General features: G+C 47.6%; 2 protein-coding genes across 3 annotated transcripts; both read left to right on the top strand.

The window, feature by feature from the left end:
• Window positions 1-6,195: 6,195 nt before the first annotated feature.
• On the top strand, window positions 6,196-48,031 carry srrm4 (serine/arginine repetitive matrix 4). The gene is made up of 13 exons (XM_053870927.1): window positions 6,196-6,705; window positions 34,483-34,614; window positions 37,516-37,599; window positions 37,670-37,750; window positions 37,982-38,008; window positions 38,578-38,628; window positions 39,561-39,638; window positions 40,250-40,409; window positions 43,858-44,153; window positions 44,771-44,923; window positions 45,011-45,112; window positions 45,185-45,334; window positions 45,560-48,031. Exons 1-13 carry the CDS (start codon window positions 6,521-6,523, stop codon window positions 45,810-45,812), a joined length of 1,752 nt encoding a protein of 583 aa, XP_053726902.1. The 5' UTR covers window positions 6,196-6,520; the 3' UTR covers window positions 45,813-48,031.
• A 1,344-nt stretch (window positions 48,032-49,375) lies between these two features.
• hspb8 (heat shock protein b8) lies at window positions 49,376-56,745 on the top strand. Of its 2 annotated transcripts, XM_053871120.1 has the most exons (4): window positions 49,376-49,520; window positions 49,612-50,071; window positions 51,915-51,978; window positions 56,498-56,745. In XM_053871120.1, exons 2-4 carry the CDS (start codon window positions 49,642-49,644, stop codon window positions 56,670-56,672), a joined length of 669 nt encoding a protein of 222 aa, XP_053727095.1. In that variant the 5' UTR covers window positions 49,376-49,520; window positions 49,612-49,641; the 3' UTR covers window positions 56,673-56,745. The 2 variants fall into 2 exon arrangements, with proteins under 2 accessions (XP_053727095.1, XP_053727093.1); XM_053871118.1 differs by having other exon boundaries at window positions 49,401-50,071.
• The last annotated feature ends 4,935 nt before the right edge of the window (window positions 56,746-61,680 follow it).

Raw genomic sequence — 61,680 nt, 5'->3', positions numbered from 1 at the left:
ATAAGACGACCTTTTGAGGAATTATTCCTCCAGGATTCCACTGTACTCCGCGCCAGGCGAGACAGACACACAACATGCTGCCAAATGCCGACACACACAAACAAACTGCGAGAATTCAGAGAAGAAAATGTGTGCAGTGCCATTTTTTTACTCACTCCGAGTGTACTGTGGCATCAGCCCCTCAATGTTCCTCCACCAGAACAGCAGGTGGCGCTCCCATGTGTTTTATGGAAATGGACAGCCGATGGAAGTGCAAGATAATGATTCAAATATGTTTCTGATCATTTTTTAGGTCAAGTGGTTCCGGGGCTCTGAGAGAATTCTCATGTTTATGAGTAAAATGACATTCATAGCCTGTACAGCATTTCATTTTGAAAATGGATCCAGCGCTGTTCTCGACTGACTGAAGGATCAGCTCCAGTCCAGATTGACAACGTATCAAAGAAGCAAAGATCCAAAATTGGTCAACAGCCACAATGTTGTTGGTGTGATCCTACAGGCGAGGTGAAATCACTGGATACCACACATGCCAGCTCACTTGTGGGTGAGCCCGCCCCTTTACTTGGGCTTACTTGGCTCGGCTTACACCTGTGTTGATGTTCTAGTGAGGAACCACCTGTTTCTAATTGACACTTCAATCTGGGAGGAAGTGAGCCGGATCATTTGCTGCTGATACCCCAAACTACATCAGTGCAACCCTCAGCATACAGTCCGTTGAGTTGCGGGACGTGACGCGAGTTTATGCTTTGACATGTTCATTTAGCATGAGAGTCTAACACCAGAATTTGGTGGTCGAATTGTTCTGTACAGACTGTGAGATACGCCACGATAAACTGTATATATGCAGTTTATATATATGACCAATTTTGCCATGACATATTGCAAGTCAGTCGCCCAAACAACACAGCTAATGTTGCTAATATTACAAGCTAAAATATCTTCAACCTACCAGAGCAAAACACTTTCTGGAGGAGTGTTCTTCAGTGTGTGGCCGTTGAGAACTGTATCATCTTTGATGGTAGTGAAGCTTGTCCTTTCTTCCTTCAGAACAGTTCTATATTCCCGGTCTGGACACAGGGAGGTTGTTCTTAGCATTAGCCAGCAGGTTAGCGCTCATTATGCAGAGCAGGTGCGGAACATGCGACTCATGTGACTTTGGCTTTGGTTTTCTTCAGGCCGTCATGCTAAAAGCGCTCATGGCGACCAAGCTAACTCATCACTATTTTCAGCAGCAAAATGAAAGGAGCCTGTTTTTAGGACGCGGTGGCTCGACGCACGACCTCACACACCATCGGCCCCGTCAGTCAAGCGCTGGAGTGATTTCAAAAGTCGAGTGGGTAAAAGCCATTTGAGTGGCGAGTGAAGAGAACAGCTCATTACCCACGATGCATTTCTCCGCCGGGCCACACATGAAAGACATTTCTGTGGAGACGATCTTTCTTCAGGGGGCTTCTTCCGTGAGTGTCCTCTCTGGACGTAAGAGCTCTAGTGTGGTGACTTGAAGCTTGGAATGAGGACACACACACACACACACGCTCACACGTGCACACGCACGCCCTGATGCCGCGGGGGCCACAGACCCATCAATTAGAGTAGATTCATCCAAGTCATCGTGGTCTCTTTTCTCCCTCGGTGCGCAGAAACTGACACAATATGGATCCGAAAACCCTTTGAGGACTTTAAACTGGAGCACTTGCATAAGAGCCGGAATACATCCAGACACAGTTGAGGCATGACTCTGTCTAGTTTTGTGTTGAGTGGAAGGTTTGCAGGATTAGATCAGATCGGGATGAATCAACATGCCGTCAAATCCGCGTCTGAGAGACGCGGCTCATCATGAAGCTGCTTTACCTTCTGCTGTCAGGTGTCACCTCAGCTCGGCGTGAAGACCCTCACGCTCGACGCTTTCTGCCGGGAAATTTCATCCCAAAACAGTCAAGATATTTCCTTCTTTGCAGTCTGACTCGTGTTTGTGTGTCCAGTGCATCAGCCGGCAGGAAAAAGGCGCCACTCTCTTCCAGGATTCCACATCCGTGGCCGGGAGTGGCGGCCGTCTTGGTGAGCGGGGCCACACGACCTCTGTCCTCTCTTGAGGTGACCCTGGACGTGTCTTGGGGGATGCGTCAGCAGCCTGCCGTGACCATCATCACGAATGAGCTTGATTCCTCCTCCTGCAGGCCTGGCCACAGAAGATGCACCCCCCACTACCCTCCGCCCCCCGGTTCATTTACTCTGACGGAGACTCGTGATTTAATGTGGCAAGAAGGGATTGTGCTCTTGTGCTCGAACGCGGAGGCGTTTCTCTTCCGTGGTTTTTGGCTTCCTCACATCCAGAGTTTATCCGAGGACAGCATTCGAGTGCATCAATGCTATCATTGATGAAAGTGCTCATGCTGTTGATGTCCTCCTCCAAGGCACATGGTGCAGGTCATTGGTTCCCAAAGTGGCCCGTGTTGGGTTTGGGGAGGATAGAAAGTGAGGGATGAAACAAGCAAAGCAAAGGTCACTAAAAGTGAGGGAACTGAATCACCACCTTCATCAAGCAGGAGCCATGCATGGAATGTGACGCTCGCCCACGAGGCCTGTCTCCGGAGCCCAGGCCCAGTGACTCAGACCGGGTCAAGGGTAAGGCGTTCTGTTTTCTGGCCCTTCATCAAGGACTTTTTCCTACGGCAGTCAAGATGGAAGAGTTTTGGGAGGCTGCAATGATGTTAGGCATCAAGTCAGGGAAGGTCGAGTTGTCTCCTGAAATCCTCCCTCCGAAGGTTGTTTCTGAGCATGTCCAACTAGGATGGAGACCCGGGACACACCCAGTAGCTGGGATGATCTTCCTCTTCCTCTTCCTCTTCCTCTTCCTCTTCCTCTTCCTCTTCCTCTTCCTCTTCAGAGGGGGTTTGAGACAGAAGGAGGTTGGGGCCGCTTGTTTCTACTGCTGTCCCTGGAGCCCAACACAGCTCAACAAAATCTAGAACTTGACCAAGGATGTTCTTAACCTCCTGGTCCCATGAAGTTGTAGAAGTCATTAGAGTGAGTCGTCGCTTCATCAGATCCGTGACTCACGGGATCACAGGTTGTTTTAATCCTCATCCATGTGGTCAGATATTCACACTCAGGTCTGCCTCTGGCAGCTACACCTGCATTCATCAAAACAGGAAGGCCAGTCCTTGCAGAGAGGCGTCGCGTTAATGGGCTCTAAAATATTCATGCATCCGCAGAACCTTTGTGCAGAGCGTCAGGGACATGGAGAGAATACAGCCACGACACTGAAGTCAAAACCTGAATATGAGCTCATTTAAAATGAATACTTCATCATACTGAGTCACCTTTTTAACCAGTATTCAATGGGCTGCTCAATGTATGATGCTAATATTAAACTCACATGAAAGTAGACTTGTGTTTCTTTTTTTTAAAGTTAAAATGCAATTCTAATTTTAATAGATACGACCTTTCACCTTGTTATTATGATGATTCACTTCCTCTCATCCAAGGTCATGTCACGGGGGCAGCAGTCACAGTTCCAGATCGCCAGCGGGTTCTGTTAGCGATAGCATCGTAGCGGTAGGTTTTTAATTCCTCGCTCCGAAGCATCCCTTCATTCCACACCTTGATTTCACCGTTTCCTCCCAAAGACAGATTGATGGAGGGAGTCTGAGTGGTCTGATCTCAGTGTGGCTCCAACAGCGCAGGTCAGGCTGCAGCCGTGAGCAGGGAAATGAAACGCATATCTCACCTGCAGCACGCTCCAAGAGGGAAGGAGGCGGATGCTCCCAGGTCCCTACTGAGGTGCTGGGGACTCGCTGTTGCACGCAGAGAATGCTAGCAGGAGCGTGACAGAAAAAACACCCAACTTTTCAGTATCACGTACGGTGTGACCAGAGGGGGGCGATAAAAATAGCAGCAGTGGAACTGTCACACTGACTTGGACTTCAAGTTAACTTAACCTGGAGTTATTAACATTCTTTGACTTCAAAACTCGCAACAGTTCCTTTTTAATAGCTGATTTAAACCTGATACATGTCAAGTCATTTGGACTGGAGAGTCGGAGATTTGTGTCCATCACCTCATTTGCACTTCGTGTGTATGGCTTCATTTATTATTATTTTGGCTCTTTATTGACTCAACAGCTGATTCAACCAATTCATATTGAGTCATTTGGAGTTCCTGTCGACTCTCTTACTCTCTATTGACTCTCATCATTCCAGAACTCACTGTTTTAAGACAATAAATCTGAACTTTATCGATCGGTCAGGTGACAGCTGCTGACTTTTTTTTTTTTTTTTTTTTAATCTCTTTCTTGATTCCTTGAGCCGTAAATTATGAAATAAATTAAATGTATTGAAGTTGAGTAGACTTTTTTGGCCATTACTCAATAACTAATTCCTCAATTTTAATTTTTATTTTAACTGAGTTTGGATCCAATTCATCTGAAATGTTTTTCCTTGATATTTTTTATTGATTATTTTATTTTTGTAATTCATTCGTGTATTCATTTTCACTTTTCATTGAGATTCCCTTAGGTTTTATTGTCATTAGTTTTCTCTCTTCACATTCTAATCTGCTCAAATCCAGAGTGAATAATCCACACAGCCGTTTCCATGAATATTTACAGGGTTTTTCAGGCAACGGTTCAGGCCTCTCGGGCGAGTCCTTCTCTCTCATCGTGAAAACGCAGCCTCCTCCTCGGTGTTTCCGCTCCAATCACGGCATCATCGGCTCCCAACAGCTGCTTCATATTCTCCGCCACCGATCAAACATGTGCTGTTGTGGTTTATTCCTCTGCCCTCTGGCTTGACGGCAGATTTGTATTCCAGTCACACTGATGAGGACGCCACTTATCATCAAGTGTCTGCTCTTGTTTTACATCAGGGATCCGTGTTATCAGCTCGCACGTGCATAATTCATGAGCAGTAATAATCCAGGCAGGTACCACACTCACCTGCCGCTCGGAGACAGACCTCCTGAACACAAACCCATCCACCCATCCACCCATCCACGCTCCTGCAGCAGTGTTTTTAAAAGTACACTTGCAGAGACAAACAACAGGAGGCAGTCTACTGTCTCGGTTCGCGTCCTGGCCAGCACCTTTGTTCAAAACATTACGGTTCTTGTTATCTAATAACTTTGTATGACGCTCACTCGTCGGTTTCCCGTCTTCCCTTCACCCCAGCAAGCGAAGCAAAACACAACAGAGGAGAGCAAAGTTTGGGCTCCCGGGGAGAGTTGTGTCGACCACATGCTCCTCCAGGCCTTTTGTTATGCTGATTCAGCCTGCCTTTGTGTGGGTGGGTGTGTGTGTGTGAGGGGGCAGTAAATCCTAGTCGTGGCGTTTAAGTCTTAATGCAGATAATTAAATTGACCGAACTCAGAGACCAGAGGAGCCCTCTGTAGAGTTTCTTCTGTCTTTATTGTATTTTTGTAAAAATACTGAACTGATTTTGACTTTTTTTTCCATTTCCATTTCAATATGTTCAATATGTAGTGAAAAGACTGGATGAGTTTAAATGAAAAGGTATTTCAGTTTTTATCCTCATACGTTGTATTGTCTTCTAAAAAAGATAAAAGAAAAAAAAAAGTTTAAAAATAATGAAATAGGACTGATGAAACACTGTATTAAATATTAAAACAACAAAGTGTCTAGGAATAAATGGAATTTTTTAGAATGATTTAACATGTTCATGAAATAGGGTTTAGCAATGGGAAAATAATGTGGAAGAATTTCCTGAAAAAAACAGAAATAAAATAAGTCTGAACCACCACAAATGATAAAGATTCGATTACCAAACAGATATCTGACCATGGATGAGTGTCCAGTGAATGATGGCCACTGTTCTATCTTCATGGAAAATATACGAGTCATCTTGTAATGTGCTTAAAAATGCACTCACATTTAATTCATATATATTTTTGACACCAGAAATAGATTACGTTTATTGTTTTAAATGTGATTTTTGTGTGAACTTGTGAAAATAATGGGTGCTTGTTCATTCCTCTATTGTTGTGGAGAGAAGCGTGAAAGGAAGGATGAGGAAAGGAGCAGAAAGAGACGCAGTTGTGATGCGAAGTGAGATCAAGTGGTGAGGAGCGAGCCAGAGGAGAGACAGCGTCCCTCTAGTTCAGCCTCCTGTTGCTGACGTCACACTCGGCGCCAGACAAAACCAGCGTCTCTCCACTCAGCCCCTCACTCCCGCTCCACTCCTCAGACTCTCACACTCACTGTCCGCACCACCACCCAGCCTTCACCTGGAGGACGAGTCTGTGTCTGTGGACGCCGATCAAAACTGACCAGCAGATGTGAGCAAGTGAAAGAGGCGGAGAGAGAAATCCCCCCCCCCGCTGCTCCGTCCCTCATTGGGGAACAATACAGAGCCTCCAGCTGGACGGGGGTCAGCTATTGTCCCGCCACAACCCCCAAACGCCGTCCCCCAACTGACACGGAGACCTGCTGCTCCTGCCAGAGGAGACCACCGGCACTTTGCTTCAGTACTTGGACAGCTCCGTCGGCTGCAACAGGAGCCCAATAATGCAGCCGTCCTGCCCGGTCCAGCTTGGACCGGCTCTGTCGCTGGGGTCCGAGGGCGGCAGTGGTCAGCTGGAGGAGAAGCAGCTCTTCGAGAAGTTCTGGAAGGGGACGTTCAAGGCTGTGGCCATGCCGAGACTGGAGAGCGTCATCGTGGCCAGCATCACTGCCAGCAGGAGGGTCACCGCGTGAGTACTGGCTCCCACACACACTCTCCGGGTTGCTGAGGCATCAAAAGACGAGAACTTAATCTGTGTGATTATCTGAAGATGAATGATGAGGGTAGAGGCGCAAAACTGTTGCAGCAAGTTGAACATTGATGGCATTCAGAGGAACAGAGAACGGGACTCAGAGGACGACTAGATATTCAGGAACAGACATTTTGAAATGACATTCTAATCCCGGTAAATTTTGGATTAAATGAGGGATTGGATTGGGGAGCAGGGATGATGCGGCCGCGCAGGGCTTGAGAATTAGAAATCCTGAAGCAATTGGATGGTGGAGATGCTTTTCTTTGGCAGCAATCCTTGTCAATTTAGGATTAAATTAGGATTAGGTGAGGGTTTGGTCCGGGGGGTGCGGATGAGACCTCGAGTGGATGTTTTCAGGTTTCCCAATAACAGTCGTCATGTGTGGATCAGACTGGAGGGCCGTGAAAATGTGGATGGAAGGAACTGGTTCAGCCCAATCTGGGACTCTTTTAGAAGATTTGCTTAGACTCTGATTCATTCCCTACTTCCCCACCATAGTGTCACTATGAGCCGTGACTCCTCTGTCCTGTCCAAACCCCCCACTTTTCACGACACCAACACTAGTGTCGCTCCCTCTTTGAGCTCTCAGCGTAACCTAACAATCCTAATCCCACCCTCAAGTCGGACTAGGGTCAGGGATTAGACGTGTTTGAGCCTCACTGAGACCCCCCGAAAAGGTGACAGGTGCCGGGCTTTTTGGATTGATTTGATGTCAACTGAGCAGAAGATGTAATTTGAGATTAAGATCTGTTTCTCAATGCTCCTGGGACCGAATTGAGCTTCACCACCCTGAAACTGTCATCGTCATCGAGTGATTGAATGCGACACAGGACTTGTGGTGCTAATGGTGAGATGCTTTTTACCAGTCAATAATGATTGATGTGAATATATCCATGGCCAAAAATGATCATCTCCATGAGCAGATGTGGCCCTCCAACCTTGCTTTGTCCCGCCTCTTTTCGCTGAACCTCAGATTAACTGCTGTTTTCCACGGAGCACACTTTGGTCTGGGTCCACTTGGCTCTGATCAGCTGGTTCCTTTTGGGAGTCAAGTTGAGAAGGTACAGACACCACCTTCTCCACACACTGCATCGGGAGGGTGTCGCCCATTCCAATGATGTCGCCGGAATTTTCCTTGCTTGTTGAGATGCTCCTAGTTGCTACTAGTCAACACAGTGAAGAAGCACTGATTTGGTTTGGGTTGAGTTTGCTGAAGATGGAGAGGTTCTAACTGACGCATGGGGAAGTCCAGGAGTAGGAGGAGCTCTGGGGGAATATACAGTACATTCTCAGGAAGGAGACAGCCAAGAGGACAGAAGACGAGGTTGGTTGACAGGGATTAGAGCAGAACACCAAGCTGGCAACTTGTGGTTGAAGATAAGCAGACGGGTGACGGGTGGTCCATCAGAGTGCTGAGCCAGGTCAGGTCAGGTTGGAGTGCAGGAACCCACTGGAGGAAATATTTTAGAGCTTGAAGAAAGACGGTAAAAGTCCAATAGTATGATCATTTAGAGACGGCCAGACTACTGCGTTCCCTCGGCTGTTGGACGGGTATTGAACTTGTGATTGAGCACCAGAGCGGTACTGAGATTATGTTGACCTGGCAGTGGAGAAATACCTGAAAGATCCCACAGAGGTCAGGATTTAGTTGTTGCTCTGAGAAACGATCTGTCTTGAAACCTCTCAGTGACAAGCTAGCGATGCCACGTCGTAGCTTCATAGAAAACTTTGGCTGCCATGTCTCTTTCCCTCCATGAAGTCTTGTACACCGAGGGGTCCTCCGGAATTAACCCCTGACGACTCCTCCGTTCCCGACACCGTCCTCAAAGATTGACTTGTGTTAGCGCGTACGCAGCGATCCATCCTGCTCCGGTGACCTTTGAGTGGTTCTGACACCGGCGATCAACTTCCTCATATGTGAAATTAGCGATGTTAATGAGGATTAGAGCGGCCCATTTCACCCGACATCAGCAGCGGCAGCGCAAAGACACACTCGAGCAGATAATGCCTCTTTAATGGCTTCTATTACGCCGCCACCATCGCGCCACTCTCGCTCCGCTTACCGAGGACTTTATTGGCTTGTCGGCAGCGACACACACGGAGAAACGAATGAGCAGAAATAAGTCCAAATGTCTTTTTTTGTGCTCCAGTTGGGTCCCAGCTCAGTGCTTCTCACCAAATAGTGATTTCCCTGCCAATCAATCTCATGATGAATTCCAGTCGGGAGGCACATGAAATTGGAAGCGAAGCAAATGAGGCGGCGAGAACAGAAATCAGGCTGACATGAATGAGCTCGTTGGAAGAGTCCGGAGCAGATGTCACTTCAGCTTCCGTTTTGTGAGACAGGAATTCTTCATGTCAGATTCATGGGATCTGAACATGAGTAGCATCCAGAATATTTAAAAAAGATTCAGGAAAGTGATTTACGCTGACCGTTCAACACCTTGCCTCACAGTGCCAGGCTCACATTGTTTGCACATGTTTGTGGTGGGAACAGAACCAATACGATATCAGTCAAGAAAGTCCAACAAACCGGAAATATACTTAAACAATGACTATGTCTGATGCCTTATTGGAGAAACGACATCCATCCATTCACCTTATCCAAGGTGGAGTCACAGCCCGCCCCACCTCCTTCAGCTCCGTTTACATGTTTCCTGGTAAACTGAGGCGTGTCTCGGCTGAAGCAGCGCACAATTGCCCTCTGTTGAAGAGGAGGAGCAGCGGTTGAGTCTCTCCTGGATGACTGAACTTCTCATAGAGAGTCCTGCGTTCCCAGGGTCACTCCAAAGCTGGTGACCACAGATGAGAGGAGAAATCCAGCGGTCAGTGGAGAACTTTGTCTTCTGGCTCAGCTTTTTCTCCACCTCAGACACTAACTATCTGCCCTCACTCCTGAACAAGACCCCGTGACGCTTGATCCTGGCTCGTGCTGTCACTGTAACAAGTGAGGTTTTACCATCAGGTACTTTACATTCCTCAGTGCGCTCCTGAAGACCGGTGAGATCAATGAAGGGATGTGATGTCGCTGCTCAAAACATTCCCTCCTCTCCACGCTGTCAATGAAGGAGCAGTGGTTGACCATGAGCGCGTGGCCTTGAGCGCACACGCTCTCACTGAGAACACAATTACTCACTTTGGCTAAGTGATGAACAGTGCAGGGTGGGGGCATCAACAAGGAGAGCCACAGGGGCATGTTTCATGTTCCATCAGCTCTTTTAGCTGATGCTCCTCTGCAGCGCCCCCACCCTGTCTGCTCCGCGTCTCTTTGCTCGTGAAATATAAAGACGCTGGAGGGGCCGCGAGCCTCGCAGGAGTAATTAGAGTGTGTTGTTGTCTCTCTGTCCTCTCCGTCGCCTCCTCTCCGGGCCAGAGACCGTGGAGGGAGGGTGGGGGGTTCTCAGGCTTGCGACTATTACGACCCTGCAAGCTGTTTTGTTCGGCAAGAGGTGGTGGGGGGGGCTGTGTGTGGAGGGGGCGGCTCATTAAAAATGCAGCTTGGCTAACTTGCAGTGTCCGAGTGTGTTGGCGAGGCGCATTCATGCACATCTGTACCAGGGATGCTTCAGTCAAGTGTGTGTGTGTGTGAGCGGGATCTGGTCCAACTCTGGCAGATGGTTGACTCAAGAGCGTGTGTGTGTGTGTGCACCTGATTATAGCCATACTTGTGGGGACCAGTTCTTGGAAACACATCTACTTGTGAAGACATTTTGCTTTGTGTGGAGGTTTTTGCTGCTTCCCACAAGTTTATGCCAGAATTTGAGGATTTAAACTTCAAAATATGTGTGTGCGCGTGAGTGTAAATGTATTAATATTCCTGAATAGACTAGTCTTTGACAAGACACAAATCTTGTGAGGACATTTTGGCCCGTCCACATAGGGTTTTAGGGTTAAAACGTCAATAAAGCTGGGTCATTATAAGTGGGTTTCAGCTTGGTTCAGAGTCCTGGTTAAGGTGAGCCATGTGTTTTGGAGGCTTCAGTTTAGGGGGAGAGGCTGGGGAAAGGGTTACGGCAATGAGAGGTCCCCACAAAAAATGAGATACCAACATGCGTGTGTGTGTGTTACAGCCCTAGATGCAGGTTTCACAGTAAAGGTACATATTTTATTGCAGAGATGAGCTGAGCCAAATGGCAGAATTTTAGCCAAGACCGCTGCGTTGTGACTGGAGGCCAAACTGATGTTGGCTAAAATACCATCAACAGCTTCAGTATCTTCTTTCCAGTTCATGTTTTCACTGGGTGAGATAAACTATCCTGACTGACTTAAGGTCACAAACTGAACAAATCGATGTGGAAACCAAACGATGGCGTGACCGAGCGCGGGGTGAAGGACGTGGATGAGCGTCTGTCGCGACGTGGTTTTGTGATGGATGAGGAGTTTGTCGGCCGCGATTCATCTCTCTGCTCCTGCTCTTCATGGCTGAGTATCTTCCTCCGCTCGCATCAGTATCTCTGGCCTTTCTGCACTCACTATCTGCTCAGCCTCTCTGCATCTGTGTCATATTACCCGGAGCTCACAGGAGGAGGCCACTCAGGCGTGAGCCACCACGACTCCCGCGGCAGGAAAGAGACTTATCACCGAGTCGGATTCACATGTTGATTCCTGAAGTCAGGTTTCTAGAGTCTGCTGCTGCTCTGGCTGCAGGAGTGTGAATCTCAGAGGTCTGCTTTCATCCAGAGACCCGGGTGCTTCCCAGGCAGGGGGCAGAGGAGAGGTGTGGTGGTGTTGGATGCAAAGACAAGATGATGGGCACCTCCAAAATCGGAGTCGAAAATGCACTTCAACTATTACATTTCTGTCTTTGGTGATGTCAGCCTCTTGGCCGAGGTGAGCAGCTCACTGGTTTCCCATGTTAACCATTGTTGACAGTCATGGTAGCAGCAGAAAACCACACAGTGATGTTTGTAGAACGGAACAAGTATCTGCTGAGGAACTTGTGGAAAGTCCTCAGTTGATGTAGCGTTCTTCAGGTGGTGCGCCTTCACAGTGAGCAGAAGATCATCTCATGTGATGAGACACTTGTGGTGGTGGGGCTGGAGCACCTGGTGCTCTCTGGGAGTGTACAATTGTCTCGACTGCCTTTTGAGCTCCAGGTGGTTCTGGACTGCACCAGTTTATCGGTCACTGCCCCTCGATCCTCAAACCGAACTCCATCTGTGGTTCAGTCGAGGCGGTCGAGTTCTGCAGATTTGAGGAGTAACTTCATTAAGGGACATACCAGCACCCAGCGTCTCTCCACTTGGGTCGTGCTGACGTCCGCTGGATATAATCTGGTTTCAAAATGCAAACAGTCAGAGGAAATAGAAAGGACTAACTTTCATGGCACCATTCATGTTCTGTTTTCAAGCATGTGCTGGATCTAACTTTTGATGGTTTGGTCAGAAGACGCTTCAGACCACAACAGAAACGCCTTTTATTTCTGAGCTCAGACAGCGACTGGAGCTTCCCTGCCATCTTGCAGCGTGACTGAAGATCAAGTGCTGCGCTGCATCTGCGGCTGTGTGTTCAGACTTCAGCAAACCCGCTTGTAAATTTGGCTCTAATGACAGTGGTATCGATCGGCTGAGACGATTTACTCCGGCCGGGACTGCTGATGGGAGATTGCTTTGCTTGATCGCTGCAAATCTCTCAGAGCTCAGAAGAGTCTTTGGTATTTGAGTCCAGCCAATTGCTGTGAATCCCTTCTGGGACGTTTAAACGACTCTCCTTTGGACTCCGGGAGGAACCACGTCTGTCTGAGCTGCATCGAAAGAGATCGAAGTTTGCTAGAAGCCCCTTTTCGCCAACACACGGAGCTTCAGCGGATGGGAGACCTTCTGAGAGAGCGAGTCCCAGGCAGCAGAAGCTGAAGCTCCACAAAACTCTGGTTTTGTCAAACATGAAATAATCACATCGTTGGAACATGAAGTCTGCGGAGTTCAAAGAACCATTATGTAAATGTTTGCCAACATCTTGAATAATGCATCCAGAGGCGGTTTATTTCTGACCTCTGTGTTACATATTCATCACATTTCTTCTACAACCTTGGAGAGCAGCTCGCTCCCGTCTCCTCGCTGTTGACAGGAGCAACATTCCAGCGCGGTTCCTGGATGTATAAGAACTTACACATACAGTCGACTCTATAGGGGGCTACGAGCAGATAAACCGCTGACGGCAACAACAGCAGTTTCTGAGATGAAGCTCTGAGCTGAGACTTAACCCTGCGAGGACGTTTGCCCTCGAGGATCTGGACGCCACATGCGGTCGACTCTGTGGAGGAGCGTGTTCATCATCATCATCGCCTCCTGCAGCGCCACGACGGCTCTTAATCTTCGGCTGCTGAACCCTGATCCGGAAGGGGACATTTTGAAATCCAAACCTCAAAGCCACGTCCATCTCAAATTACATTGTTCACAAACACGTCTCAAACTGTAATGTTTCATGTTTAAGAACAAACAAACAAACAAATCAATGGTGGGACAAAATGTGGGTTTCTGCGCCCCCCTTCTCCACATCCACCTGAGAGACGCATCTCTGATCCGGTCCATTGGAGCCAATGACAACCACAGTATCTTCACCTCTGACTCCTCTGACTCTGGCTTTCGTTTTGTCAGTCTCTTGCTCAAAGATTTCTTGCTACAGAACAGAAACAAAACACCTGTCTTTGAAGCAGCAGTTCTCCCTTGACCATTTAGATTAGTCACTGCACTGAACGAAAGCCACCACTGGATGAAGAAGTTTGTTCTCCAGGTTTGGGTGGATGTGTTTTTAGAGGTGGCGATGTAGCACTAGAATCTCTGTCTTTGTGTTTAGCTGTGTGGACCCAGTGTTTGTGTTGTGTAGTGTCCTGGAGAGAGAAGCAGCGCAGAGAAGGAGGCTGGAGGAGAGACGTATTGAAAAAGACAGTCCTGTCGGTGACATTTGAATATTGCCTCGTTCACCGGAGGTTATTACATTCACTGCCACTTTCTGCTCCCGAGAATAAAAACTGGGGAATAATGGAATCCAGCGTTGTCACATAATGTTGGTCATTAAACACAGGAAGGTGAACCGCCTTCGTCCTTCCCTGGATTCACATCAGACTGTAAATCTGTGGGACGGAGAGACAAGCTCTTTCTGCGAGTCAGTGGGGCTGAACAAGGGACGTCTCCATCATCACGTCCCTCCGGATCTTCACTCACCGCGGTTAAAGTCAGGCTGATAAAAACCCTGCCTGGAGCGGAGAAGGATGGAACTTCTGTTCTCCAACTTCCTGTCGAGAAGTTTTTTAAACTACTAATTAGAATCTAGTCTGGAAAACAGAGTCCTGAGAGGGAAGTGAGGATGAGTGGCCAGGTGGGAGTCACTGACTGGACTGGACTGGATGCTGCAGACTGAGCAGTCCAGGTTTGACAGTAGCAGCAGAGCACCACGCAGTGATGGAGGAGGTGCTGTCAGACTTTCTGGGCGATTGAAGTTGAAGTGCTGTAGAAGAAACTATTATGATAATCCCCAGAAGGTTAGGATGGTCTTCTCCTGGTGCTGGTCCTTCTACCTTCTGAGATGGATGAGGGCTCAGAGTTTGTTGTCTGTGTGCACCTGCTGTCGGCCAGGTACACGTAATGGAAGAAGACATGGAAATATGCCAGAGGTCCTCACCAAAGAGCAGATGTTCCTCTCCCACATCAAATCTCAGGTGAGGGTCATTCAGGTCTCCATGTTCTCCACTGTCTTTTGAGCTCCAGAGTTAGTCTGACTCAGCTGAGACAGTTTGTTCTGGAGGAGCACTGAGATGAGAGTGTCAGGGGAGTAGACTCCCCAACACAGGAACTGGCTGAGGATCCTGTGTATTCCAGGTCTTGAAGATGTTCTCTTTTCTATCTTCACTCATATAGCTGAGACCAACGCTGAGAACGTTCTCCCACCATCAGCTCCTAATTTAATTTCACTCTGTAGAAATCTCCAGGGAGCGACTTATTTACTGGAGTTAAACAGTGGCTGGAGCACACGAGACAAGCAGCCGGGATCTGAGACGGCGGGTTATTATTTCTTCATGCCTCCATCCATGCGCGCTGCTCCTTCTGTAACTGGCCCCCTGAAGCGGTCAAAACATTCATGATTAAAATGCAAACTTATCACAGTCAACTCCTCATCACTTAAATTAAATCATTTCAAGGCTCACTGGCTTCCTCATCGTGGCCTCCTTCATTTTTCATTTTCTCCGTCCTCATTTCAGGAATCTGCCATTCACACTAGATTGGCACCATTTGCATAGCCGACGCGGCGCTGCGGGTGAAGCGGAGGGGCTGTTGTTGCAATCTGAGACGGGAGGAATTAATTAGCCCCCGCGCAACGCGGCGTCTCACCTCTGCTGTCACCAAGTGTCACTTGATGTCGAGCAGAAACACGTTTGAAGCTGCGATCCTTTGATGATTGGAAGAAACTCGCCGCAAATGTCACGTCACATTTTTTGAGTTGTCACGTCTTCGATCTGGTGGAAGTTTCACAGTGTGATGGTTCGAATCCAGTTGTGTGGAGGGTGTGTCCTCTGGGGCTGATCTGGGCTTCCCCCTGCGCACTCTGTTTTCCTCCCACAGTCCCAAACCCAACAGAGGTTAGTTGATGAGTCTAGATCTTGTGTCAAACTCAAGGCATGGGGTCCAAATTCAGCCCAACAAGACATTTACAGTGGCCCACGAGAGCTTGGGAGGTGCACCTTAAACGAGGTAAGCTTGGGAGAAACAGATGCTAAAGTCATTATTACATTCTGTTTGGACTCACCACCACACCATGTTGTCTGTTGGTGTGTGTTGTGGAAACTTTTCCAGAGGCTCCCCTGACTTCCTCTCGATGCAGTCAGCACAGGGTGTCACCTAGTAAAGCGAATTGGATGAGCAAAAAATTAGTAACACTACATTCGTGCTGGACTGGTGCTGCTGTTTTATGACCATCCAGTCAGTCCAAGGTCCTTCAAGGTGAGTCCAGGAATTCAGATCTGGTGTGGTGACAGGAAGGTCCTAAAGATGTGGGATACTGACGTGGGAAACACTAGGCTGGACGTGAAGTGAGGAGAAGTGAATCACTCATGTGATGCTGTGTCGTAGCCATTACAATGTAAGTGTTGGTGTAGTATGAGCAGTGAATTCCCACCACTGTTCGGTGTTTTGGGTTAGTGTTTTTGCTGCTTCTCCATCCAAGTGGTGCAGCTCTCCCCTGGTCTGTCCTGCCCCTTTGTAAATGTCGAAGATTGCCTTTGTGTTTGTTATTGCCCCGTCTTCGGCGCTTGAGATTTTCATGGTTTTGTGTGCTATTTCCTGCCGGTCCTTTGTGTAGCCCTTGCTTTGGCCTGACCAGCCCCACCATTTGTTGGACTCATTCGTTGGACATTAGAACTTGATACTTCCATCATTGGACACTTGGGTTTCCTCTCTAGATCCAATTCTGGGAGCTGGTTCTGCCAGCAGAAGTTTGACTTGCGGTATAAGTCCTGGCAAATTCATCTCCAAAAACTCTGGTCGTCACAGTTCTCAATCGTTCAGTATCATCTACACCAGCCAATAATGTTCCCAATGTTCTGCTGTTAGCATGTTGTTAAGTCTCTTCTGAGCCTCTGAGGTTATTCTAAAGAATGTTCCCTGCAGTTTCTGTTATGTTCGGTTGTTGGAGGAAACAAATGTCTGCATGAAGACGGCATGTTGTTAATAATCTTCCTTCCATTTAGAACAGATACAAAATGTGGGATTAATTTGCAATTAATCGTGAGTTAACTCATCTTTAGTGCGATTAAAAAAATTAGTTACTTTTCCAACCCTCCTTCATTCACATCCCTCAAGCCAAGAATACATAGAGAGGTCATTAAAAGCAAAGTTGTCATCCGTCGTCACATGACATCAGGACGGCCGCGGTGAGGAAGGCGTCGCCACGGCTCATTTGATTCTTTAATTAACTTTACTGCGACGCGCCGAGCTGCCGGGCCGTTGGACATGTGCTAAATGTGGTCGAGAAAAGCAATTTGACTGCCAGAGAGGGTCCTGATGCCATGGATGACATTGCAAATGCAATTATGGAAAAAAAAACAGTCCAGTTGACTCATTTGCTTGTCAACCAACACGTTCAACAACTCGAGTTTTTCGTACGTGTTTTTGATGGAGCAGCTTGGGAGGAATGTAGTCCTCAGCAAGAGCGTTACGTAAACGTTGGTAAATGTTGGTGGCGTTTTGGATTACCATCTGGATCCATGACTGTATTGAAGGATTAAGGCTATGTGCATGCGATATGCCGCTGCCACCTGCTGACCAAATCACCCACCGTGTTGACTTGTTTGGCTTCATCTTTGAGAAAAGCTAGCGGAAGCATCACCCAGTTAGCCCTGCCCCAGTTCAAGAGCGCTCCGAGGGAGAGTCTCCAGCTGTGGGACCAAGCAAAAGCGCTTGAACAGCTGAAACAAAAGGCTCAGAATGACTGAAGATAATTGTGTTTTCACCGCTGGGGTGTTTCCAGCAGGCTCTCCTGTCAGGTTCCGATAACCAGGACAGTTTTTTTCTCTCGCGAAACTACGCCTAATTAAATTTTCCGTTCAGGGATTGACGCTGATCTGAGGATATTTCAACTCATTATAAGAAACGCAATTAACATCTTTGGCTCACAAGTTAATTTCGGATGATCACTTTTGTGGAGTCAAAGTTTTTTTCTTTTTTCCTTCAGCTGAGCATCGACGGAAGAATCGGTTATCACACTCTCTTCCTGTTTCATTAGGAAACATGAAAGGCTGCACATAATTAGAGGGCGATTTCAGGGCTTCCAGTCTGAGCTCAGCAGAGTCCTGGTCGCAGAAAGGCTTTGTCTCAGCATTCCCTTTGACTCTGAAGACAGTTTAAGGAAACAGAGTCACAATAACACGACAGATCTGACTCTGGAGGCTCGGAATTAATGGCCCGTCTTTGATCCGATCCGAGTGGCTTTTGTCACCCTCTAATTGAGTTTCTACTTTTGGAGAGAGACGTTGAATTATTTAGGCGCCTCTCCAAGTTTGGACTTCCTTTGTTCGCTCAGACCGAGTGATTCATGGATACACAGGCTTTCATGAAGCCTCCTCTGAACAAACCTTACCACCATTTTGTTTGCACATAATTCAGACAAAATCTATTTGACAGAAAACCATTTTTTGCCGAAGTCACACCACACAGTCACACCACTGACTTGACTCAGTTAAGACTGGAGCTGGTCTGCTGAGATAAATGGAAGGGCACAGAGCAGTGTCACGTCCGTAGAAAGTGAAAGTGGACCTCAGTGGGCAGTGAAGCTCGTTCAAGTCAGATAATACTGTAGTGGAGAAGCTTTGCCTCAGAAGGTTTGGTGGTGTGCAGGGTGGTGGCAGTCAGCTGGACTGTGTTGTTGACCAAACCAGGACCTTGGTGACCTTTGCTGAATTTTGCTGTGATGAGCATCGGCTTCTGGAAGCATCTGGTTTTTCGTGGGTGAGGAGTGAATGACCTTGATGTTGGGGCCCCGGGGAACCCTGGTTTGGTTGAGAAAGACCCGAGCAAAAAGACTCCTCGCTCACCAGTATGTGTATGTTCCGACTGTCTCCTGAGATCATGAGCTTCAGGTGTTGACTCAGAGTAGAAGCACTGCCTCTCTTGGAGGAGGCCCAGGGGCAGACCCAGGACACTCTGCAGAGATTGTCCTGAAAATGCCAGTGTTCATCCAGGAGTGAGGGAGGAAGATGCAAGGCTCATCCCACTTTGCCGATCCTAACCGGACCTCAGAAGAGCACAAGCACGTGCTCTTTATTTCTGAACTTTTTTTTTCCTGGAGTGAATGCAACACCCTCTGCCACCTCCGTTTTTTTAGGTTGTTGACTCCATCCTCTTCAAAGAGACGCTTGCAGTGATTGACATGTTTTCTCCCTTTCCCTCCGCTCGTCTCTGTCCTTAACTCACACCTCCTCCTGCCACACTGGAGCCAAGAAAAGCTGCAGATTAGCCCTTAATGTGATACTGCGGAGCGAAGAATAATCTCTATCTTCTTCTCAAACCGAGAGGCGAGTGGACGGTCACCACTTGATTGGCGGCAGCTTAAGTCGAGGCAGATGGAGAGTTAAAAAAACCCAGCTAACAAGGGCCACTTTGGCCTCAGGTCTTCATGGCTGACGGGAGCCTCACTATCGGCGCTAATCCCGGCCTCCAGCTCCTGCGCTGCCGATATTGCTATGGGGACGTGAGGCGCGTCAGCAATAATATCAGCGATCAATGGCGGTTTGGATTCCACGCACGGTCGCTGGCGTTAGCTCGAGAACGCGCTGGCACCTGTTCGCACACATTCTGCCAAACTCAGCCCTTCCTCTGGAAATGGATCCGTCTGATTGTTACCGCCGCCAGGAATGAAAGTTATTTACCGAGTTTGCTCCGGAGCCGTCAGCTTCCTATAATCCCCAAATGTCATGTTAAAGAGTAATCCGGCTGGTGCTGCAGAGCCGAGGCATTAGAGGAAACAGGTTACGCCGCTAATTCAGCAGCCGGGTGTTTGAGGAGTAAAGGTCAGTGCAAAGTCACAGAACAAGCGTTTCTGTGACAAAACAGCTGATGAAAAAGGGTGTGAACAGCAGCTAATGCCACCCCGGCTTGCAGGGTTGTCACGGCGCGACTAGATGCTAGTCATCCGGCTTGTGGCACTCATGAAACTGGGGAGTCCCTGGGACTGGATTTGCTGAGTGTAAATGGGAATCTGAAATGTGATCATTCCACAGACCACTTCCAGATGAATGGCTTTTAAGGTTGTGCTGTAAATTTGACCTGGACGTGACTCAAACCCATTGAACATTGCATCCTCCCTGGTCCTCCTGCACCCCACATTGGGCGCCACTGTCTGAGGCCCGTGCTAGTGGGTTCTCTTTCACAGGCAGAGGAGCTCACTCACGTCTTCACTCAGCTAGTGTTTTCAGACTCCACCATGTGTGGCACGATCTTCAGCTTCCCTTCCAGCCACCTCCACTCTGCTCAATAGGAAGTGGGAAGATTGTGGATGAAACTGTTGTGCCATCCTCTCACCTCCGCTACTGCCATGCCTGATGTCACCATAGCAACCACAGGCACCCCCACAATGGAGTTCTGATCACAAATGACACCCCACTTCTTGAACAACCAGTCCAACAGCGCGGGACAGTGGGTTTTCTATGCCAACAAAAATGTTCTCCACTCACAAGAGGAAATGCGTTGTGTACACGCATCGTGAAACAAGTTGAGTTTACACACAGCAGACAGTAGTGTGACGGCCCTGACGGTCCAGGCTTTCATTTGGCAGTAAACAACTCCGGAGAAGTCAGGTGACAACATGAAGCAGACGCCGGTCGGCCAGAAATATTCGCTCCCACATGTCTCCTTCCATCAGCTTCTCACCAGGACGACTCGCTGCTCACAGCAAGTCGACTTGTTTCACACCCCTCCAAACAACTCCATCTAGTCTCCTGACATGTTCAAAGCAGAGCTCACCGCCGCGACCAGAGAAGTTCTCAGGTTCAGTCGGAGAACAGCTGAGGCTCTTGAGTCACTCTGTCGCTTCGTGGGGCAAAACAATAAAGCGGCCGACTGTTGACTGACTGATGAAAACAGTCAGATTATATTTGCTCTGTGAGATATTTTATTGCAGGTGAACATAGAGGTTTCAAAGCAACATCATCATGTGATGAATCAAATATCCTGCACAACGTTGTCCTTCATTGTTTCATGTCAGAAAAGTCTCTGCTACAAACACAAGAATGTAAATCATGGATCAAAGCAGGAATATATACATGATTACACCCGCACTACTACTAACAGAATATCATCACAACTGCAACTGCTGCCATCGTTTCCTCTATTACCACCACTGATACTGCTATTCTACTAATACAACTTTTAGTACTACGACCAGAACTGCTCCTACTAATGGTACTTACTTCTACTTCCATTTTTACATCTTGTTCTAAAACTACTACAGAAATTTTACATAAATAATTGTTACTAAATGTAATGTAACTACCATTATTATTATTATTATTATTGCTATTATTATTATTATTGTTGCTGTTGTTGATAATAATAATAATAAAATGTGGGTTCTACTGTTCTTATCTTTGTTGTCGCTCCAGTCCACATCACGCACGTCGCTCCGCTGTTCGTGTTTTCAACATGCAGGCCTCGACTTATGTGAGGAAATGAAATGTTTCCAGCAAAACATATATTTTCGGGGTGACCTGATTCACTTCACTTCAATGTCGGCATGCCTCAAGGGTCAGTCCTTGGCACAATTCCCTTCTCTTTACACGCTTTACCTTTGGGAGAAGAGCAGCAGGAGAAACTGGGGCACCAGTCAGTACCTCAGGGTTTGTGATTTTCAGGATGCTGACACTCAAAAAATGCAAAAATAAAATGAAAGGAAATAATAAGAAGTCGTGTTGCAAAGCTGGACATGCAATAATCTTGTTCTTACCAACTGCTTTTGGGGTTTGAAGACGGGAATATTCACACATGTATAGGCAAAAGTTAAAGTGGACCCTTGAGCAGGATCACAAACTCTGACCTGTAATACACAGATACTATATGAGATTATGATATCACAGGACTTATGAGACCCTCAAGTACTCCAGTTTTAAACCAATAGGAGGGACCTGGACAGTGAGGCATCAGAGGAGTCTCTCCACTGAATCAGAGTGCTGATTTCCTGGATGCCTCTTTGGTAGTTGCCAGGTTTTCATTTAGGTATCAAACACAGCAACAAACTTGTTTTTTAAATGATATTTGCGTGGGTGGAAGCCACAGGTCCGACCTGAGGGCAGACGGAAATGTTTATATTTCTGGAGGCCTCACATGAGCATTACAGAGTTTAAACATTTGAAGTGTTTCGTGGGCCTGTGTTCCCCCACTTCGCGGTCCAGAGTAGACTGTGAGCCCCGTGGTGAATCATTTAAAGCCAACCTTATAATCACTGCGGGATAATCCCATAATAAGAGGAAATTCAGACATTATCCAACTGGTTAATTAAGCCTTTTAAAGCCGGGAGGCCGCCCCGCATTTCAATTCTTCACCGCGGTGACCGGAGCCTGCCTCCTCTCGCCCATGTGTCACTAAATAAACCTGCCCGCCTGCCTCCCAGCGCATTAAAGATAATGAAATAATTCACTTGCCCTTGAGCCCGACGTGGCGCAGCCACACACAACTACTTATTGGGTCACCGGCAAATTGAATGAAGCTTCTTTCCATAAAAAGCTGATGGACTGGGCCAGACGGCGCCCTAAATAACGCTGACGGTCGCCGAGGTGAGATGAACCCATTTATTATCGGACGCTGAGGAAGGTGCAGGTGGAGGCGAAGGTCGATCGCTTATTGATCATCTGTCCGCTGAGGGGAAATGATAATTAGATGGACCTGCATGGACTCGGGTCACCTACAAAAACCTCCCGGTGGCGGTGAGCTTGTTTTTGTTTAGCCTTCACAGGTTTCACCCGTGATTCTTGGAAATGGAGCCCCGGTTCTGGCTGGTTGTGAGGGAGAAGAACCATCATTGCTGGACTTGAGTTCACCAGCGTGACCCAACAACAGTGCTTGATGTGGAAGGGCAGGTGGGGGAGTTGGTGGCTGGGGGTGTGGGAAGAGGTGACTGTGGCCAAACAAATGTTGATGGACTCCTTCCTGGACATTCAAGGGCAGAATACCAATCCTGCTCTCAGCTGTCAGGGTCAGAAGCTTCAGGTTGAAATGGGTGCATAAGCAAGGCACAATTTCAGAAGACGGTTGACTCTGACTCTTCATCATAAGGAAGAAGACCCTCTTTTGTTGACCTTCACATAACACCAGTGCTTTTTACTGATCACATGGTCCTATTGGTTCTGTCATGCCTGATGCTGCTGGGCGAGGATCAGCTCTGCTGTGGAGAAGGTGGTCGCAGTGACCCAAAAACAAGGCTCTCTCTGTCTGGACTCTCTTAAGGGGGCCACACATGTAACGGTGACCGTGTCATGGCGGTCTATGGGATCAGACCCAGTTGCTGAATTGTTGATGACGGACAGAAGGCTCGGGAGATCGAGAGGAGATTTAACAAGGTTTATTCACAATTACGCAAGACCACAAAAGACGAACAGGAACGCTGAACTAAGGGGAGCCGACACCAGAACACAGAACGGGAAATACACTCAAGGGCAGGGTAAATACCTGAAACAGAAAAGAGGCGAATTATAGTCAGGCATAACTAACGGGGACAAAGCAAACGCACTCGGAAATTCGGAAACTCACAAGGCCCAATAAACAGAAAGCGCTCGGTTCTAGTTCTATACACACACTCACACAAGGAAAGACCTATGCAAGAGGAAAACAAAAGGCGAGTTGTACAAAGAACTAGCGATAAAATAAAAAACTAGAAATAGCGAGAAACTGAAAACTGAGCGAGGAGAACAAACAAAGGAGGCGGCAGAAAGAAGATCAAGCACTAACAGAATTTAGAAATATACAACAGGAGCATGAGAGAACGGAGGGTCGAGAGAGAGTTTATAGTGAGGACGTGAATCAACTATCTGGTAACTATCTGGAATGGGATCCAGCTGCGCTGCCGTGAAGCTGAAGAAAGAGAATGAAAAGGAAATGACAGGAACACAGGAAATAACAAAATAAAAGCACAAGAGAAACGAAACATGACAGATGGGGCCCGATTTTGCTCCTTCCCGAATAGAATGGTGAACCCTCGATTATCGTAACTCGGGATCCTGATGGCTGGGGGTGTCAAGAGAGAACTCATCATGTTCATCGGGTCTGAAAATGATCAGGGCCAACAATTGCATCTAGTGAGAGACAATAGTTCCCGACTAACTGCAACGTGGTAGAGAATGGAATGATCCGACAAAAAAACAAGGGAGCAGAGCAGTGTTTTGAGATTTACTGAATCAATGGCAAAAAACACCAGTTATTTTATAAGCAAATCTGCAGAGCTGACCCGGTCCGTCCCGAAATATGTCCGGCTGGGCGTTTTAGTTCCGCAAAGGAGCAAACGATGGTGGCATTTAGTCATGATGGTGTTTCTTTCGGGATCCTCCCAGAAAAAAACTCATAAAACCACCATCACCCGAGGCTCCCGAGTTGTGTTCTCACTTGTTGTGATGTTTGTCACGTGTAATCTCTCAGGATTCCTGGCTAGAACGTGGTTCTTGGTCGGCTGTGAGGTTTTAAGTTTTTGTGTGTGTGCTCTTCGGTGATTACCGGTGCACACCACACACATTACAGGTGTTTTATCTTCACGTTTGGGGTCTCTGACAGCTAAAAATAGTTGCTTCAGATTTTGAAAATCTTTATGGGTGGGCCCCTTTACAGAGAGAATCTCCGTTTGACTGGGGACCTAGGTGTTACCCCAGAATAGATGGAAGGCCTCAAAAGAGGAAGATAATGGAAGGATGTCGAACAAGACTGTGCTAGAAGAGCAACAGAAGAGCGACACGACAGAGGGAATGTCCTGCTGCTCTACGCTGCAGTGACAGGCAGAAGGCTTTATATTGCAGAGAATGAGACAGACAGGGAAAGAGAGGGTTTATTACCATCAGAGTGAATTTAATTTTAGCCATCAAGGCTCCAACTTGGAAACATTTATAGCTCCGCCGCTGTGGTTGGTCTGCTGCCGCTGAGCTTCCATCTGCCACAGAGCAACACCTGATAGGTGGCAGGCACGTGGCGGCGTGACAGCAGAGGCAGCGCTGGAAGGTTCACGACTCGGTGCCAGGAGCAGGTGTGATAAGACTGGGATGCGACGGGAAAGCTAATGAGGAGAAACCATAATACTGAGAGTGATGCTCAAATTTAGAGCCTGTTTCATCATCTCACGAGGAAACAGGAGGAGGAGATGTTTGCGCTGCGTCACAAATGTGTTCCGCTCGCAACAAAAGTGACTTTCAAAGGAGATTCTCAAGAGCGTGTTCTGACTGGAGGCCGACCTTCGGGTTCATCCGTCATTAATTCATGTTCATGTGCTCGTGGTGCTTTTTAGTCAGCCACTGATAACCAGTCCCTCCAGGAGCTCACAGGCTTTTTTATTGATTGTGGCAGCCAGAAATGTCTGTTTTTGCAACAGATTATTTTTTTCGACCCTGTGAAAAATGCGATCATTATGGTTCTGGAACAACATGATGGGAAATAAGGACCTTTGTAAATGAGCTTGTAAAAAATAGCGTCAGTGCAAAGAAAACACAGACAAAGTACATAAATAAATGAGCGTGCTAAATAAACACGGACGAAATAAGTCCATCGTTTTTATGATGATGCTCTGTGAGTAGTTTCCAGCGGTTTCCACAGGTTCGGGATATAGAGGGTCAGAAATAACGTGGAGAGAGGTGGATCTCACAGTCAGCCATGTTTGTTTACGTCTGTCGTGTTCGGGTGATGCTGCACTAGTGAGTTCCACTTATTAGTTCCGTCTATTGTACATTTCACTCATAAAAGTTATTATTAAACTGAAAATACTATTAAAGTGTCAGAAAATATATACTTCATTAAAAACAATAAAATATTGAACATTGAACTTTGAAAATACATTGAATACATTTAAATTAATAAACAGGAATATTTTAGGGATTTTTGCTGAAAGTATTCTATAAATTCACATCTGTTTTTCAGTACATTTTATGAGGCGATATATTAGGCGATACTTATTGTCTTCTACATCTCCAAGCTGGGGTTGTGGGGGCTGCAGCTGAGGTCCCCTCACCACCATGATAAGACAATCTGTCTGTGAAAACTGACCCAGCTCACTGACAAAACAGGTTCTGAGCATTTTCATGATATCAAAATGATATAAAAACACTCTCATGTGGAATAATGATACTATAAGATAAAACATGATGGGTAATTAGCTCGACCTTGTCGACCTTGCTGCACGTCAGCGCCGGCTGTCATGGCCGACACCCGCGCCGACCACTGCCTGACACAAATTAGAGCAGAAAGCAGGGAGACAGGGAGCGTCCTCATCAGCTCCAGAGGTGGAGCCTTCAGACAGGTGGACACAGAGAACGTTCTCACTTAGCGTTCGGAATCATTCCCACTGAGAGGAACGTGACGGCGGATAATTGGAGGCTGCAAGAGTCTGTGGCTGACGCTCTGTCAGAAGTTTAAATTAGCGTCGCAGGAGCCCGTTATTTACGCTTCCTCATGCAGTCGCTACAAACTAATGAGCTGTCTTTTGTTCCTAACAAGGCCAGTTGTTTTTACACCTATAGCAAAATAGATCCCATCACTTTTTTTATCTGTGGGTTGGTTTTTGAGCCCAGTTCCATCCATTCCATGTGACTGCTTCTCAGGTCAGAGAAGCGTCAGCCCCACGTTGGGCGCCAATTTGTTAGCGGAAGGATTCAGACCCTCCAAAAGTTCCTGGCAGTGTTGCTGTCTTGGGCGTTTCCCTGTACCACGGTACATCATCAGCTGTCACTCAGGGTCCCCTACAGTCCGTGTGTCGTCATTGCAGCGTCTCAAGCGAGATGCCATTTTGGGGCATGATGTACCGATAACAGCTGTTTGCTTGGGCCCAGGGTGATTGCCTGAGCCACCTACTCTGTTGCCTGACCTGCTTTCTGATGGTGACACTGGCTGGAATGGTTTCATGTGAATGCATTTATATCTTGAAGAAAATGATTTATGAATTGTGGATTTCACTGAAAAAGTTTTCCAGTTTTTGGAATCTACTTTCTTGGCTTACCATTGGGTGACATACAGTAGAGTATGTGTCAAAAACATTGGTACAAACAATCTCCGAAAATATTTGCCACAGTAAATAAACAAATCAGTTTCAAATAAATCCTTATGCCAAACTCACTAAAGGAAATATTTATTCTTATATTCGGGGTCATTGTATTTCTATCCAATACAGCTGTATTAAAAAGAATTTAAAGAATCAACAAGATATCCTATAGAAAGGGAATAAAGTTTAAATAAATCTGAAAATAAATTCTTCACGGTAATAAACTTGACTTTTGGTCAGTGAACATACATGATCTTGCGGATGCTTCCTCCTCTTCCACCTCGCTGCCGTCACTCGTCCGTGGCGTCACGGCTGCTCATTAAACGCACTGCACGCGCACTTATAGCGCACTGCTCTGTGCGTACATTAGCATCTGCAGCAGGTTCTCCAGTTATCTCCATCACACAGGAAGAGGAAGTGAACCTGGCTCGCCGCTAATTAAACTCGTCTCTGCTTCCTCTCCTCGCGCTAAGAAGCCTGTAATCACTTCTAACTAGATTTGAAAACAAGTCAATGATGAACTGCAGAAGGCTGATGGAGCGTGAAAGAGGGAAACACAGTCAGTTCAGGCGTCGACGGAGATCACGTGATGCCGATTACTTACTCACAAAACTCTCAACTTGACTCGGTTAAGTTCAGATCCAGGTTAATTTAATGAATCTGTCAACAAGGAATCTTCAGGTCTGTGGACATCAGACCAAATGAAAGTCAGTCTGGTGGCAGGCGCATCAACCATCATTGTCTGTGGAAATGTGCTGAGTCAGCATGGTCGCCTCACTGGCGCCGAACACGGCTCACGCAAGTCACTGACACTGGCACTCAACACTGGCCTCCTCCACCACAGTCGACCCCAAACCACTCCACCAGTCCACCTCCTCCCCCCAGCTGTTAATGGTGATTATAAAATCCTCAAGTGGACCTCGAGTTCCCGGCACAGTGAGGCAGTTCACATCCTCATCTTGCAGCAAAGACGCACTCACAAGGAACACTGCCATCTTCCTTCCTCTGCCGGCTGAGATGTCGACACGCAGACGGCGCCAACACGTACACGGGTCATGTCTGCCTGCGCCTCATGAGATATTCTTACATCACACAGAGCTGAGCGGGATGAAGACATGACTCTCTCTCCGCTCTCCCACGGCAGCAGCCGGCTGTGATTTCAACAGTTTTTTACCTCCACTGAGCAGTTGCAAACAGCGAACGAGATCCAGCAACAACGCCTGCGGGCCGCCGGCGGAAAAATCCCTTGTCTCCTTGTTGATGCTGCTCGATTACAAAACACCGCAGGGCAACAGCATTTTAACTGGTCTCCACTGACACTGCTGTTGCACGTGGAGCCAGTCAACTCAACACGCTCATGAGTCATTCATTCATTTCGGTTTGGGATCTTGGACTAGGAATCACTTGCTTTGAAGAGTTACACGTGTGGTGTTGCATGATGTTTCTGGCGGAGGACAGCATCCATGAACTTATTTCCACTTTATTTCCATGTTGGTGAGTCAGAGTCTCAAGCTGTGTCAGCAAGCTGAGTCTCAGAGTAGAGCTCTGTGTCCTGGGCGGATCATCGGGTTTCAAACCATTCGCTTTAACTCAGTTCCATTTTTTTGTATCTCAGCTGCACTGCCACCGCTCTCCATTTATTCCTCCTCTCTCAGTCGTAATAGATTTTCGGTGACATTCCTCCTGCCAGATTAAATTGCACGCTTGGATGCAAATCCTTTTCGGAGATCGGCTCTAAATTAACCGCCTCTTCGTGCTCATCACAATGCATGATGGGAAGGCGAAGAGAAAGACCTTCACATCAAAGGTTTAATGACGGCGCGGCTCCAGTTTGGAAGACCCGCTGGTTTCAGGCGATTCACTCCGCTCCGCATCCCCCGGTCCAAATTTAACTCCCGAATCAGCGCGGCGCTCGGACGCGTCTGAAGCCCTGAGTGTGAGACGGTGATGGACAGCGCAGCTGCGAGCCGGAAAGTAAGATCACACCGGAACTGAAGGCTTGCGATTTCAAGCTCCCCCTGGTGTTTGGTTCCACTTTGGCTCTTAATCCTCTTTTGGAGAAGAGGCAGCTCAAATCGGGCAATCTGATCGATTCCGCTCCGTGGAATGATGTGCCTATTTGGGAGATGACATGGAAACTCCCACAGTGTCATCTCACTTCCATAAGCAAGTTTGTCTTTTGTTGTCTTCCCTTTTCGGGGACGAAGCGAAAAGAAAGATGTTACTGTTTGTTTCCTGATCTGATACTCACCGGACGCACCGGCCTGTCCAAGCGCTCTGATCCTCCACAGCCACATGAGCTATGATTCCATCACGTGCTGTCGGTTTAGAACCCAGCTACTGTCTGGAGGAACAACGGGAGCTACAAAGCAAGTGCTGCGGCCGCAACTCTGAAAGTGCGGCGAGTGACTTTGAAGACAAGCGCGGTTGGTTTATTCAATTATTGTGTCCTGATGATAAAATGGGAGCTACATAATGGTTTGATTAATTTCCTTATCACGCCGAGCACAAAGAGTAATTACAAGCAAACGCAGCGCTCGCCGAACCGCACATCAATCAAATTAAAGCCGTCTCCATTTGGCAGCAATCACTTTCCGAGCAGGACTAACAGCGCTCCAGGCTCCACCTGCGGCGGCCCGTGTGTTTACCGCGGGACGCTGACTCCATGCAAAGGTTAGCGCTGCTCGTTGAGACGCCCCGCCTTAATGGGATTTTTCCATTTTAGCGTCGGCGCTGGCAGAGATACGCCGGCAGCGACAGTCGGGCTGCTGGTCCGAGCAGCTTGGTGGCGCTCAGGACTTCTACCTTAACCTTTAACACCACAGTTATACACAACTGCCTGACTTTGGTTCATATTCATTCATGGCCATGTGATATGACCACAACATTTGCGACAACTTTTAACTGTTTTACATGCCTTCAATAACACAGTTGGACTCCTTTGTTCTTCAGTTTCTCTGCCAATGGACGTCCATGTGGTGGTGTCGTAAGCAGCTGTGGTTGGATGGAATGGCTCTGAACTTCACCTGAAGCTCATGGGGTTAGGTTTGGAGGGAGACTCACACGTGTGGAATAACACGTGAATGAACTCATTGACTCCGACAGACTCTCCCTTGTCTCCCCACTGTTGGTGGGTCTTGTCCACAGGAATGCTGAACCCTAGTGTTAAAGCGAGGGACTCACTTTCCAAATCTTAAGATCCCAAAGTCCTTATGCATGATGCTAAAAATCTGTCTGATCATCTCCACACGGCACACACATCGAGAGTCATGTCTAGAAGCTCATGTGGCGAAACAGAGCTCTTGTGATCAAACGTGATGAAGCGATGAGCATAAGACACAACATGGAAGTGTGATGCAGGTGTTGGGTGTTTTTAAGCAGAAAAACCCTGAGAGAAAAACAACACTTACCATGGCACACCTTCTGTGTAGCGACACATGGACACCTTGGAAAAACCTTTGTGGCGTGACGGTCAAATCACGGCGCCTATGATCTGAAACAAAGTGTTGAAATCTTGCTTATTGTTCAAGTCTGACAGTTCCACTCAACACATCAAAAAACTGGGCTGCTTTTGTCCAGAGTTTGCTACTTCCCAACCAAGCCATCGGTCAGGGCCAACAATCGAAAAAGTCAAACATGTTTAATATTTACCACCAAAGATCTTTGTATGTGTTGGGAGAGGTGATTGCTCCTGACCTGAACTGTGATGTGGAACAGAATGTAACCAGTCAGTGATGCAACAGAGAAACAAGGAAGCAAAGAGGGGTGGTTCTCGGGTCCATACTGGATGGGAGAACTTTCGAGTATGAGTTTGAGTTTTTCTCTTATCGTCAGGATGGTTCAGCCATCGTGTTTTATGCTTATGATTGATCATGTAGGATTTCTGACTTGGAGGACGAGCTTCTCCATCGGTGCTTCTGTATGAGTGTGTTATCTGGGTTGAGAAGGATCAATACCACAATAACTTCATCTTCATGTGTGGGGTGTCGAACTGATAGAACAAGACTCAACATTTTGACAGTCCTTGCGTGTGTGGCCCCCTGCAGTCTCATGAATGTAGTTCACTCCCTTTGATTCTGATCCCAGCTCTCCTGGGTAACAGGATCAGTTGGATGGAAGCGACGTTGTGCATCCGCGCAGTATAGAACTTGAAGCCAGATATACAGCAGCTTCAGGTCTGCTGGGCGGTCACTGACTTCACTGTAATTTCCCGCTCGTGTCCCATAGCCAGGCTCCATCGACAGCGCCGCCTGGTTGTCTCCTAATTGCAGCACTAGATCATCTCGTCCCCCGAACTAATTATCGCCGCCGTCACAGCCCTTGTAATAATGATAATCAATTGTTCCCCACTGCAGATCACAAAACGAACCTCCCGGGTCTTCTGCGATAATCCAGGCAGATTACTGAGGAGTGTGTTCTGCACTAAGAGGATGAAGTCCTGCCTCGTTCTCCAGTCAGGTGTTTGCCAGATCGTATCTCCCGCAGGAATCGCAGGCCCCTGTGAAGCCGACCTCCGTTCTGGTTTGAAATATCATCAGATTAAAATCATCCAGTTTGCTAGGAGCCATCCAGCATCAGCCATTGATTGTTGTTTTCTGCTTCAGGCCTCACTAAATCAATCCACCGCGACTTGTTTGCCACAGTTTGTTATTCTGTCAAGCCTCAGACAGTAGTGCGAGCACCAGCCGCGGCAAGGATCGATGTGGATGTGTTTTGGAGCTTGACGTCACGCGGTTGTACCTCAGCAGGGTCTCCTGTTACGAGCAAGTGTTACAGAGATGTTCCTGGCTTCGCCGGATGATGTTACGTTTGTGTGTTGCTCCACTGCCCCCTGCTGTCACGCTGTACTCATTGCTGACAAGGACATTTCAAAAAGATATCAAATTATCAAGTCAAACTCAAACAGGTCACCCTGAATTGTAACTTCATCCTCCAGCCGTGAGCCACGTTGTGGTTTCTCTTCTGAGTCAGGAACATCTTCTGAGGCGGGCTGTACTGTGTATTTTGGAGACTGGAGAAGGCAAGCTCACAATTTTTCCCGTGGTAAAAGCATCTGCAGAGGCACCAGCAGGACTCAAATGAGGATTTTAACAAGAGCATCTCACAGACCGGGACTGAAGCACCACACGAGTTCTGAATGTGACTCTGAAATTAATTGGACTAAAAGCTCCCTGGAGGTGATGATTGTGCAGATTCCTGTGAAACAAATGGGAGCTAAATTGCCAGTGTGCATGTTTTCGGGGAGCAGAAGCGATGGCTGCGCGGCAGAAGCCCTCCAGCGCTTCTCGTGTTATCTTCCACGATCTCATCGCGTTCACTGTGGGACTCGGCAGCGTCTGAGGAATCACTTTCTGCTGCGCGGCTCATCAGCAGGCTCCCGTCTCCAAGTAAACAGGCGGATTGAAGCGCTCGCCCCAAACTCTGGCTTCGCTGCAGCTGATTGGCCGACAGCGTTGTTGACAATCAACTCATCGTCTTCCTGCGGCGTCGAGCATTGTGGGGTTGTTCGGCGTAAACAAGCAGGTGGCGAGACACGCCACACACCTGCACCAACAGAAACTCGAAACACTCGTCTGCATCTGCGACCTCACTGATACATGATCTGATCCATCGCATGTCAAGTGGGACGCAGCGGTGCACCTCAGTGACTTGGAGCAACTCAAATATAAGGCTCCCTAATGGACAACGCCTCAGTCCTGTGAGACTTTAATCCAGTAGGTGTCACATGAGAAGCAGGAGACAAAAGAAGTGCAGAAAAAACTGACAACAAGAACTCAAATGGGACCTATAGTTCAGTCTGTAAGCGCAGGACATGGTTGTGTGACTCAAGTACCATGGACCCCAACATTTTATATCTTGTACCTAAAGACAGGACATAAAATGTGGGGGAAACAAGTACTTATGAGTACTTCCAAAACCATGAGGCTCAGAAGTGCAGGAAAAGGGGAACTAAAGGAAACTTTAAAGGCCAATAGGGACGAGGGAGAGTTGCACCAAGACCACAGGAGATCCACCTTATGGTTCATGTTCCAAGATCATGCAAGTGCCCGGCAAGTATCACACGCTCTCTCATTACTGAACTGAATGGTGGAGGAATGTCAGTTATCACTTCATTTCAGTGCAGTATTTAAGAATTGTCCAGTACAGTACTTGTCTTTTTTTCCCGTGTCACATAAGTGTGTTTGTTACCATGACAACAGTAAGTTTTACTGATGACGACAACAGAATCGAATCCTGTCCTTCAAGTCCAGACCTAGTTTCTTCATGCAGATTAAAAACTCGATTCAGAAGCATCGTATTCGTGATCCCACTGTTGACACCAACTGTAGCAGATACGTTCCACGATCCTGTCTCAAACCTGCGCAGTGATCAGAACTCCCACTTCAAAAAGAAATCTCCTCAAATAGGTCAGCGAGAACAAGCGTCTGGGCCGAATTCAATCCACCGCTGTCGACTCCCACTTCCCTCTCAAATCCTCTCGCTCTAATCCTCATCCATCACGAACGTATTCCCACTTCGGCTCTTCTTTAGCCTGAGGCATAAAAAAGAAAAATAATTCACCCGTTCACCCCTCCATCTCCTGGTCAATCCGTCGACACGTCCATGTTTTTAGTGCCGCCAGCGCGGCGTCTCAGAGGACCAGCTAGGTGAGGCAAAGTGAGGGCCGCTCGCCTCCGCGTCGGTGTCGAAGGCTCCAAGCTCTGGCTCTGATTATCTTCTCATTACAATCAGACCGGAGACACTGGAGGAGAGCAGAATGTGTAATTACGCAGGAATCTCCCGTGACTAAAAACTGGAGGATAATAAGGCGGGCCAGAACTCACTTCGCTCACTTCTAATCATCTGCTTTATTCAGTCATTCGTTCTGCTGCTGTGTTTGTCTCCAGATTTTTAAAGGTTTTGTTCTGTGAAAAATATTCATTTATTTGAGAAGCTGAGTTGACTGTGACCCCACAGACCCCATCGATTAAAAACGCCAAGTGTCTTCTGATCTCTGTCGTCTGTCTCCACTCACGGTTGAGGTGACCTTTTTTTCATACCTGGAGATGAGGTGGAGGAGTTCAAGTGTTGTGGGTTTCATGAGTGAGGGAAGGATGGATAAGTCAGCAGGCCGTGTTTCTGTGGACTGGAGAGAGCTGAGCCAGAAGACAGAGCTCTCCACGGACCGCTGGGTTTCTCCCCTCCCCTGTGGTCACCAGCTTTGGAGTGACGCAGAGAACAAGAGTTTCTCTGTCTGGACTCTCTGAGAGAGAAGGTCAGTCATCCAGGAGAGACTCAGAGCAGATCCTCCGTGACCCAACCTTGGATGAGAAGTGGGGGTATCACTTTTTTGGTACTGTTTCACTATTTCTCAAATGCATTCAATGGTTCTAGTACTGCAATAGTTCAGACTCTGACTCCTGAGTCTCAACAGCAGTGACCTTCACCGTCCTATGAAGCTGCTCTGTTCTGTCCACCCTGGCTGCAGTCTCTTCTTCACCTCCTTCACTGAACGTGCAGTCATTAACTAAGCTTCCTGTTCTTAGTCCAGACACTCTGTAAGTTCATCTTTCCACAAACAGATTTGTGTTTTCAAGGAGAGTGAGCTCAGAGACAGAAACTTCTGATTCATGCACATGGTGTTGTGCCATACGCCTTTCTCAAAGGTTACACAGCTCCATTAAAGTGCTGCATCATTGGTGAATGCTGTCATCTGCCAGTGTTTCTTCTGAGTTGACTGAGGCTCAGTGAATCCAAGCATCGGTGAGCACCAGAGCCTGACGGCCAAAATACTGTATTTGTGAGACACAATTCAATGAAAATGGCATCTGGCATGCGACAGGAAACTGCATTACCTGAAATGTCACTTCCACTGAAGCATGTAAATAACCACATTTTTATTGACACTCCGATTTGAATGGTAAATGGCTGACCTCCGGCACAAACACTGCGGAGGGAGAGAAAAACACAAACTGTGATGGACGTCTGAGATCCGGCTCGACTGACTCGTGTTTCCCTTTCTCGCAGGTCAAAGATTACAGACGGTCAAACTCAGACGGACGAGAGGAAGGAAGCCGACCTGAGGGTGGGCGAGGCCAAGCTGAACGGCGTGGTCAGAGCTAAAGGACAGAAACACCGGCGACACCGGCGGGTCAGGAGGTGAGTGAGAGGCCACTTCAGCTCATTTCCTCCGTCCGTTTTCATACGTCCAATAACAACAAACACTTGAGCACGTTAATCCCACCTTCAAAGTGCTTGTTGTTGCACAGCAGGGAAGCAGCTCGCGACATGTAAAACACGAGCAAAGCCGCATCGTGAAGACACGACGATAAACACAAATTCTCCGGATGGACTTTCGCTTGCAGGCTTTTTTTTGTCTTCTAATTCCACATCAAGCATGACGAGAACGGAGGCATGCAGGCGTCTGATAACGCTCCTCCGCTGCGGATGTGAAAGAGAGAGCGACATGCCGGGATCAATTTTAGTTTTCACTGCGTTTGATCTGCTCACATTTGAAAGAATGTGAGCCTTTTGTGAAATCACACGTGTCTGTTGCCGTCAGAGGAACGATCACTTCAGAAGGTCTGCGTCTCTGATAAAGCGGTGATGCAGAGGTTTAGTGCGTGATGATCGAGCCAGAGCTGAATGTAAAGAGGACTGGACAGACGCCAAGTCTGAGACCGTGGTCCTCAATTAGGACAGAGTGCTATGTCTTGTCAAGGAAGTCCCCCCCGGTGGAGGAGTATCTTGCAGCATCTTCAGTGCGCAGGCTCTGTGTCAGGGTTAAGAGAGAGCTGAGCCAGAAGACCAAGCTCACCTGTGGTCTCATGCCTGTACAACAGAAGCTGGCTCAGGCTTCTTGTCCTATCCCTCCTGAAGTGTTCACCTCCAACTGGGAGGAATCCCTCGGACAGATCAAGGATGCACCGTGCGTCCACATGAGAGCCGGGTGTTGGTCGTGTAACCACAAGTTCTGTGACTCATACTGTAGACAATTGTTTTCCCTTTTTTAAACGTAGGTTGAGATTGTTCCGTAGATGTTTACCGGAAACATGAACACAGAATCCTGTCTCCTCTCTCATGATACTGGGTAGCAAATAACCCTTGAGCTACAGAGACAACAGGCTCCTGGTAAACCACTGAGAATGAAGAATCACAAACCCAAGTTTCTAAAGTGGACCAAACTTTTCTTCTCTCAAATCAGTGTCTATCAGTGTCAAAGCAAACTGTAGAAATAACAAGCTAGTGATGCAGCGTGGTGCAGCCGACTCACTGTCCCTGGACACTCTCGACTGTCTCTGTCCATTTGGAGCCAAGTCCACAACACGTCTCCCTTTTATTGGGAGCACACTTCAGTGCCACATGCAGGCCCGGCAGGTCTGCAACATTGTTCCCCTTGGTTGCGTGCTTGAGCCAGAGCACTTGTTGACCTGGGAACACCCCAGCATTCCTACATGCCAAGGTCACTGGCGTAATGGTCGTGAGGGCAGGGACTCCCAGTCAAGATCATGGTGCTCTGGCTGAAGGTACGGGTGGCATTCTGGTTACTAACACCTCATGATTTCACCTTGTATGAGTAGACCAGATGTCCCATATTAGTCCCACAGAGGGGAAATTCGACATGAAAGACGCATCGAACATCAAGAGGAGCACCACCACTGCTGACTCTCCAACTCCCTTCCAGATGATGAGGAATTGCCTTTCTTGCTAGCGACTTTCCGCCTCGACAACACCTGCAATGTAGTTACATGCAGATTTGTATTGGGTGCAGTGATTGCCCAGCGCTCCGGGAGATGGTGGCCACTCAGCACCCCTCCCCTCACATCACCCCCATTCTCTTCCTCGATAGCGCTGCTCAATCACCTTTCCCACTGAAGCAGACAATCACCTGCTCTTATCCCGCGCCTCCTCAAAACTTTGGCTGGCAACAACAAAGGTAACTGCTCCCCAAGTCAGAGTGGCGAGGTGTTAATGAGTGACAAAGTGTTCTCATTACCAGGAGAGGGTCCCGCGCTCGGGTCTGCCTAATCACTCCTAATGCATTTCAGCTTCTAATGCTCCCAAACTGCCGACTGCACTAAGAAAAACAATTTATTTCCGCGAGACAGACCTCTGCATTCAATGAAACAAGCGCCCAGCGTCTCTGGAGCCCCACGGTCGCATACATCACGGTGGGAAGCCGTTTGTCACTGTCGGGACTCGTGGCGATCACAGTCACACCTGCCTGCTCCACCCGCACCTCCCGAGTCTGGAACCAGTCGGCAGAGCAGGAACCGCCGGATTATTTCAAACTGCTCTTTGCTAATCTATACTAATTCTGCGTTTCGCCAAGGTTCCTCAGCTGCTGTGTTTAAACTAAACTTCAGTTTAGTTTCTGATAAACATTCATAACATCAGTAACATTCAGTTTTTTGTAGAAATTACGTCATATTCAACCACTGAAGCTGCTACACTGCCACACCAACAAACTTGTCTGATTTCTTCCTTATTTGGGGGCAGCGTCTACTGAGCATCTCTCATGTTTGAAGGTGCTTTCACCAGAACTGGAACAACAGGATTGGACTCCTCATCGTCCCATGTTGAATTAATGAGCCTCTTGTTATCGCAGATTCACTGTTTCCAGCTGACCAAATTGCTAAATATTGAGCTGGAAGGCTGCCAAAGTGCAGCCAAATGAGCCAAAGGACATTTGCGGTATCTGGCTTCCACACCTTGTTTGTGGATTGTTCAATGAATTGGACCAATTAACACAACTTAACCCCTTAATGCCTCAACTCATCTACATTTGTGTGAAGATGCAAATGTGTTTCTTCTGCAGGGCAGACACTAACATGATGTCGGAATCCTGTCATTTGTAGCTCACACACTGACGGGCACTTTCACTTTCTGCTGCTTTCCTGCTTGATAAAATCAGAAGACGTAAAGTTCCTTTTTTAAATGGTTTGCAAAAAGCTGTTAGGGGTTCAGGTGGTGTTCCTCTGGACTCTCACAGAGTTCACATTTCAAATCCATTCCTCGACTGGACGTGAAAAGTCACCTCTGCTCCATCTCTGCTCACAGCCTGTCCCCAGACGAAGACCTGACTCCGCGATCCAAGGGAAAGAAGAAGAAGCGAAAGTCTCAGCGGAAGAGGAAGAGGCGAAGGTCAGCGTCGGCCAGCAGCCTGACTGGACGGAAGCATCGCAGTGTTTCATGCTCGCTTCCCTCTCGCCAGGTCTCCATCCCGAAGCCTGTCACCGCTGAGGAAGAAGAAGAAGAAGAAGAAAAAGAGCACCAGGAAGAGCAGGAGGCACAGGTAACATCAGGGTCTGCAAATCTTTTGGGCAAGACTGACTTTGCTCACCTGAGATGTGTGTTGTCACTCGAGAGTGGACTGGTCATTTTTGGTCTTGTTACGTTCCGAGTTTCAAGTGAAAAGCTAAGTCAAAGCAGAAACTACTTCTGGTTTTGACAGTAGCTGTTTCAGAGTAAATGTCTGTAAGAGTTTATCGATGAGTCATTCTGTTTATTTTTTTCCTCTCCCCAGGTACTCCTCCAAGAAGTCAAAACACAGGTACGTTTGTTAAACTGTTTCAGTAGCCCTGTGTTTTTTAATATTTGCCTTGAAGTATTTGAAGATTTCACAAGGATTATACTCGGAAGAGCCTCATACATTAGGGGTTCAGTGGCCCCATTGGGTGTGTGTAACTGTTCACCTCCGAAGTAAGGGGTTGAAAATGACTACATGAAGGAATAAAAAATAATGTTGGGGAGCGTTAGTTGATCAGAGGACATGTATGTCAGCTCAAAAAAGAGATTGAATCTGGGAAAATCAAACAACACTTTGGTACAACAAGGAGGTGGCAGACAAGTAAACTGCAGCGTTGTCAAGTCTTGAGGGGTGAAAACAGCAAACATCAGAAGATGTTGAATTGTACCGTATCCAACATTGAAGTGGCGAGGCGAAGGTCAAACATTGACTTTAGACGGGTGTGAAATTTTTTCTCAAGAAGGTGATGAGTGGAATCACAGATGTCTTTGTTCACTTACATGAATGAGAGTTTCACCTCTCTTCTGTCAGCATGACATGCGGCGCACCAACAAGCTGTCGGCTCATCATTTTATTCCCTCTCATCTTCGCAGCTCTTCAAGTCTGAAACACAAGCGGAAGGATGAGCGCCGGCACAAGAAAAGGTCAGTCTGCGGTTGCTGCACCAGAGTCACGTACCTGCCGACTCCACTAGAGTCGCCCCCTGCAGGTGTGTCCTTCATCTCGGCGGAGAGCAGACAGAGAAGATTTGCTAGATTGAAAACACTCTAGCGACAGGGAAGTGCAGAGCTTGAGCCACGAGGAGACGGAGATGGAGGGAGTATGAGAAAGTAATTTCATGCTGTGATCTTGCTACGCTGCATGATTGCACTGTCTGCTGTCGCAACTCAGCTCAGTTTGGAAAAGTCAGCTTTTGCTCTGGCTCCCCTTCTGTTTTCTGGCCACTTGGCTCCTCATACGAAGCCTACATGATCCCACATGTCTGAGACCATGGTCCTCCATGAGGAAAGGGTAAAGGTTGGAGGTGAGAGTCAACACCAGGAAGTTGTAGTATATTGGCGTCTTGATCATGAGTGAAGGAAGGAGATGCAACGTCTTCTGTGATGAGGACTCTGCGGTGGAGAAAGAGCTGAGGCAGAAGACAAAGTCTTTTCCTCTCACCTGTAGTCACCAACTTCCAAGAGACCCGGAGAACAAGATCACAGATGCAAGAGTTTGACCTGCTGCAGGTCTGGATTCAGACATGGAAGCTCAGCTATCCAGGAGATGCGCACAGTAGAACCTCTGTTCCTCCTGGAGGGGACAGACAAGGACGTATCTCTCTACTTCACCTGCTACCACCATGACCTGTTCATACCAGATCAGATGAGGAGTGTTAACAGCTTGAATGATTATTTACAACAGCACATTGTGGTAGTGCAGCAGGCCAGGTGACTTGTGATAGACTCAGACCTTTCCAGTGTGTCCCTTACCTGACACCCTGTGACTGCAAAAGTGATGAGGAAATGGTCGCTTCAATCTAGCGAGTAGCTCAACATTCAAGTGTTTGATTTTCACTCTGTTTTGCATCCTCAAGCTCTCGGACTCACTCCAGAAGGAAGCGACAGTATCGGAGGTCAGACTCTTCTTCCAGCCAGTCGTCCACGGAGGACAGGTAGTACCCTCCCTTCCCCATTCCCCCCACCCCCACAGCCTTATCTTATCAGTCAGCTGAGCTCCGGACACGACACAGCGCGATGACTGATAAAGCAGAGGTGACTTCCTGATCTCTAATCACACACCTACAGGAAGTGGCTTCATTTTCACTGTGATTGGCACTCGCTCAAAAGATGCAGGCCAATATTGGTCTCTGATCACATGTTGTTCTGGAGATATGTTAGGGAGTGGGAGTAGTTTATGACAACAACAAACTCTAAATCCAACATGGCGACTATGGAAGAAGTATCGATAATGTACCTCTTGCACAAAACAGGGAAAGCAGAGGCAGCGTTGTAGGAAGCGGTGGTTGGTGAGGCTGTTAAAGCTGTTAAATTCCACCACTGTTTTGTCTTCTTTGTGTCTCAATACAGCTACGTATCGGGTCGTAACAGCAACACTGCCCCCCACAGTTTACAGTGGCCCTGCTCCGTTTGGCCCCTATCTTTGTGGAAACATCCAGATGAATGCATCATTGTTCCCCTCTCAAATTCTCTTTCCTGAGCGGAGAAATGCATTGATCAACGGCTCGAATTCAACATTGATTTGTTCTGTGATATTCCCCAACAGACATTATCAGCGGAGGTCAGTGGTCCACCAGATTTTGGAGGACGACTACAGCTCGATCAGGGAAGACAGCGATGGAGCTCTCGACATGAAGTGGAGACCTGCAAACAAATCAGTGTGTAAAACGGCTCCCAAATTTCGCTCCATCCTCTCGTCATGCAGTGTAAGTGTTTTAAGCTCTGTCGGCCTTTGCTCAGTAGAAGTCAGTCATAAAGCTATAAAGATGGTGAGGTGGCAGTGTGTCAGAGCAGGAAGAAAGGAGGTGTCCGCGAATCCGTCTAAAGTAGTGGAAATGACACCTTGTAGCAGTGGCCCGAGATGGCAACATGTCCCTAACAAAGAGGGGCCAGAACATGGCCCATTCTGAACAATGGGTGGAATGGAGACTCGTCCCCATCTAATGGAAGGTTGGAACAGAGGTGGCTACTCTAGGTTGCCTAGAGGTCACCATCAGCAGGATCTGAGAAAGAAAGGAAGTGGTAACACCCTTCCGGATAGTGGCAGCAACACACACACACACAGCTTTTCCACACCTTTCCAAAAGCCAGCGGAGACTGAGGAGGCAGCGCATCCCTATAGCACACCAGAGGGCGAGCAGGAACAGATCTGGCCACATGTTCCCCCACCAAAAACCTGAAACCAGTAAAGGAAGATTACACTCTCGTTTAAAAGGAGAGTAGTGTGTATCCAAACATGTCACATGACTTTATGAAATGTGATAACATGCACAGCAATGTCTGCTGCCAATGGCGGCTGGAGTAATGAGGCACGGTGGTAAAAGAGAGGAAAAAAAGATATCAACAAATTTCATTGTTCTACACGAGGGGAGTAAGCCAGCAAAAGTCAGGGACAGGAAGTGCTTTGTCTCCTGTATTTTAAGCAACCGGAATTAATTGTTGATAGGTCAGTTGTCTTCTCTCTTTGAGGCACTAATCTGCACTTTCAGCGAGAGTTATAGGCTCCTACATCGGTGTTCACTGTTCTTAGTGCATTCAAATCGACGCCTGGATGAGAGTCTGTAAAAGAGCCAAGAGAAACCAGCTGTTCGTATTCCCAATATCTCCTCGCTAACCCGAAAATTGAAAAGGTCCCAGGCCACCTCCCAAACTCACTCCCCAATGCCAGCTCTTGTTCCACACCATCGCAGGTACCATGAGGGCAGTGGTAGATCTGTCACTCAGAGTGGTTAGTCAGTCATGCTAACAGGCCAAATGCTGTTTTAATTACACACTACAGGGTTTCCATTATTAGATCCTAGCGATGAATTGTCACAGAGGTGATGTCATTGGTGTTCACGTGGACTGTCGCATGATGACTGCCTGATTTTTTTCTTCCCCAATAAAAGCCGGCTGTGGAGGCTCAGGTAGGTATCACCTGAAACCATGAAGTAATTTTGAGCTGATTCAGGTTCACAACACAGTGTGGTCAGGCGGGGTGGTACAGTCTGGTGCCATTCTGTTTCTCAAAGGGACCATAGATGTGTTTCACAATCAACTGAGAAAGTAGAAAAGCAGGATTTGCTTACGGGTTTCTCTGAAAGATAACAAAGTGGTACCTGGGGAAATGACGGTCCCCGGGCTTTACTGGCAACTCAACACCTGGTTCCCCATCACTAACTCTCCTCCTCCTGTGCTTATCCCTGGGGCTGGTGGCATAGGTGTCAGTTTAGCGCTGTCCCCTACCCACACACCAATCCTGTAAAACATCTCTTGAACACATCATCTGTACACATCAGCGCTTCACCTGAGAAAGCTAAGCAAAGGGGAAATATGACCTGCACACTCCCATGGACCGTCACATGTAAAAGAACTCTCAGGGCATATTGTATTGACGTTAGGAAAGTGGACTTTTGCATCCTATACTCACGAAAAAGACCAGTCTACGTATGTCAATGGACTGAGAGAACCTTTTCCTTCCCTTGTAGCGTTTCAGGAGGGGCAGTGTGTTGGATGGTACGCCATGTTCCAAAAACACACAAACACATTTTGCTTCCAGGCAGGGGTGTGAATCGAGTGGAAGACGTGCTGAAACTCTCTTCACTGATTTACACTGTATGTTAGTTGCTATTTGTAACCCCTTACGTGGCTCTTCGTAACGTTGCTCAGACTACTAAAGCGCACAGCCGTTTGATGGCCTTTGAATAGCAATTGAAATGTTGTTCAATGTAGAATGCATCAGCTTACCCTGACCCCAACCTCTGTGTTGTTTTCACAACTGTGTCAACATGCGACGCTGCAGGCTGCCTTTTTCGTCAGTATTGGATGCAAAACGCAACTTTTCCAACGTCAATATATGACACCATGGGAGTGAGGACGTGTTGAAAAGGAACATTGGTTATTTCAGCCTGATCAGCTCAAAGAGTTTTTGAGTCAAGTAGCTTGATCTACGGTGGCAAGAAGTCTCAAAAAAGAGGGATGCATGAGAAAGGGAAAAGAAAGTTATATTTCACTTAAAACACATCATAAGCGTGTGTTGCTGATGCTTTTATAGCAGCCTAAGTGAACCCCATTAGAATTATCATGCCCACCACCACACAAACTAACCCTTGGACGTCCTCTCTGCTTCCTGCACTCCACTGTAGCATGGGAAGGTCTCTGTATGCAGCGGTTCTTCAGATGTAACCCCTTAAAAGACAGGGTTGTGAATCAAGAGGAATCCCATGATTATTGTTGGGTTACCTTTCAGATCCCCCAACAAAAAACGTATGCACCATTCCGGTCTGTGCCAAAACACTGCTCGTACCAGTGCTGAGGTCAGGCTGTCTCTCCCCCGCAGCTTTGGCCTGGGACACCAAGTAAAGTGGCGGGTGGCATGCATCTGTGGTCCCTTTAAAGTGCATTCCTTTGACCCCGCCTCATCTAAGAGAGAAAGAGAACAGAGTTCAGCGAGCAGCTCCTGCTTCCATTAGTGAGCCGTTCAGTCCACCTCCAAGCACTTAGCAAATCCTCGCTCCAAAAACAATGGCATTAAGGAAAGAAAAAGGGACTCGCCATTAAAATCTGGGCCGACTCTGGGTGTGAAGAGGGGGTTATTGTCTTTTTCTTGCAATTCCTAACTCTAATGATGCACTTATGTTGCCCGCTCTTCCCTTTTTCTTACACCTTACCTACTTAAGGAGGAAATCTTGATTGGTAAGTCGATGCTATCCGCAAATTTAGGGATTTACTTGTAGGTTCGGTGCAGGCTAATGATTTAACTTGTGCCAGGAGAAAGAGCTGAGTCGTCTGTCTTACTCTGAGGGCTTTCTTAGTTTGACTGATGGGATCTGTCTTTGTCTGAAATTCTCATCTTTAGGATGTCTGTTCAATGTTCCTGGATTCCAGAGGGCTCTTGTTTCACTGGGCAGTTAGAGCGTAGTTCTCTCCCCTCTTCTCTCTTCTCTGATTTATCTCTGAACCTCTCCTCTGTCACTTGATCAGTTTAGCTGCAGAGGTTACTGGCATGCCTTAGATTTGCATGATCTCTTAACGTTTCCTGTCTGAAAGTGTATTCCGGAACACCTTGAAGGGGAATCATCTGTAACTGTAGAACTTTACATCACACCAGGTTTTAGCTGCTGTGGCTGAATGCACTTCTGGTTTTTAAAGTTCGGCCTGATTGTCTTTTGGCAGGTTTCGTCGTCGAGAGCAGGAAGCAAACCGTCAAGAGAGAAAGCTTCTCGGCATCTGTTGATCCAGAGCGAGGAGGGGCACGACTACGACTCTGGGAATGACACTTGTTCGCCGCCGTCCAGCAAAGCTGGCATTTCTTCAAATGTTTCTGACGGCAAGACGGATGTCTGTCGCCGCCTGACCTCGCCAGAGAAACTCACTGACAATGTTTCAGACTCTGGAAACTCAGTGACCAGCTACGCCTCCTACTGCAAGGGCTATGACAGCGTTTCCCCCTTCGCAGGCAATGGAAAAAGGTACAAAGAGGTTTCTGAAATTCATTGTATCCAAAGTTGCTGTTACCCTCCTCTGCAGCTCATGTTAGCATGCTTTTTTCAATACTATCTGAGCCGACAGCCTTCCAGGGGGGTCAAACAATGTCAAAACAAACAATGTCCCCATACACCTGCCAGAACCTGCATCCTGCATCTCTTTAGATCTATACAGTGCCCAGTTTTGAAATTCCGAACCTCTCTATTTGGAATACCCTTTTTAGAACCGGCCTTCTATAGCACTTTCTATTCTTCCCCGCACCCACACCAAATCACACATTCACACCCTGATGGCAGAAGGTACGGCACAGGGCGCCATCTGAACCAGCACTCGAGAAGAGCGTTGTGCACAGGGACTAACACAAACGTGTAGAGCTGGTATTGCACCAGCGACCTGTCAGAGGCAGCTCACACAACCATTGGTGCTATGCCGCATAGGCCTTTATGACCCTGTTGTACTGGCTAATGTTCCTGTAGACAAGGGGTCTGCTGCCATTTCGTTCTTTTAGTCCAGAAAACATAATGAGGCAATGTCAAAATAGTTTGGGTTTTTTTTTCTGCTGTTGACTGCTGAAAACCCCGTGATTGTGTTGTTGGTGCAGTGACCAGTGCACAGCGGAAGTTGTGAGAACTTCATCCAGCTACCAGGAATCTTCTAGACGAAGTCCAGAGTCAAGGTCCAGGAGAAGCAGGTCGTCCAGGAGTTCGCGACATTCCTTCACTGACTCTCGAAGTCCTTCTTTATCATCATGCAGGTTTGTTTCTGAGTACAAGTCAAGACAATCCTCCGTCGCCTCTTAGCAAGTCGCAGAATGGATTTGACTCCTGGCTCCTCATTGCAGCACATTCTCTCGGTCACCGAGTCACTCGCCTGACTGGAGGCGTCGAGGCAGCATCAGCAGCATGAGCTCCAGAGGAAGCTACTCGCGACATAGTCCTGACAAGTAAAGCCATCTCAATGTTCAGGGCTCTCTCCAGCTGCCGAAGTCGTATTCACACCTCATTTTTCCCTGCAGAAAGGGAGGGCGGCAGCGATCGCCGAGCACGAGGTCCACAAACAGAAAGCACAAGGGTCACAGGAAGAGGCGACGACACAGGTCTTACTCTCCCATGAAGAAAAGGAGACGAGACTCACCCAGCCATCTGGAGGCACGTCGGATCACCAGGTAGACTCATGCCTGAAATGTACCTTACTCTCCATGAAGCGCCTTCATACCAACAGGCAGTCGCTTATTTTCTGTGGGTCAATGTTGTGTATTCACTTTGCCCCCACGATAGGTGCATGCCATGCAGAGGTCAACAGGATCTTGGTTGTGGCTTAGACACCAGCCATTTTGTCAGAATAAGAACATCAAATTCAAAGAGTCAAATCACAAGTTTTATCTCCACAGCGCCCGGAAGCGGCCCGTCCCGTACTTTCGGCGGAGCCCATCCTCCAACAGCCGCTGCTCGAGCGTGTCCTCCTGGAGCAGCCTGTTCACTCGCAGCCGGAGTCGCAGTCCGATCCACGACCTCAGCCGAAGTCGCAGCCGCAGCAACTCCTCCTACAGAAGCTACAGCCGCAGCTCCTCCTGGAACTCCGTCTTCAGTCGCAGTCGGAGTCGAAGTTCGCTTGACAGGCGCCACAAGACGAGCCGACATTAGGCTGCGCAGAGACTCTGCAGGACTCCTGGGTGAGGCCGCAGGAAGGAGAGATGTTTTGGACCCGTCAGCTCACAGCCGGAGTGTTCGCTCTGCCCGTCCAGCTTCATCAACGGCTCCAGACTGTTCATCCACCTGGTTACCATGGAAACTGAACAGTTAACTTGACTTGCTGCTAAATTATTGATGTAAATAGACCTTTGTAGAAAATGACATTAGAAAGTGAGATAAAGCCTGCGCAACTATGTGGTTATTTATTGTTTTTTTGTCTTGAAATATTTGCCAAATCAGACTTTAGGGACGACCGTTCATGTGTTGTCGGGCGATGTCATCCTGCGGTATGTGCCAAGATATCGTTGGGTCTTTCCATTCTTTACAGAGAATCTAGCAATTGCTAATGCTAATTCACATAGTGTTCCACAAAGCATCACTAAGCTAATGGCTACATTTGAACGCACAATGTATTCATGATTTCGCTGACCTAGTTTTTACAAGTGTCAGTTTCAAGCTCATCTTGTTTATGTGAGCTGGTGGACCAGATTCCCACAGTTGGTCTCTGTTTGGGGCAGCTGGGTCCAAACCAGTCCAGTTTCTCTGTGAACACAGGCTAGCAAGGAAACTAGGTTCATCCTGAGCCAGGTTAGACGCTAAATAGCTGAATGTGTGTTCTGTCCTGTGACTGACTGCAGTCCAGTCCAGGGTGTCCCTCGCTGCCCACGTAGCGGCTGGGATTGGACCCTGTGTTAATGTAATAATATCATGATGAATGTAGCCATTAGCACAGTGGTGCTATCCAGCTGTGGCTAGATAGACTCTGACTAAACTGCAGTCAGCGCAGGTCATTTTCATGTCAATGTACATGGACGTCTCAGTTATCCTGTGCAACGTGTAAAGACATGAACGGCGGAGCTTGTTAGCAGAGCCGCGGTTAGCATCGTTAACATCGCGCCATCTGACATCCAGCAAACTGCCTGTCGGCTCAAATGCCAAATTAATTTGTCCTCAGATCAAGTGGAAAAATGTCAGCTGATACAGCAGATTGATGCCAGAGATTTCCTGGTGGAGGTCCCAACATTTATGTGTGTGACTGGCAATGATGGTGCACGATCTCTGAGGTCCAGAACTGTTCTCTTCTGTGTTCACCCCAATGTGGTGGTCTCCCTTCACTCATCCTCATACTGTACTTGACAAAGAAAGGAAATTCAACATTTGCTGCACTGTTTTTGAAGTAACAATGTTCTCAGTTCATTTTTCTGTGTTTAAATTATTAAGTTATTCGACCATCTTGGTAATGTTCCTATGCAACTTTTTGTAGTTCTGTAATGTTATTTATTTGTCGCTGTCTCTGTCTGTCTCATATGATGAAAATATGTTTTGGAGGGCAGCTTTCTTGTGAACTATTAAAGGGTTCATGGTTAACGGAAGAACAACATCAGGGAGAAACTGTGTGATTAAAACACCAAATAAAATATTTCTATATAAAATCAGTACAAGAAAACAACACATATTAATGATATATATGGAAATAAGTTTTACTGTTGAAAAATCCACAAATAGACATCTTAGAAATAATGATTTGCATTTAAATAAAGTGTAAATCTTTAATAGTAGAGTATATGTTCAATAAGAAGGGACTATATTTAAAAATAAATAGATAATATAATAAATTATAAAATGAAATGATTGTAGGCATAACTGATATTTTCCTTAAACAATAGAGTATTTCAGGAGCGAGTGTCCTGTGGATAATAAAAATATTTCCAGAAGCAGTTACCACGGGAGGCTGTTTCACGGTTGGTTAGAAGTCCCCCCTCTGCCACCAGGATCTGGAGGTGTGCGCTCGGTCACGACTCCAGCGTGTCACCGCTCCGGGCCTGACAGTCTCCACTCTCTATGCCCCGAACACTCACTCGATTTCTGCCAACTGTCAAGTAAATTGGAGGAATTAGGGGGAAATCTGACACCGGAGTCGTCCAGGAGAGTCGGATGATGATGTCTCTTGTCACCGCGTGTTCTGAGCCAGCGGTCGCCATGACGATCACCTTCCTGTGTGGGCCGCTCCGGCCCGACTCTCAGAGGGAAGCGTGCTGTAAATAGGCCAATGTACAGACTACTTCACTTGAATGTGGCTTTGACTCTTTGACTTTCGTCGCTGAGTGTCAAATCAAACTTTTATTTCACACCTGGTGTCCATCTGTATCTCCTCATGATGTTCCTCAATAAAGCAGGTTTCTATTCCTCATCTATCGTGTGCTGTCATCAAATACTCCCTTCACTCATCAACAAGTTCTTCACTGCTCATGACGATTCGGCGAAGCTTGGAAATGAAACTCCTCCCGGAGAGAAATTCTCAGGAGTGATCTGAGTCTCTCATAGATGACTGAGCTCCTCTCACTGAGACAGTGCAGCGCTGGTTCTTTGGGTCACTCCAAGGATGGTGACCCCAGGTGAGAGGAGAAACCCAGCGGGCAGTGTAGAGCTCTGTCTCCTGGCTCAGCTCTTTCTCCTCCTCTTGACGCTTGACACAGCTCTGAGCCATGTCTATGTCTCCATCCACAAGACGCTTCCTCCTGGGGATGGTCTCACCTCTATCGTCAGCACACTGTAGTCAGTCAACCAGTCAGAGTCTCAGACATGGAGTGGCTGATCACCATTCACACGTCCAGAGAGAGGCGAGTCATAATCCATATACAGTAAGATCTAAATTTCTGAGGCAAGAGAAAGACTGAGAAAAAAAACTGAACTGAAATAAAGCTCATGCTTGAGCTCACTGTCACAAAAGATCAACAGGGAAACAAAATAGAAATAACATTCTATTTTTTTTTTCTATTTTTTTACATTCTATACAATAAATAACAGAAATAAAAATCCAGAAAATCATATCAAAAAATGAAACATTAATTATTATTATTGTTAGAGAGCAATACGTAGAGGCATAAAAAGAAGGTGTTTGAAACTTGTTTGTGACAATTTTTTTAAACAAATAGTCGACAATATCACAGAGACTAAAACACATTGATACAAAAAATATTAACAATTATTATTATTAACAACAATTAAATAACGTCAGAGACTTTAAAACACAAAAAGTCAAACAGATAATAATATTTTTTATGCGATTTGTAAGTGTTTCGAAGTTTTTCGAAGGTCGAAGGTCCCGGCCACCTCAGTGATCAAATATAGACGCGTGACTTAGTAGGTTCATGAGAAGGCACGGAGTCATTCTTATTCTCGATGTCATGACCTGCCAAGTCAAACATCTTCGCCGCTCCTCGGAGATGTTTCATGACATCAGTGGTCCTGAGTTGCTATTAAAAAGTGAGTGAGTCACCAGCAGGAGGATCCAACTGCTCATGACTGGCAGGCCTGGATTTGGGCAGAGGGAGGTGGTCCCGTCTCAGCTGTTGCGCCGCCGCTGCAAAAAATATCCTCAGCGACGTCTCAGTGGAACCAACGCTCCTTTATTCTGATATGAGAGTGTCGTGTTTGGATGAGAAGTCTTGAGTCGAGAGTTCGGAACCGGGGGGTGGGAGGTGTCGTGAAGTTGGAGGCGCGGTTGTTTTACGCGCTGCAGTTGCGCGTCTTTTTGCAGCGCGCGTGCCTGCCGGACCCTCCCAGGTCCTTCTGGACTCTTGCAGACTCACCGTCGGGGTCAGACAGCTGGTTTAAAACCCCGCAGCCAGAAGACCCGACGTCAGTTTCTTCCTAGAAGTGAGTTAGCGGAGTTTGCTTGGAGTTGTTCGGATGCTGATGCGCGTTGATCCGCGGGGACTTCGGTCATAAAGTTTTCTCTTTGCTTCAGAACTTTCTCAGTTTGGACCTGAGCGCGGCCATGGCGGAGGGAGATTACTACACGATGGGGAACAGGCAGCGGTTTCCTCGGGATCCATTCGGGGAGTTCAGGGATCAGTCTCCGTTCCGGGACCAGATCGCGTCCCGGTTCATGGACGAGGACTTCGCAATGCCGCATTTCCCGGAGGACTTGTCGATGGACTGGCCGGGATGGGCTCGACCCGGGCGGCTCGGGACGCGGCTCAGCTCCTCGCCCTTCAGCAGCAGTTTGCGCTCCGGGTTCCCTCAGCGCCCGGGTTCCGCCGGCCCCGGCGGACCCGCCCTCTACACCAGCCGATACGGAGAACCGTCGTCCCGCAGCTCGCCGATCACCACCGGCGGGGAACCGTGGAAGGTCTGCGTCAACGTCCACAGTTTCAAACCAGAGGAGCTCAACGTCAAAACCAGGGACGGGTTTGTGGAGGTTTCAGGTGAGCGGTCCTGCAAAGTATTTGTTGCTAAGAACACCGACTCTTTTATCCTTCATTATTTCTCATGACGTTTACAAGTGCCAGATATTGATGGTGGTGACTGAAGAGCTGAGCCAAGAGACATTGTCAGGTCCATCTATGGTCTTGCTTTCACCAGTAGAACAGAAGAACAATGTCTGTAGGGTGTCTCACTTGGAGATCACTCATCCAAGAGAGACTCAGAGGTGCTCCCTCCGTCTTTGATCAACCCTGCTTCTGACATAGTCGTCCGCCATCTTGAGAAGTGTGTTGTGGTTTTGATGGCTTCTGTTTTGAACCCAGTAACAGTGTTTCAGTCCTAATGGAAGCAGCTGCACAAGCGAAGACCGGTGCAGTCGTTCGGCCCCGTGTCTTGATCCAGAAAGTGCTGGACAGATTCCCCGGGTGACTCCAAAGCAGCCGGGCAGATCCTCAAGCACCTGTTCCAGATTCCTGCAGAATCACTCCCTCGCTCGCGCTCGATTTAGATTTAAAGCATGACAACAGTCTCTGTTTACAAGAAGACAAGTGGCTCCGCAGAAGAATCTAGAAATAGACTCTTTATTTCTGCAGTTTCGCCCGTGCTGGGATCGTGTTTCCCCATGCTTCGGTTCCACTGGTGCTCCCTGGTACTACTGTGGAACCCAGATGCTCGGGTTTTGGTGAAAAACCAGACCTCATTTGTCCCTGAGCCAGTCAACTGACAAGTCGCTCTAGTTTCCGTGAAGATCTGGGTCCTCTTTCCTCTATGACGTTTCTTATATCACATCACAGCGCCTCCCTCTGCCCAGGAGGAGGTCCAGGATTGTGTGCTACAACACAATTTGCGCTTGTTCCTAAACTCTTTAGTAGAACAAAGAGTGAGTGAAAAAGCTTATGGAAGGAAGGAAGACATGTTGCTGTGCTTTTGAAGCAACCTGCAACAAGACTGCAACCTTCTCTTTCATTGTGTGAACACAGACTTCTCCGTCGCCTCTTACACAACATGTTTGGAACGCCACCTCCTGAGATTTAACTTGGAGGGAAACGTCATGTTACTTGGAGACCATCAACCAAAACACTCCAACGTGAAGATGAAGTGTGTATCATGACCTGGTGTCTGCAAGAGTCCAGAACGTTCGAGAGACGGGTCGGGGGGTGGGAGGGAGTGTTTGGTAACAGACCAGCTGAGGGGAGGAGGTGAGGGGGAGGAGGGGCCAGTGGTGCTGACATTCATCAGCTTCACAGCAGCTGCGAACGAGTGCAGCCAGGAGTGAAGGAGTCACTCTCCGTCTGTCAGAGGAACATGAAAGCTTGTCACATGTTCTCTTCCTCCACTAAGTTTCTGACTTTCAGGATCGCTGATCTGCATGACAACCGTTGCTAAGTTCACACAGAGGCATGAGCTCATGTTGGGAGGTTCACGGTCATTTGCTCAACAAGTCTTGTTTGTAATGAGGATGGAACTCAGCCCTGAAGTCACCACTTCGGCACGTTTGAATGTGCTTTGGGGTGGAGGTCCAGTACCTGTGTGGTATCTTGAGATCTTGGTCCTGAGTGAGGGAAGGATGGAGATGACCAAGCAGATAAGCACCTGTTTTCAGAAGAGAGAGCAGTTGAGGTGGCTCTGTTCCATATGCCTCCTGGATGAAGCCCCTGGACACTCTGCATAGGTGACGTCTCAGTTGGAATGGAGCACCTCAGTAAAGATCTGGTGAAGGTTTCAGGAGAGAGGGAAGCTTCGTTTCTGAGGGGCTGTAGTTGAATTGCTGAGTGTTAAACATCCTTGAATGTTGACTCGTGTTCATCACTGGTCGTGACAACTGTTCTTTTGACTCCTGAACAGGGAAACATGAAGAGAAGCAGGAAGAAGGAGGAATCGTGACGAAGAATTTCACAAAGAAGATACAGTGAGTCATTCCTCTGTGTGGCTGTTGTGAGGTCACCGCGACATTACATCTGATCACATCATTTAGCTGCAAACAAGCACTTTCTCTGAAAGAGTCCAGTGATTTGATTGCTTCTTCAGCTTCTACACAAAACCCTTTCCTCAGCTTTTGGGGTTTTTCCTCCACCAGAAACCGACCTCCGTCCCCTTGTTAAGGCCAGCAGACAATGATCACTGGTGCGAGTCCTCCTCTGACGTTCTGCTACTTTTGTTGGCCAATTACTGCGATCTCCAACACACGAGCAAAACTTGTCACCAGCAGATGGTGAAACTTGCGAAACAAGTGTCCTCCAAATACAAACCAGAGAGAGCCAGGTCTTCGCTCACAGAAACGCTGATGTCAGCGCTCCAGCGTCGCTCACCGAGGTGGACCACCTATTAGTGACAAGTGTGAAGGAAATCACACGCGGTGTCACAAGCCAAAGCAAAGAGTCGGCTGGCAATTAAAAGTTTGCTGGTTTAATTCTCCACACCTCCAGGGTCGTGTTATCCTTGAGCAAGACTCAAAACTTGGAATTGGATTTTAATTGAATCGCCTCCATCAGGGACCCGTTGTCTGCTGAGATATGCTGAGAGCAGAGATGTTCGATCATTAACAGCCGTCCGGTTCAGGGGGGTGCTTGGGGTTAAAATGTACCAGTCTTTGTGGTAAACATTATCTAAACATTTACCACTGTCGGCTGCGATGACCCAGTCCGAGCCCTTCCGTCTCCCTCTAGCCCGCACTGACACACAGTTCAGCCAAATAAAGAGTCAGAGTGTTTTGAGCGTAGCCATTAGCACGCTAACACTTATCGCTCATCAGAAGTTAAACTCACTCCTCATCAGGAATTAGTGTGGCTGGAGCATCTTCAGGCACCATAACCCCTTCAGCAAGCTGCTGCTGGTGGACTCCAGATGGTCCATATTGAGTCGCCACCCTCTGACCAGAGGAGCGAGCGGTGACAAGTCTCAAGTGCATGACTGTATTCCATCACAATTCTCTGTCATGCAAGAGTGACACTGTCCTGGGGTGGAACATCCAAGTCTATATTCTGAACCGGCTCCAGTTTGCCTTATTCAGGGGGATTCTCTGAAACACCGGGTCAGCTATGAACCCACAGCAGTGGATTGTCAGTTATTGACCCAACTTGCTGAGGTTACGTGGGCCCGAGAGCAAGGGTCGCCAGCAGCGACAGCGAACCGTGTTTGGCATGTGAAGTACGCAGCGGCGCGGTCTGGAATCTGTCGCTGCTGTTTCCATCCTCATGACAAGCGCTTGGTGGGAAGCGTGTCCAACACATTGTCTCCCCGCGCACACGCTGTCAGGACCGGGGTTTAGTGGGGAAAACGTTTTGGCAGCTGCTCTGAATCAATGTGCGAGATGTGAAGTGTGCCAGAAGTAAATAAACTCCCAAGCTGCTCTGATAACTTCCTCTCAGCCGTCTGTCACAATCTGGCTCCTTTTTTCAAACCAATGTGTATTTCTAACACTTTACATGAAAATGTACGACATCGGTACAACTATTACGCAACATGGCTTCACTGTAGTTACTTTTTATACAGCTGAGTTAATAATTGTTATTGCATCACGCAGCATAGTGTGAACATACTGAAGAAGAATTTCTGCCCCTCATTCCCACTACCTTATTTTCCTGAGCAGCAGTTGTATGAAGTTGTGTCTGTATGAGGTCCTTTTTGTTGTGTTGTGTGTTGCTATCCTTCAGCTCATTCGGCTCTCTGAAGTCTCTCCAACCTAGCAGGTCTTGGCCCAGATCTATAACCCTCGACTGTAGGTTAGGTTTTTCATTTCCTTTGTCAGTGAGTTCCACATTTCCCTCCCGCTACTGCAGTGCACATTTGTCTCCGTGTGGTTCTAGCATATGGCTGGTTGAAGTTCCCTCTTCTCCTTCTTCTCAGTCAAGAAACATTGAAGCTATGCCAGCAGCTTCTCATTGTCTTTGTGAGTCTGAGCTCTGTGTAAATATGTGTGCAGTATTTGCTTGATACACAGCGAGAGTGGCGCCCAAGGTTTATCCATTATCTAATAAAGGGAGAAGGAGGAGGTGAAGAAGGAAGTGCAGGCTGGGTGGAGACGACAGTTGAGAGGCTAGGACAGTAGAGGTGGACCATGATGTGGATGGAGTCAGAGGGCAAGATACTCAGGCTTGGAGAGAGGAGAAGATCAGGAAGGAGACCATCAGATGGACATGTACAGAAGTTTGGAGACCAAGTTAGGAGAACAGATGGTTGGACCAGGAATGTTGGACATGAAGGAGAGGAAGACAACAGTGAAGTTGACGATGAATGAGGACATGAGGGCCGAGGATCTTCTTCCTTCCCTGCTTCCTCTCAGCTTCTCGTGAGTCGCTCTTCTCAGCAGCGTGTGAAGCTGCCGAGGCTCGTCTCTAATGAGTCAGCGGCCCGACCTTCGCCTGCTCCTGCTCTGCTTGGTGTTTACATGAACTCCAGGAGGCACCATATTAGGACCGGCAGCAGGTTCGTAGCAAACTGGTGGTGTCACTCCGCTGCCCCCCTGTCCTAAATCAACGGCGACGACGGGAGCTGACACTTCTCTGCCGTCTGAAGTTAGGAAGCCAATTATCCAGCTCTGCCGTGCACAATAGCTCAGCTCCAGTGGAGTCATGAAGAAAGACAGCAGCAGCTTCTACAGACAGACGTGCGTCGTCATCAATGAGCTCTGGTTTCCTCTCTCACACCTGCCAACATCAGACCGTTTGAGAAGTCCGTCTGAAACGTCAGTGTGAGTTGAAACGCTGTTTTGTGTTGTCAAAAGATTCCAATTCAAATCTCAATTAATCACACAATGGGGAGTTAACTCGCGATGAATGGCAAGTTATTCTCACATTTTCTATCTGCTCTAAATGTAGCTTGCTGTTGATAACATCTTCCTTTGAGTTACATTTGGAACAGATGCCAAATGTGTGATTCATTTCCCATTAATTGTGAGTTAACTCCGCTTTAGTACAATTCAATGAGATCAAAAATGTTACTCTATTGACAGCTCTAGTTTCTTTTTGTTTTTCCTGTCATGTCCCATCATATCTATTTCTTATTGTTTCCTGTCAGATCTCTTTCTTACTGTTGAGTTTTATTTGTTGACATATTTTCACATTTTCCATGTTTCTGTCTTTTGTTTTCATCGATCATCAGATTGTTAGTTTTTCATTTCACTCCATCTTCAGCCACTTCACAAAAACAGTTTTTTTCAGAATATTTCCAAGCCAATTATATCATTTTAGTTTTTTCATGATTTTAAATTGCAAAACAAATCATTGCCCTTGCTTTTTCCACTTTTTATCATTTCATTTTGTACATTACTTAATACTTACCTTACTGCTTCTGCTGCATGATGTCAATGTAGAGTTATGATAACCATCCAAACCAAATGGTTAACTTAAACCAGGACTCTGACGTTTTATGGGCCAAAATGTCCTCACAAGAAGGTGGCTTATCAAGATTTGGTACTCACAAGTATGGCAGAACATGCCCACATACCCACATACCTGTTATGTTTTTAAGTTTTGTGGGGACATTCCTTGACTTTCATGCTTTCCCCAGCCTCTCCCCATAAACCGAACCATCCAAAACAAATGGCTCACTATAACCAGGGCCTAATCCAAACTTGGTGACACTAAACCTTGTGGGGACCGGCAATGGGTCCCGACAAATAGCCCCAAATAGCAAAAGATCCCCACAAGGAGGCATGTTTCCAAGAATTGATCCTCACAGGTATATCTTTACATGCATGCTCTGTGTTTAATTTCAACGTCCATCCTGGTTTCCTCAGCTTCGAGGCTTATGACAGAAAAAAATGAATAGACAAGATGTTGGAATAGTGGTTAGTGTCTGCTCACTGTAGATGCCGTCGTAATTTATCGGTTCATTTTGAGAGAATTATGGAGCAAAACATGGAGCACAACAACAAGGGCAATGAGAACCCTGAACAAGATGGAGGGTGTTCAGCAAGCAGACCTGAAAGGTCCGAACACGAGGGACACGACCGACTACTGATGATGAAAGAAGGAGAAGCTCTTGTGTGCCGAGGTTTTGTTTTTCCACTTCCACTTGTGTCTTGCTCAGTTATGAGACCTTGCCTATCATCATTTCATGAAGAGTCAGCCCAACTTTACGGACAGCTGAGTGTGACCCCTGGTGTGACGACGCCGCGGGTCTGGAGCGAATGTTTGAGTGGTGAAGTTACACACTGAAAGACTCATTCATCAAAAACTCTTAAATGTCAGAGAGAGCTTTGAGAACTAATCAGAGTTCATAAAGACATTCATGGTCCGCTTCACAAATACACTGAAGATCCTTCACTCTTGTTCGCTTTATGCAAGTCCTTGGCCCAGTTTTGGTGGAAGTCTTTTCAGAGGAAAATGTCATCAATTTATTCTCACCTCCGCTGCCCAAGGACAGTTGGGTTCTGATGATGTCGCTGGAATTCTTATCTCTTTCTCCTCTGAAACCTTCTCCTGCAGAATCCCCCTGGACGTGGACCCTCTGACTGTCTTCGCCTCGCTGTCCCCTGAGGGCGTCCTCATCATCGAAGCTCGCCAGACGCCGCCGTACGACCTCTTCAGCGGCGAGCTCCCTCAGAGCGGGGAGCCCCCGGAGACGGACGTCCTGAAGCCCCAGGAAGCCGCAGCGGTGTGAGACCCTCGGACTCTGAAACGTTGACATGGAAGCTGCTTTGCGATTTTGTATTTTATCTGATTTACTGAGAATAAAGACGTTGATTTCTTTGCGTGTCTGTTTGCTGTCATTGTGTCTTCGCGATGAGGATGCGACCATGGAGCAAGAGTGGACTACACTCCAGAACATCTTTGCTCGGAGCTCTGGTCGATGCTCAGGAGACCATCACAGTTCTTTATATACAGATTATGAACAGCAGGTCTCACTCACTCATGTGAGACACCATGTTCCGTCAGTCTGGATGCAGTCTGCTTCCTGTGGATTCAAGTTGAACTGCTGGACATCACCGAAAAAACCTCCCTCTCTCTGCGGTGACTCCCCCCCCCCGCTCCGCTTTTTAACCAGGACTCTAACGTTTTAACCCTTTAAACCTTGAGGATAGGCCAAAATGTCCTCACAAGAAGGTGGCTTGAATGGGCTTGAAGTGCCAGCTCTGCGTCTGTGGCACTTGAAGCTGATGCCACAGAGACAGTGCTGGAAGAAAGCGTTTCAGACTGGACCATTGAGTGTTCCAAAATGGAGTCGATGATGATGAAGCTGATCACGAAGCTCACAGAGAAGATGGAAGGTTCAGAGAAATTGACTTCACAATGACTGATCAAGTTAAAAGCAAACAACTGGAAATGGGCGAGCTGAGAGAGTCACAACAAAAACAAAGTCTGGTTGAATATTAAAGGTTCTGTGTGAAAGCAATGCAGTCACAAGTGGAACCAAAGGGAAAAACATATATTTGATGTGGGATACATGTAAACATCCACTGTCACGACTACTACTACTACTTCTACTTCTACTCATCTCTGGGGTTTTTATTCATCTATTACTTTAGTTGCAACCTATTCCTTTTCTTTGTGACCTGAGAACATTTTTCTTTCCTCTGAGTTTGATTTTTTCTCCTCTCTTTCTTACTCAACAGTCCAGTTCGTGTTCATTTTTCATTTCATTTTCTTACATTTCTTTCACTCTGGCTTTGTCTTTTATGAATTTGTTTTTCCAGCAAACCTTTTCTTTGACAGGTTTGATTTTCTGTGGAGGTGAGCTGTATTTCTGAATGTTACAGTACAGGTAGGAGCGACTTCAGTCCGGAGGAAAGAGCTGAGCCAGAGGACAAAGATCTCCACTGACCGGTGGATTTCTTCTTTCGCCTGTGGCCACCAGAGAGAAGCTCAGTCATCCAGGGTAGAGTCAGAGTACTCGCCTTCAACTGAGAGGAGGCCCCAGGTTGACGTGGAACACCTCAGCAGAAGAGCAGGAGAAAGTCCGGGACTGGGTTATTTTTAAAATTAGTGTTGAGGTTTAGTGACAGTTGGTTCCCGATGCAAAGCCCAGAAACCCCCTGGTCACCAGCGCCTCGGTTCCTTCCAGAGAGAACTGAAGTTGTTTTTCAGCTCCTCGTCTTGGATGATGCAATGAAGCAGTCCAGCCAGAGTGTCGGTGCGTTCCAGCATCTCCTTCCTTTGAAGAGCGTGACGCTGGCCGGCTCGGTTCCACGGGATGTTCCGAGGTTTTCGTGCTGTTGCTGGATAACAGAAGGAGCTGGGCAGTAGATTAGCAGAGGGCTCCGTGCCGAGCCAGACTGGCACCGCTGTGTGCTGCGGAACCGGCCCAGCGCCGAGTGCCAGCGCTTCTCAAAACAAGTGCGTCAAATTGGGGAGGTTCCATTGCAGGACGTGCGATGCACAACAAAACACCCGCCGCGCGCTGCAGCACATCGACGCCACCAGGTCCAACTTTTTCCTCCCAAATTGTTCTCTCCAGTGACAGCTCATTCACAGTGTCATTTTTATTCTAGGCTGTGTTGCCATGGCGACGGCATAATTGGAATTTCTCCTTAAGCAAGTTACTCATGTAGATGTGACTAATGCACAGCTGTGCAGACGCGCACACGTACGTGATTAATGCGCACGGCCCCGGGCTCCACCAGCGGCGTAATTAATCACTTTGGCTGAAGTAGCTGATGATATACGACGGTCGTGACTGCGATCGCGTTAGGTTTCGACAGCTGCACATTTAGACCCCATTAAAAGAGAAGAATGAAACGGAGGTGGACGAACATTTTCTCCAGGTTGGACACGGACGCGGACGCTAGCGTTAGCCTCTTCCTGATTTGTCTCTTTTGCGTTGGGAATGGTATAAGATTTGAGTCAGCTCAGGTTGATATAAGCAAGAGCTAACAGCTAGCTTCACAGCATTATAGTACTGATGGCTACATTTATGAGGCGGCAGTCTGGATAAATTACTATATTGCTGTTTTATTTTGTTTTAAATTATTTTAAATCAAAGTTATTCCAGGTGAAAGTCTTTCATGTTGGAGCCACATGCTTTGCTACATTTAAAAGCAAGGCTTGATCTTAAGCTGCGTTCCAGTAAACAGGAAGTAGATGGTCTGAATGTAAGCGCATTCTGCGACATTGCTTCTCCTCTTCATCTGGAGGGTTTTCTAGAAGTCAACGGAGAGCGTTCCTCCAGACTCCACTTATAAGTTAATCACGAGAACAGCTTTTGTGGACGTCATTATTGCTGCGTTCCCATTGTCTCAGCTCCAACGCCCAGGTGATGTCACCTCATGTCGGAAGGAGTCAGAAGGAGGGAGAATTCTTAGCACCCCAAGTTTGCTATCCAAGATGGCTGCTTGGAGCGTCAACAGCAAGCAAATGGTAAGTTCGACTTTTTTTTTTCCAGTATTATACTCGTATCATAGTGTCGTTGGATGTATATGCTGTATGTACAGTACATATATGTGGACGGTATTTGCAGCCCGTGCTAACGGTGGCTGTTGCTAGCCTGGTTGATGCCTGGAACACAGTTTATGAATCCTATCCTTCGGTAACTGGAAGGTGACGTTATTTCCAGGCAACAATATCCCACTTTATTGGTGACAAATTGAAAGAAATGGCTGAACAACTGATGTAAGATGAGAAGAGAACAAGGTCACCAAGGACTCGGTTCTTGAGGATGCTTCACATTTAATCCAACAGATGATGAAGTGTAGGTAAAGACATGAAGGCCAGAGTCGGAGGACCTGAGCAGAGGAGCTGAGGGTTATTCAGGGTTAGACATGCTGCACACACTTCTGAAGCAGTGATATCAGAAACCCAAAGTTGAGCCAGAGCTGTCGGATGATTCTACTGGATGAGATCTGGATCTTGCAGGTGTTGAACCAAGTCTTCACTTGGCGGGCTTTGGTCCACCTGCGACTCCTCGGCCTGGTCCCCTTCAGCGCCCCCTGAGCTCTCTGCCACCTGGTCTACTGCTGCTTCTCTGTTTCCAGACGAATCCTGGTCACTCGCTGAGCCAGCGCCATCTGCAGGCGCTGGAGGGGGGGACTCGGCAGCTGGCCGTGGCTCTCCCCCCTCCTCCTCCTCCTGCTGGTTCATCTTCTCGGCACACTGTTGGTGCTCAGCTGGGACGCTGCCCTGCTGGACTGGGACGTCTGCCGGAGATTCTTCTACAGAGGGAGACTTGCGGGCTTCACTAGAGTCAGCGAAGACGCTCTGCTCCTTGTGTTCTTGCACTTCCACCTGGATTTAAAGCAAGAAAGAAGAAGCTTTTGTCCAAGAATATTTCATGTGACAGCCATATTTATGAAGCAAACTGTTGGCTACTTTGTGGTGATTTTGTCTGTTCTTTTAAATTGTTCTTTCATTTTTAACCATTTGGTCCGGCTGTTTTTTTACTTAATTTATTCCTGTATCTATCCCCACCTTCCCCGTGATATGTGTGTTTTTGTTTTACACAACGGTCAATTTACTTTTTTGTGGCTTTGCTTTTGTTTTGTTTTTTGCTCATACGTTTGAATTTCCCTCTTGACTGTCTGGACTGACACACAGGACTTATTTTGCACCAAATTTTCTGTGACGAAAATGCAGGCACTTTAGATACAGACCATAATCTGCATTGATTCAGAGTGCGACTGATGCAGCAACTCATCACCTTGATGGGAATCACCACGGCAGCCGGCACAGAAGCCTTTGAAATCGGAGCCTCCACCGTCAGGATGCCGTCCACGGACAGCGACGACACCACAGTGACCACATCGATCTCGCTCGGGAGCCTGAAACCAGCCGACCTTGGTCAAATGAAGGAGAAGGTCCCTCATCATGTCGCCCTCACGTTACCTGTACTTCCTGGTGAAACACCTGGCGATGGATCCGTGCTCGTCGGGTCTCTCCTCGTGCTGTCCTGCGGACAGATTTGTGGAGAGAGTAAATCTGGAAACAGAACTCACTCAGCTCGGAAATTAATTTCTTCAGCAGGCAGCGACGTGTTCCCCCAGGCTCTGTAATTTAAGTGGCGTCGCAGTTTTACTTCTGATGAGGTTTTGAACAGTGAGCTAACTTCATTGGTGTCGCAGCGGCATCACAGACTGGGTTGAAAACAACTCACACCCGTGTCTTAGACCGACTTCTGAGCTGGGTTCAGTCTACTTATTGAAGAGGTTCTTAACACGTCTCTTTCCTAAACTGATCCTCTGATTTCAGAACTTCTGAAGGTCCTATCATCTTCTCTGTCCCCCATCACCAGTGCTGAAGGATCTTATATGAAATCCCAGAGGGCCACATGATGACTTGACCGACCAGATTCGGCACAGTGGCCATGAGTTTGATACTTATTATGTCCAAGACTTTAATTTAGATGAAAGTGTCTGGTTGAATGTGGACACCGCTTGGCGTCACGTAAGAGCAGATGACTCAGCATCTCTTCTTACCTCTGACCTCCAGGAGTCCGCTCTTGATGGAAAGAGAAACCTCAGCGGGTGCGAAGTGACCCACGTCCAGCTCCACCTTCCACTTGAAGTGTCCCTCGCCGTCCCTGCTGGACTGCAGCACCGGCCCGGAAATGTAGGGCACGAACAAGGGGGCGGGTCGGTACCACGGGCGAGGGCCGACGTCCTGGCACCACCACTTCCTCAGCGGGTACAGGGGGGCGCCACGCTCCTGACTCTGCCCTTCTGCACTCATCTCCTCTGAAC

Source organism: Synchiropus splendidus, chromosome 7, assembly GCF_027744825.2.
Source record: "Synchiropus splendidus isolate RoL2022-P1 chromosome 7, RoL_Sspl_1.0, whole genome shotgun sequence".
NCBI lineage: Eukaryota > Metazoa > Chordata > Actinopteri > Syngnathiformes > Callionymidae > Synchiropus > Synchiropus splendidus.
This window is presented reverse-complemented; position numbering and strand designations above follow the sequence as displayed.

What these genes read in the sequence shown, in the direction of transcription:
- srrm4 (XM_053870927.1), top strand. Translation starts at nt 6,521, where the DNA reads ATGCAGCCGTCCTGCCCGGTCCAGCTTGGACCGGCTCTGTCGCTGGGG. An exon ending in CCATCCTCTCGTCATGCAGT is followed by an intron (nt 40,410 to 43,857) that starts GTAAGTGTTTTA and finishes GTCTTTTGGCAG; the next exon opens with GTTTCGTCGTCGAGAGCAGG. An exon ending in CCTTCTTTATCATCATGCAG is followed by an intron (nt 44,924 to 45,010) that starts GTTTGTTTCTGA and finishes TCCTCATTGCAG; the next exon opens with CACATTCTCTCGGTCACCGA.
- hspb8 (XM_053871120.1), top strand. Translation starts at nt 49,642, where the DNA reads ATGGCGGAGGGAGATTACTACACGATGGGGAACAGGCAGCGGTTTCCT. An exon ending in CGGGTTTGTGGAGGTTTCAG is followed by an intron (nt 50,072 to 51,914) that starts GTGAGCGGTCCT and finishes ACTCCTGAACAG; the next exon opens with GGAAACATGAAGAGAAGCAG. An exon ending in AATTTCACAAAGAAGATACA is followed by an intron (nt 51,979 to 56,497) that starts GTGAGTCATTCC and finishes CTTCTCCTGCAG; the next exon opens with AATCCCCCTGGACGTGGACC.